The 71,527-nt window shown below is 48.7% G+C and overlaps 1 protein-coding gene and 1 long non-coding RNA gene across 7 annotated transcripts; one reads left to right on the forward strand and one right to left on the reverse strand.

Annotated features, from left to right (window-relative positions):
- Positions 1-23,751: 23,751 nt before the first annotated feature.
- On the reverse strand, positions 23,752-42,526 carry CBX7 (chromobox 7). Of its 3 annotated transcripts, none has more exons than XM_049884466.1 (6): positions 42,210-42,526; positions 39,492-39,535; positions 32,417-32,482; positions 28,179-28,245; positions 24,357-24,429; positions 23,752-23,953 (listed from the first exon to the last, which is right to left on the reverse strand). In XM_049884466.1, the coding sequence occupies exons 1-6, from the start codon at positions 42,276-42,278 to the stop codon at positions 23,796-23,798; spliced, it is 477 nt and encodes a 158-aa protein (XP_049740423.1). In that variant the 5' UTR covers positions 42,279-42,526; the 3' UTR covers positions 23,752-23,795. The 3 variants fall into 3 exon arrangements, with proteins under 3 accessions (XP_049740423.1, XP_049740422.1, XP_049740421.1); XM_049884465.1 differs by having other exon boundaries at positions 23,752-23,950; positions 24,357-24,708; XM_049884464.1 differs by having other exon boundaries at positions 24,357-24,708; positions 42,210-42,516.
- Positions 34,411-40,541, forward strand: LOC126076070 (uncharacterized). Of its 4 annotated transcripts, none has more exons than XR_007517412.1 (4): positions 34,411-34,545; positions 36,322-36,642; positions 37,197-37,415; positions 38,949-40,541. It is a non-coding gene; the product is annotated as an uncharacterized LOC126076070 (long non-coding RNA). The 4 variants fall into 4 exon arrangements; XR_007517410.1 differs by having other exon boundaries at positions 34,415-34,545; positions 36,322-36,453; positions 36,551-36,642; positions 37,197-40,541; XR_007517409.1 differs by having other exon boundaries at positions 34,412-34,545; positions 37,197-40,541.
- Positions 42,527-71,527: the final 29,001 nt, after the last annotated feature.

Genomic DNA, 71,527 nt, shown 5'->3' on the forward strand with positions numbered 1-71,527 from the left:
GGACAGAATACTACCAAACTCATTCTATGAAGCCACCATATCCCTGATACCAAAACCAGGTAAAGACACCACAAGAAAAGGAAATTATAGACCTATATCCCTCATGAATGTAGATGTAATAATCCTCAACAAAATTCTAGCCAATAGAATTCAACAACATATCAAAAAAAATAATTCACCATGACCAAGTGGGATTCATACCAGGTATGCAGGGATGGTTCAACATTAGAAAAACAATTAATGTAATCCATCATATAAATAAAACAAAAGACAAGAATCACATGATTTTATCAATTGATGCAGAAAAGGCATTTGACAATGTTCAACACCCATTCATGATAAAAACTCTCAGCAAAATAGGAATAGAAGGAAAATTCCTCAACATAATAAAGGGCATTTATAGAAAGCCAACAGCCAACATCATCCTAAATGGAGAGGACCTGAAAGCATTCCCACTGAGATTGGGAACCAGACAAGTATGCCCTTTATCACCGCTCTTATTCAACATTGTGTTGGAGGTCCTAGCCAGAGCAATTAGAAATAAAGAGCATCCAGATTGGCAAGGAAGAAGTAAAAGTATCTCTATTTGCAGATGACATGATCTTATACACAGAAAACCCTAAGGAATCCTCAAGAAAACTACTGAAACTAATAGAAGAGTTCAGCAGCTTATCAGGATACAAGATAAACATACAAAAATCAGTTGGATTCCTCTACACCAACAAAAAGAACATCGAAAAGGAAATCACCAAATCAATGCCATTTACTCTAGCCCTCAAGAAGATAAAATACTTAGGAATAAATCTTACCAGAGATGTAAAAGACTTATACAAAGAAAACTACAATACACTTCTGCAAGAAACCAAAAGGAACTTACGTAAGTGGAAAAACATACCTTGCTCATGGATAGGAAGACTTAACGTTATAAAAACATCTAGTCTACCAAAAGCGAACTATACATTTAATGCAATTCCAATCCAAACCCCAACGACATTCTTTAATGAGATGGAGAAACAAATCACCAACTTCATGTGGAAGGGAAAGAGGCCCCGGGTAAGTAAGGCATTACTGAAAAAGAACAAAGTGGGAGGCCTTACTTTACCTGATTTTAGAACCTATTATACTGCCCCAGTAGTCAAAATCAGCCTGGTACTGGTACAACAACAAATGCATAGACCAATGGAACAGAATTGAGAACCCAGACATAAATCCATCCACATGTGAGCAGTTGATATTTGACAAAGGCCCCAAAACAGTTAAATGGGGAGAAGACAGTCTTTTTAAGAAATGGTGCTGGCATAACTGGATACCCATCTGCAAAAAAATGAAACAAGACCTATACTCACTCCGTGCACAAAAACGAGCTCAAAATGGATCAAAGACCTAAATATAAAATCTAAAACGATAAAGATCATGGAAGAAAAAAATAGGGAGAATGTTAGGAGCCCTAATACATGGCATAAACAGTATGCAAAACATTATTAAGAATGCAGAAGAAAAACTAGATAACTGGGAGCTCCTAAAAATCAAACACCTATGCTCATCCAAAGACTTCACCAAAAGAGTAAAAAGACTACCTACAGACTCAGAAAGAGTTTTTAGCTATGACATTTCCGATCAGCGCCTAATCTCTAAAATCTACATGATACTGCAAAAACTCAACTACAAAAAGACAAATAACCCAATTAAAAAATGGGCAAAGGATATGAAACGGCACTTCACTAAAGAAGACATTCAGGTAGCTAACAGATATATGAGGAAATGCTCACCATCATTAGCCATTAGAGAAGTGCAAATCAAAACTACAATGAGATTTCATCGCACTCCAACAAGGCTGGCATTAACCCAAAAAACACAAAATAATAAATGTTAGAGAGACTGTGGAGAGATTAGAGCACTTATACACTGCTGGTGGGAATGTAAAATGGTACAACCACTTTGGAAATCAATTTGGCGCTTCCTTAAAAAGCTAGAAATAGAATTACCATATGACCCAGCAATCCCACTCCTCAGAATATATCCTAGAGAAATAAGAGCCTTTACACGAACAGATATATGCACACCCATGTTTATTGCAGCACTGTTTACAATAGCAAAAAGATGGAAGCAACCATGGTGCCCATCAATGGATGAATGGATAATTAAATTATGGTATAGTCACACAATGGAAAACTACGCATCGATAAAGAACAGTGAGGAATCTGTGAAACATTTCATAACATGGAGGAACCTGGAAAACATTATGCTGAGTGAAATTAGCCAGTTGCAAAAGGACAAATATTGTATAAGACCACTATTATAAGAACTTGAGAAAAAGTTTAAACTGAGAAGAAAACACTCTTCTGTGGTTACGAGAGGGAGGAGGGAGGGGGGTGGCACAGGGGCATTCACTAATTAGATAGTAGATAAGAACTACTTTAGGTGAAGGGAAAGACAACACACAATACAGGGGAGGTCAGAACAACGGGACTAAACCAAAAGCAAAGAAGTGTCCTGAATAAACTGAATGCTTCGAAGGCCAGTGTAGCAGGGACAGGGGTTTGGGGACTATGGTTTCAGGGGACATCTAAGTCAATTGGCATAACAAAATCTATTAAGAAAACATTCTGCATCCCACTTTGAAGTGTGGTGTCTGGGGTCTTAAAAGATAGCAAGCGGCCATCTAAGATTCATCAATTGGTCTCAACCCACCTGGATCAAAGGAGAATGAAGAACATCAAGGACACAATGCAATTATAAGCCTAAGAGACAGAAAGGGCCACATGAAACAGAGACTACATCATCCTGAGACCAGGAGAACTAGATGGTGCCCGGCTACAACCAATGACTGCCCCGACAGGGAACACAACAGAGAACCCCTGAGGGAGCAGGAGAGCAGTGGGATGCAGACCCCAAATTCTCATAAAAAGACCAGACTTAATGGTCTGACTGAGACTAGAAGGACCCCGGTGGTCATGGCCCCCAGACCTTCTGTTGGCCCAGGACAGGAACCATTCCCGAAGCCAACTCTTCAGACAGGGATTGGACTGGACAATGGTTTGGAGAGGGATGCTGGTGAGGAGTGAGCTTCTTGGATCAGGTGGACACTTGAGACTATGTTGGTATCTCCTGCCTGGAGGTGAGATGAGAGGGTAGAGGGGGTTAGACGCTGGCAAAATGGATAGGAAAAGAGAGAGTGGAGGGAGGGAGCGGGCTGTCTCATTAGGGGGAGAGTAATTGGGAGTATGTAGCAAGGTGTATGTAAGTTTTTGTGTGAGAGACTGACTTAATTTGTAAACTTTCACTTAAAGCACAATAAAAATTACAAAAAAAAAAAAAGAATCAATCATTAGATTGCTCAGATCTCAAATAGTTCATTTGTATATGTGTGGCCTATTATTTCTGGTGTCCAATTTTTTCAGTGTTCAAGGAAATCAATCATACTGGCTTTGTCATTGCTGTATAAATTTTGAAGGGATGGAATCGATCAAATTAATAATAATAATGTTTAAATACTCAAGGAAAATTGATTTTCAGAGTTATGCTACTTTAATAAAATGGGCAATAAACAAAGTACCAATACTAACAAATATTTCTCTGTATACTCAAGAACGAATGACAGGCTCTTGGTCTCTGTACAGTTTCCTCATGAGCATAATTAAGTGCTATCGAATTCCCATTCTTCCAAATGTTATCCATAATTTGTTATGATCCACAGAGTTGAATGCCTTTGCATAATCAATAAAACACAGATATACATCTTTCTGTGTTTTATTGATTATTCTGTGCTTTCAGCCAAGACCCATCTGACATTAGCAACGATATCCCTTGTTCCATGTCCTCTTCTGAACCTGGCTTGAATTTCTGGCAGTTCCCTGTTGATGTACTGCTGCAACCATTTTTTAATTGTCTTCAGCAAAATTTTACTTCTGTGTGATATTAATGATATTGTTCAACAATTTCCACATTCTGTTGGATCACCTTTCTTTGGAATGGGCACATAGAATTCTTCCAGTAGGTTGGCCTGGTAGCTATCTTCCAAATTTCGTGGCATAGACCAGTGAGCACTTCCAGCATTGCACCCATTTGTTGAAACATCTCCATTGGTATTCTGTCAATTGCTGGATCCTTGCTTTTCACCAATGCCTTCAGTGCAGGTTGGAATTCTTCCTTCAATATCATCCATAACCAAGAGGTCACTGTTCGAAGAGAAGAAGGGAATACTGCCTGATTTAAAATCAGGAAAAGTGTGTGTCAGGGTTATATCCTTTCATCGTACTTATTCAATCTGTATGCTGAACAAATAATCCAAGAAGCTGGACTATATGAAGAAGAATGTGGCATCAGGATTGGAGGAAGACTCATTAACAACCTGCGATATCTAGATGACACAATTTTCCTTGCTGAAAACGAAGACAACTTGAAGCAATTACTGATGAGGATCAAAGACCATAGCCTTCAGTATGGATTACACCTCAACATAAAGAAAACAAAAATTCTCAAACTGTACCAATAAACAACATCATGATAAATGGAGAAAAGATTGAAGTTGTCAAGGATTTCATTTTACTTGGATCTACAACCAATGCCCATGGAAGCAGCAGTCAAGAAATCAAAGGACGCATTGCATTAGGCAAATCTGCTACAAAAGACCTCTTTAAAGTGTTAAAAAGCAAAGATGACACTTTGAGGACTATGGTGGTCCTGACCCAAGCCATGGTATCTTCAATTGGCTCAGATGCAAGTGAAAGCTGGGCAATGAATAAGGTAGACCGAAGAAGAATTGATACCTTTGAGTTATGGTGTTGAAGAATGAGCAAATCTGTCTTGGAAGAAGTACAGCCAGAATGCTCCTTGGAAGCAAGAATGACAAGACTTCATCTTACACAAATTTGGACATGTTACCAGAAGGGTCTAGTCTCTGGGGCACATCATGCTTGGTAAAGTAGAGGTTCAGGGAAAAAGGGGAAGATCCCCAACAAGATGGACTGACACAGTGGCAGAAACAATGGGCTCAAACACAGCAACAATTTTGAGGATGGTGCAGAACCAAGCTGTGTTTCCTTCTGTTGTACATAGGGTCGCTATGAGTCAGAACCAACTCCATGGCACCTAACAACATGCACTTCTTGGACATGAAAGTAACCATCAAAAATCTGTTGCATTACAAATAACTGAAACTCTCAAACCAGCATCTCAACCTAGACAGGCGTGTAAGGAGGGCCCATCAGGCTGGGCATCTCACGGTTCCAAGGCGTTCCATTCACACCCTCTACCATGTGAATGGTGCCCTCAGTCTGCCATCTTGAACCAGAAGTACAGTCAGTATTTGCTGAATGATCGGATGGATGAAAGCATAAAAGTGAATGTTGCTGAATGCATAAGCAGATGAATAATGTTCATCTAGTCATTTAGGGGGTGGCAGGCTGGCAACTCTTGGGGTTAGCCTGACCCCACACTCCCTCTTTGTCTGTATTCTCACCCTTGCTTTGTTAACCAACCAGAATCTCAGCCTTGCTTAGACTCCCCTAGCCACACAGTTTCTTTGGCAAGATTCCTTCCTGTCTGTGGTGGGCAGGAGCTCAAATCTTACCCATACCCTCCCAAAGTCAGAATGCACCAAGTAGGGAGAGATGGCTAAGGAAGCCATGAGAAATCACCAGGCTCTCCTAGGTTCAGACTTTCAGGAGAAGAGAATCAGCCACTAAGGATTTCAGGGTCACACCAAGCTTGGCACAACATCTGATGCCATCTAAAAGATAGGGTCCAGGAGAAACCTAAGCCCCTTCTGAAGAGTGTGGAGGGCAGGGATGTTAGAAGGCCAGACTCTAGGATGTGTATGGGCTTGCAGTGCCCATCCCGAGCCCCAGCTGTTTTTTCTCATTCTCTCCCGTCAGATATTCAAGGACAGCTGGAGAACATCTTGGAAAGCCAGGAAAAGCTGCTGCCTACCCCGCCTTACTTCTGTCAAGAGCTGTCTCCCTCTCCTTGTTCCTCTGCCTCCGTCTTTCTTTTACCTCTCCCGCCAAAGTGCCGCCCGTTTTCCCTTCCTGAGAGACAGTTCTGTTTTTGCTTACTCATCATGGTAGTGCCCTATGGCTTTCTACACTCCATGTGGCTTCTCATCCTCTCCTCCTGGCCTCTCAACCACCTTCTTTCAAGAAGCTTCCAACTTCTTCCCTCCCTTCTACTCTCAGGGCCCATTTGCTTCCCTTGCTTTCCTCCCAACCTGCCCTAATTCCTCTCACCTCTTTTGTGTCTTTTGTCTCACCACCTCTTTCTCTCTCCCCAAGTTAAAGGCTTAACAGAAACTACCTCTATTTCTTTCTTGCTCTACAACTCTTCCTCCTAGGAGGCAGTGAGGAACAGTGATGCTGGGGCTTCGATAGCTGATCTCAAGAAAATATGAGTACGGACTGCATATTAGAGAATATTAGAAAATTATTAATTTTCTTAGGTGTGATGATAGCAATATGGTTATATAAGAGAATATCCTTATTTTTAGGAGATACATATATATGTTGTTAGAACGAAATGTTGCCTCAGTCCTGTGCCATCTTCACGATCACTGATATGTTTAAGTCCATTTTCTGCAGTTATTGTGTCAGTCCATCTCATTGAGAGCTTCCGTCATTTTCACTGACCCTCTACTTCACCAAACATGACATCCTTTTCTACTGATTTGTCTTTTCCTGATGACATGGCCACAGTAATCACCATCCTTGCTTGTAAGGAACACTCTGGTTGTTCATATCAACCAGATATGAAAACATACAGGTATGTATGTACACATACAGATAGATAAACATATATGGCAAATTGTTATCAATTGTTGAATCTATTTGGTGATTATTATATAGTTCTTTGAACTTTTCTATGCATTTGAAAATTTTTATAATAAGAAGATAGAGAAAAGTACACCTAAGAGGATTAAAGATTAGCCTAAAAAAAAGATAAAAGAAAAGTCACTTTCAGTGAGCTCTCTCAAGGCACAGACTAAGAGAAACCAACAAGGGTACACCCCATGCATTCTTCAAAAGATTAGAAATCTGATCTCTGAACCTGGCTGACAAACCACAAAGATTCATATGGAATAAAGCAGTGGTTCTTACATCTGGTCTGAAGACCCTTGGGAGTTCCCAAGACCCTTTCAGGGGTCTGTGAGGTCAAAACTTTTTCATGATAACACTAAAAGTGTTATCTGTCTTTTCCACTCTCGTGCTTTCACAAGTTTACAGTGGGATTTTCCAGAAGCTACAGGCCATGGAATACTATCATAGATTTAATGCAGAAGCAGATATGAGAATCCAGCTGTCTTCTATTGAGAGGAACATTAAAGAGATTGGAAAAAAGGTGAAATAATGCCACTTTTATTAAATTTGTTTCTTTTGGAAAATATAATTATTTGCCATGTTATTTATATTAATATGTAATGTGTTTATTACTGTTGTTTTAATGAATTAATAGGTATTTTCTAATTTCTCAGTTTTCATTTCTAATATGGCAAAAGTTGACAGATATAACCCACATAAACAAAAGCACTTTGGGGTTCTCAGTAATTTCTAAGGGTATAAATGGGTCCTCATGGCCTTATCTATCCTGAGACCAGAAGAACTAGATGGTTCTACTACCAACTGGTCGAACCAGGTACACAATAAATGGTCCCAGAGAGAACAGGAGAAAAATGTAGGACAAAACTCAAATTTCTTTTAAAAATGCCAGACTTACTGGACCTGTAGAGGCTAGAGAAACCCCTGAGACTATCCCCCTGAGATACCATCTAAACATCCCTCTGAAACCACTCCCAGGAGGTCACCCTTCAGCTAAATAACAGATTGTTGTTGTTGTTGTTGTCGTTGTTAGGTCCTGTCCAGTTGGTTCCAACTTATAGCAACCCCACGAACAACAGAACAAAACACTGCCCGGTCCTGAGCCATCCTTACAATCGTTGTTATGCTTGAGCTCATTGTTGCAGCCACTGTGTCAATCCACCTCGTTGAGGGTCTTCCTGTTTTCTGCTGACCTTGTACTCTCCCAAGCATAGTGTTCTTCTCCAGGGACTGATCCCTCCTGACAACATGTCCAAAGTATGTAAGACGCAGTCTCACCATCCTTGCTTCTAAGGAGCATTCTGGTTGTACTTCTTCTAAGACAGATTTGTTCATTCTTCTGGCAGTCCTTGGTATATTCAATATTCTTCGCCAACACCACAATTCAAAGGCATCAACTCTTCTTGGGTCTTCCTTATTCATTGTCCAGCTTTCACATGCATATGATGCGACTGAAAATACCATGGCTTGGGTCAGGTACACCTTAGTCTTCAGGGCGACATCTCTGCTCTTCAACACTTTAAAGAGGTCCTTTGGAGCAGATTTATCCAATGCAATGCATCTTTTGATTTGACTGCTGCTTCCATGGCTGTTGATTGTGGATCCAAGTAAAATGAAATCCTTGACAACTTCAATCTTTTCTCTGTTTATCATGATGTTGCTCACTGCTCCAGTTGTGAGGATTAGCTTATAAAATAAGCAATATCACCCATGAGTAACAAACAATACCTGTGAATACCAAAGAATATCATTCATGAGACCAAACAGTCAACATTTACCCCAAGATAAAAATGAGACGGCGGGGAGTAGGAAAGCAGGGAAGCTAGATTAATGGAAATGGAACAACCAGGACAGAAATGAGGACACTGTTGATATACTGTAAAAAATGTAGCCAATGTCACTTAACAGTATGTATAGAAATTGTTAAATGGGAACCTAATTTGCTGCATAAACTATCACCAAAAACACAATAAAATATTATTTTTTTAAAAAAGAGTATAAATGGGTCCTGAGACCAAAAACTTTGAGAACCATTGTATAGAGATTAGTAATGAGGCCTCTGATGTCAGACATGGGGTCATATTCCCACTGTGTCCTAGCTGTGTGGCCTTAGATAACGAACCATAACCTCTCTAACCATTTGTTCCCATCCTTAAAAATGGGTGCAATAACAGCACCAACCTCAGAAAATTGTTGTGTGTGCTAAGGTAATAGGCATGAGAGCCATCCTGTGCTCAAAGCTGAGGACCAAACATGCTAAGCACTTTACTTTTTAAAGGGAGGTGACAAGGTGCTGTCAGTGATTAGGCCAGGTCCCTTACCCCCAGCCCAGGGAACCAAACAAAACCAAAAGCCAAACTCATTGCCATCGAGTCCATTCTGACTCATAGGAAACAAGAGGCAGACAAATCAGACCTGCCATTACCAACCACACCCTTCACACACCCTGGCTGCCTTCTTTCCCCCTTAAGCCCTCTCCCTAGACACCTCCCACCACTTTTGCGACACTCTGACAGCCATGGTTTGGTTTTATGTGCTGAGAAGAAACCCTGGTGGCACAGTGGTTAAAAGCACGTGGTGAACCCACCAGCAGCTCCACTCCATGGACAAGGGTGTGGCAGTCTACTTCCATAAAGATCACCAAAACCAAATCAAATCCATTGCCATCAAGTCAATTCCCACTCACCCTATCGGGCGGTTCCACTCTGTCCGTAGGGTCACTATAAGTCAGAATCAACTCAATGGCTGTGTGTTTTTGGTATGTGCTGATAAACCCCACATCTGTGTCTCAGCAAGTATGGGATAATATTGATGATTATGGAACCTGGTGATAAGGCGTGTGGGGGTTCTTTATACTGTTGCCTCTACTTTCGCACATTTGCAACTTTCCACAATAAAAACTTAAAAAATAAGAAATTGCATCAAACATATTTTTCCTCCCCTAAGATTCAGGACTGTATGTGAACTATTTGTGGGAGCTTTCCGCCTGAATACCCCACATACGCCTTAAACTTAGAATGTAAAAAACAGGTCTTGTCATCTTCCTTCCTCCAAGATATCTTTGATTACTCAATTCACATCCTTTCATCCTCATCTCAGGTATTAGCCATGGACGGAATGGACAGTTCCATCTTCGCTTCCTGCTCTGGGGGCTCTTCTGATGTCAGGACACAGGTGGGAGCCCCTTGACCTCTGCACACACACGGCTCAGAGGAACAAGGGAGTCAACACCCCGAGGCAACCCGTGACAATGAGGTGTGGGAGACTGTGTACAAATGCTCCCATCCCCTAGTCTTTGGGTGGGCGATTTAAGGAGGTATTTTGAATGCTTCTCAGAAAGTCCAGGTGGAACCATCAAGGCCCTGTTATCCACAATGTCAGCCTCAATAACACCTCTATGTTGGCTTTTCCTCTTTCCCTGCCCCTCTCTCCCTAGTCCTCACTCCTGCTCCCTAGAAATCAGCAAAAAAAAAAAAAAAAAATTGCCATCAAGTCGATTCCAACTCATGGTGACCCCAGGTACATGATAGCAGAACTGTGCTCCATAGGGTTTCCAATGGCTGATTTTTCTAAAGAGATTGCCAGGCCTTTCTTCCAAGGCAACTCTGGGTGGACTTGAACCTCCAACATTTTGGTTAGCAGCTCGTTAACCGTGTGCATCCATAAGCCATTAGGGGCCTGTTCCCTAGAAGTACTTCCCAAATAAAAGAACTGAGCCCAAGTCCTAGTTGCAGACTGTATTCCCATGGATACTTGAACTAAGACAGAGGTACGGAATGTGGACCCAGAAAGCAGGTCTTCAAGACGGGATTCAGATCTGGATCACCTCCCAGTCAGACATGGACCCCAATGCTAGGGGATGTGGCAATACACCTGATGACTCGGAATGGACATAGTAAAAACAAGCACTGGGACACACAGTAGCTCTAGCCCTTGGATGATGGCATTGACTCAATGTGAAAACATGAAGGGAGAGAATGGCAGGTTCAGATTAGCCCACTATCCACTCAGACCATGCCACGAAAGCCAGGAGGCCTTCCTAACAATGTTTAAAAAGATTCTAATCTCCTCCATGATGTTTTCAAGCTATGATATTTCAATCGCCTCATATACGTGCGAAAGCTGGACAATGAATAAGGAGGACCAAAGAAGAATTGACGCCTTTGAATTATGGTGCTGGCAAAGAATATCGAATATACCATGGACTGCCAGAAGAATGAACAAGTCTGCCTTGGAAGAAATACAGCCAGAGTGCTCTTTGGAAGTGAGGATGGCGAGACTTCTTCTCACATATTTTAGACACGTTATCAAGAGGGACCAGTCCCTGGAGAAGGACAACATGCTTGGTAAAGTAGAGGGTCATCGAAAAAGAGGAAAGCCCTCAATGAGATGGACTGACATGGCAGCTGCAACAACGGCCTCAAACATAGCAATGATTATGAGGATGGCGCAGGACTGGGTAGTGTTTTGTTCTGTTGTATATAGGGTCACTGTGAGTCCGAACCAACTCAATGGCACCTAACAACAACAATGAAAACAATCTCCTGCAGCCACGGGGAACACTCTGCTGACAATTAGGCCCAGAACTTAATTGTAAGGATGGCAGAGCTGCAAAAGAGACTGCACACACAGCCACAACAGATCTCTTATGCTAAAGGCAAGGGCACTGAAAGGCAAGGAGCAGAACCCTGAGCCCTTGGATGAACACATTTAGGATAATGGGCCTTAAAAACTTGACCTTTGGATTCCTCTGAAGCCTCCCAGCAGGCATAAGAAGCCCTGTCCTCCTTGCTAGAGAAGAGCAGTCTCCCTTTCCCTGGTGACCATGCAAAGGTCTTAGGCAGATACCCCTCAAGATTATAATTTTTCTCCTCAAAATTCACCTTCATCTCATTTCAGCACAGACCAAGCAGGGAAGTACACTCCCTCTCCAGGAGGAAATAATTACTCACAAAAAGAATTGCAGGACCTGGATAATATATGGAGCCCTGGTGGTGCAGTGGTTAAGAGCTCAGCTGCTAATCAAAAGGTCTGCAGTTCAAATCTACCAAGCCACTCCTTGGAAACCCTATGGGGCAGTTCTACCCCGTCCTATACGGTCGCTATGAGTCAGAATCAACTGGACAGCAACGGGATTGGATAATTATACACTAGCAAGAACTTGGAAAACAAATATGGGAGCTAATTTTGAGGGTTTGGGACTGTTTTAGTTATCTAGTGCTGCTATGAAAGAAATACCACAGTGGATGGCTTTAACAAAAAGAAATTTATTCTCTGACAGTCTAGGAGGCTAGAAGTCTGAATTCAGGGTATCAGCCAGGGGAAGGTTTTCTTTCTCTGTCAGCTCTGTGGGAAGGTCCTTGTCATCATTCTTCCCCGGTCAAGGAGTTTCCCAGCACAGGGACCCCAGGTCCAAAGGAACAGGCACAAGCTAGGCATTTCCATTACAAATGGGAGTAATTGGAGAGAAAGAAGGGATAACAGGTACCAAGCAAGTCAGTCAGCAGAACAGATTAGCTCTCAAGGCTTGAAAATAATCCTCTGTTCTCTGAGACCATTTAGGCAATGGCCCTGCCCTCCAGACTCTGGATGTTGGCTACACTTTCCAGATTCTGGGTGGAGGCCCCTCAGCCCTGGGCTTCAGCTCCACCTTCCAGGCCCACTGGGACAGAAACTCTGCTCCCTCCGCTTTAGGCAGCCCCATCCTCCTAGTCTGAGTGGCAACTCCACCCTTTGAGACCCCAGAGGCCAAGGACTCTACCCTTTTGAGACTGAGGCAGCTCTGCTTCCTGTGTTTCTTGTTTCTTCAGCTTCTGCTTCCCGGTTCCTTGGCCTCTCAGCCCCTCAGGCCTCTCTACCTACATCTGCCCTGCTGGGGCAAGTGTTCCAAAGCTCTTTAGCTCCACCCATACATGCCTGGAGGCACCCCACTCCCCCAGTAACGTTCGGTTGGAATTTCAGCTCTCCTGCTCGGTTGGGTCAGCAAACCTAGCTCCACCCATAAGTGCCCGGAGGCACCCAGCTCTGCCAGCAAGTCTCCTGCAAAAAAGCACTCAGCTCTCTTGCTCCGTGGGTCAGCTCCAGTGCTGTCACGCTGGCCTCCTGGTTCTGCTGCTGAAGTTTCTCTGCTGCTGCTTCTTGCCATCTGTGCCATAATTCCACCAACAGTCTCTTTAAGGCAATCTAGGCTTTTACTGTTAAGCACTTTAAAACTCCTCCAGCTTCTGTCCATTCACGGTTTCACATTTTAGAGCAGCATCCCACTACCAAATTCTGTCTTAGTTATCTAGGGCTGCTATAACAAAACTACCACAAGTAGATGGCATTAACATAGAGAAATTTATTCTCTCACAGTCTAGGAGGCTAGAAGTCTGAATTCAGTGTGCCAGCTCCAGGGGAAGGCTTTTCTCTCTGTGTCGGCTTTGGAGGAAGATCCTTGTCATCAGTCTTCCCTGATGGATGAGTTGCTTTGTGCAGGGACCCTGGGTCCAAAGGATACGCTACTCTCCTGGCTCTTATTTCTTGGTGGCATGAGGTCCCCTTGTGTCTCTGCTCCCTTGTCTCTTTTATGTCTCAAAGAGATTGACTCAAGACACAACGTTAATCTTGAAGATTGAGTCCTGCCTCAGTAATTTAACTGCCTCTAATCCTGCCTCATTAACATCATAGAGGTAGGATTTACAACACATAGGATAATCACATCAGATAACAAAATGGTGGACAAGCACACAACACTGGGAACCATGGCCCAACCAAGTTGATACACATTTTTGGGGGACACAATTCAATCCATAACAGAGACTTAGAAGGTATAAAAGAAACTTGGAAAGGAAAGGTTTATTGACATAGGAACATTCTCCCATGACTCCAAGTTTAAAAAGGCGACGAGGACACCTGGTGCCAGTCCCTATACACTGCCAAGATGGCTCCTTGAAACTTGAGCATGACAATGGCTTAGTACAGAATGGAGATACTGTCTGACTCCACTTTTTCATGTTTAACTGCTAACAACTTTTAAGCCTCACCTTTCTCTCTTCCCATCGTGCCCCACATCTGGGCAAGCTGACAAGAAAGCCTGGGTGCTCCTTTAGTGCTGGCAAGATATTCAAGCCACATAAGCCCCTACCAAAGCAGGAACACTCCACCCCCAATGACAATAAAATCCCAGGCCAGGTTCCTTTTCTTACTCTCTCAGGAGATTGCCTGCTTGACAGGCCCACCCTGCTCTCCCCCAAAGACCTCAATTATGGCAGTAATAAATCTTTTTCATAACTTCTTGGTGTGTGAGTAGAGTCATATGTCCTGACATACTAAGCATATTTTGAGTGGGGGTCCATCTGCCCCCGAAGGTGACCATAACAGATGGAAAAACAGCCTTGGCATAGTTTTCAGGAAGGAGCCAGAATGCTCGGGTTGGCGGAATTTTTTGAATGGATTTATTACATGACTCCAGAGGACCCATCCCTTACATGTTCTCTTGAAGGACACAAAGTAGGATGATTTTGTATCTCACATTAGTACCCGTCAGAGAATATTCACCATAGAGGAGACGCTCATGATTCATCCTGTGGAGATCAGCCAACCTCTGTCCTTGTCACCCCAGCCCTGCACAACAAATCTCCCAAACGAATGGCCAGAGGGGTGGAAATGGAGGCTATGTGTGGGCACAACATGGGCTTCCTTTCACAAAGCTTGTCTTAAGGCTAGTTACTGTAGATGATGAATGTCCAAGTGGCCAGAGGCAGATACCGATGGCGAGCCCTTGATATGGTACCATCGTTCGAGGTGATTAGCTGGAAACTTCGTGGCAAGTTGAATACATTGGATTCCCCTTCTGGAGGAGTAAGAAACTCATGCTTGTCAGATGTGACACCTACTGTCATGGATTGAATTATGTCCCCCCCCTGCCCAAAATGTGTGTATTAACTTGGTCAGGCCATGATTCTCCGTATTCTGTGGTTGTCCTCCATTTTGAGACCATAATTTTATGTTAAAGAGGATTAGAGTGGGATTGTAACACCCTTACCAGGTCACACCCCTGATCCAAGACAAAGGAAGTTTCTCTGGGGTGTGGCCGGCATCACCTTTTATCTCTCAAGAGGTAAAAGGAACGGGAAGTAAGCAGAGAGTTAGGGACCTCATAACACCAAAAAAGCAGTGCCAGGAGCAAAATGTGTCCTTTGGACCCGAGGTTTCTGTGCTGAGATGCTCCCAGACCAAGGGAAGACTGATGACAAGGACCTTCCTCCAGAGCTGACAGAGAGAGAAAGCCTTCCCCTGGAGCCGGCGCCCTGAATTCAGACTTCTAGCCTACTGGACTGTAAGAGAACAAACTTTTCTTTGTTAAAGGCATCCACTTGCGGTATTTCTGTTATAGCAGCACTAGATGACTAAGACACCTACTCAGGACATGGCTTTGCCTTCCTTGCCTCTAGTATCTATGCCATTGCTACCATCCGAAAGTCTACAAAATTTCTGATTTACCAACACGGTTCCCACATAACAGAGCTTCAGAGCAAGGGACGTATTTTATAGAAAAAGAGGTACAACAATGTATGCTTGATCATGGGATCCACTGGTCCTACCATATGCTGTATCACTCAAAAACTGCTGGCCTAACAGAACAGTGGAATTGCCTGCTAAAGCTCAGCTAAGACACCAGTTCAGGACAACAGTCTACTGATTGAGTATTCAGTATATTCACTGAACCAATGGTGCCATGTCCAGGGAGAACCAAGAGGTAGCATTTGGATTGGCCCTTCTCATCATCACTCGTTGTGACCTACTTGCAGAATTTGTGCTCTTCACCACTGCAACTTAGACCTTGGTGGATTAGAGGTCTTAGTTTCCAGGGAAAGGAATGCTTCCATCAGGGGACAGTGTAAGGAGTCCTCAGAAACTGAAACTACAACTTCTACCTGGTCACTCAGGGCTCCTAGAGCTAGTAAACCAGCAGGCAAAAAGAAATAGTTATGAAATTGGTGAGGTTAACCCACTGTAATTACCATGAGATACTAGGGTTACCGCCACATAATCTGGGCAGAGAGGAGCTTTTCTGCGACTTAGGGTAGTCACTGAAGCATCTCTTGGTGCATCCATGCCCAGTTTGCAGGGCAATTACAGCAACCTCAGCCTGACCCGACAAGGGCAAATCAACATGGGCTCAGGCTTTTCATGAAGGTCTGGGTCACCTCTACCCCTGCCCAGAGGTGGAAATGCTGCTGAGAGTGAGGGGAATAGAGAATGGGTGGTGAAGGAGGGAGATGATGAATGTCAGTTACTGCGTTGGGACCAGCGGCAGCACTAGGACTGTGGTTTGTTCCACTAACCAATTCGTTATTAAATCTTTTATAGCGAATGTAACTGGCCACCTCTTTGAAGAGGCAGTGAAAGAGTGGATTTATAGTGGAGACTGAGTAGAGCAGACCAGTTCAAGGGGTGGACTGTATCAGACATCTCTAGTGGCCTAACTCACATTCTTTTGGCTTCATCTCTGATTTCACGTGTGGCTAGGTGGACAGTTCCATGTGGGATTCAACTGGCAGCATGTCTTCACTTTCTAACCCATGCTCTTGCAGCACAGCAGACAGAGGTGACAGGTGGAAGCTGGTATATGCACATCTTGGAATTAGGGGTTAGCACCTCCAGGGGCAACCCTCAACCAATGTGGGATGGGAATCAGTGGATAATGCTCCTGCCTCCCATCCTCTGGGAGTGGACAGATTTGAGGATGTCCTTTCTGTACATTTCTCAGGTGGTCCCAGAAGAATCCTACCCCAGTTGCCAATATGGTGACCTCAATAATGCACCTTATAATGGCTTTTCTTCCTTCCCTGACCCATTCTTCCTAGCTCCTCAGCCCAGCTTCTTAGATCACCTCCCAAATACTCACTGCACATAAAATTTTTGTCTTAGGCTCTACTTTTGGTGTGGCTAAGTTAAGACATTTCCAGACCTACTTCTTCTCCTTTAGTCTCTGTTTATTTGAAGAATCACCATTGACCCAGTTGCCCAAACTGGAAACCTGGGCATAATCTTGACACTTCTCTCTCTCTCACATGAAATGAGTCACCATGTCTTGACAATTCTACCTCCTAAATGTATCTTTTCACCATGCATCTGTCAGTTTGTCATTATGTAGGGGCTTGTATGTTGCTATGATGCTAGAAGTTCTGCCACTGGTATTCAAATACTAGCAGGGTCACCCAGGGTCAACAGGTTTCAGCTGAGCTTCCAGACTAAGAGAGAGCAGGAAAAAGGACCTGGCAGTCTACTTCTGAAAAAAAGTGGCCAGTGGAAACCTTATGAATAGCAGTGGAACACTGACATAGTGCCAGAAGATGAGCCCCTCAGGTTGGAAGGCACTCAAAAGACGACTGGAGAAGAGCTGCTTCCTCAAACTAGAGTTGACCTTAACGACATGGATGGAGTCAAGCTTTTGGGACCTTCATTTACTAACGTAGCATGACTCAAAATGAGAAGAAACAGCTCAAACATCCATTAATAATTGGAACCTGGAATGTACGAAGTATGAATCTAGGAAAAATGGAAATCATCAGAAATGAAATGGAATGCATAAACATTGATATCCTAGGCATTAGTGAGATGGAACGGACCGGTATTGGCCATTCTGAATCAGACAGTCACATGGTCTACTATGCTGGGAATGACCGAATTGAAGAGGAATGACGTGGCATTCATCATCAAAAAGAACGTTACAAAATCTATTCTGAAGTACAACGCTATTAATGTTAGGATAATAGCCATACGCCTTCAAGGAAGACCAGTTAATTTGACTATTACTCAAATTTACACACCAACCACTAAGGCCAAAGATAAAGAAATTAAAGATTTTTACAAACTTCTGCAGTCTGAAATTGATCCAACATGCAATCAGGATGCAATGATAATTACTGGCGATTGGAATACAAAAGTTGGAAATAAAGAAGGATCAACAGCTGGAAAATATGGCCTTGGCGATAGAAACAATGCTGGGTATCACATAATAGGATTTTGCAAGATCTAACGACTTTTTCATCGCAAATACCTTTTTTTCAACAACATAAGCGGTAACTATACATGTGGACCTCGCCGGACGGAATGCACAGGAATCAAATCGACTACATCTTAGAAAGAGTGATAGAAAAGCTCAAAATCATCAGTCAGAACAAGGCCAGGGACCAACTGTGGCTAATTGCTCACGTGCAAGTTCAAGTTGAAGCTGAAGGAAACTAGAACAAGTCCATGAGAGCCAAAGTACAACCTTGAGTATATCCCACCTGAATTTAGAGACCATCTCAAGAATAGATTTGACATGTTGAACGCTAATGACCAAAGACCAGACAAGTTGTGGAACGACGTGAAGGACACCATACATGAAGAAAGCAAGAGGTCATTAAAAAGACAGAAGAGAAAGGAAAGGCCGAAACGGATGACGAAAAAGACTCTGAAACTTGCTCTTGAACGTTGAGTAGCTAAAGCAAAGGGAAGAAATGATGAAGTAAAAGAGCTGAACAGAAGATTCCAAAGGGCGGCTAGAGAGACAAAGTAAAGTATTCTAACGACACACACAAAGACCTGGAGTTAGAAAACCAAAACAAAAGAACACGCCTGGCATTTCTCAAGCTGAAAGAATGAAGGAAAAATTCAAACCTTGAGTTGCAGTAGGGAGGGATTCCATGGGCAAAATACTGAACAACAGAGGACGCATCAAAAGAAGATGGTAAGAATAGAGACAGTCACTGTACCAAAAAGAATGGGCGATGTCCAACTATTTCTGGAGGTAGCACTTGATCAAGAGCCAATGGTATTGAAGGAAGAAGTTCACGCTGCACTGAAGACACTGACGAAAAACAAGGCCCCAGGAATTGATGGAATACCAGCTGAGATGTTTCAACAAACAGATGCAGCGCTGGAAGTACTCACTATGCCAAGAAATTTGGAATACAGCTACCTGGCCAACCGACTAGGAGAGATCCATATTTATGTCTATTCAAAAGAAAGGTGATCCAACAGAACAATATCATTAATATCACACACAAGCAAAATTTTGCTGAAGATCATTCAAAAGCAGCTGCAGCAGGACATCAACAAGGAACTGCCAGAAATTTAGCCTGGATTGAGAGGACGTGGAACCAGGGATATCATCGCTGATGGATCCTGGGTGAAAGCAGAGAATATCAGAAAGATGTTTACCTGTTTTTTCAAGTGTGCAAAGGCATTCAACTCTGTGGATCGTAACAAATAATGGGTAACACTGCAAAGAATGGGAGTTCCAGAACACTTAATTGTGCTCAAAAGGAACCTGTACATAGATCAAGAGGCAGTCATTGGAACAGAAAAAGGGGATAGTGCAAGGTTTAAAGTAAGGAAAGGTGTGCGTCAGGGTTGTATCCTTTCACCATACTTATTCCAGCTGTATGCTGAAAAAATAAGCCAAGAAGTTGGACTATATGAAGAAGAACAGAGCATCAGGATTAGAGGAAGACTCAGTAACAACCTGTGTTATGAAGATGACACAATCTTGCTTGCTCAAAGTGAAGAGGACTCGAAGCACTTACTCATGAAGATCAAAGACCACAGCCTTCAGTATGGATTACACCTCAACATAAAGAAAAGAAAAGTCCTCACCACTGGACCAGTAAGCAACATTATGATAACTGGAGAAAAGATTGAAGTTGTCAAGGATTTCATTTTACTTGGATCGGCAATCAACATCCATGGAAGCAGCAGTCAAGAAATCAAAAGATGCATTGCATTGGGTAAATCTGCTGCAAAGGACTTCTTTAAAGTGTTGAAGAGCAAAGATGTCACCTTGAAGACTAAGGTGCGCCTGACCCAAGCCATGGTATTTTCAATCGCATCATATGCATGTGAAAGCTGGACAATGAATAAGGAAGACCAAAGAATCGATGCCTTTGAATTATGGTGCTGGCAAAGAATACTGAATATACAGCGGACTGACAAAGAAGGAACAAATCTGTCTTGGAAGAAGTACAGCCAGAATGCTCCTTAGAAGCAAGCACAGTGAGAAGTCGTCTCATATACCTTGGACATGTTATCAGGAGTGGTCAGTCCCCGGAGAAGGACATCACGCTTGGTAGAGAGTCAGCGAAAAAGAGGAAGACCCTCAACGAGATGGACTGACACAGTGGCTGCAACAGTGCATTCAAGCATAATAATAATTGTGAGGATGGTGCAGGACCAGGCAGTGTTTTCTTCTGTCACACACAGGGTCGCTATGGGTCGGAGCCGACTTGACAGGACCTAACAACAACAAATGTATCTTCAGTTCTATCCATTTCTCTCCCTTTCACTGGCACTTCCATAGTTGTGGCCACAGCCATCCTTCACCTGAACGGCTACAACAGCCTCCTAACTATTCCCCCACTGCCCGCCCTGCCAGCTCCCATCCAATCTCTACACTATAGCCAGCGATGAACATAAAATGCCAATATGCCTGAAGGACTCTGCTGTCTCTCATTCCTTTTGCTCTGACCACCACTAAGGATTGATAGGTGTGCTGAGACTAGATGAATAGAACAGTAGGTGAGAGTTAGCCCCATGACGGTCCCGGGTTCCAGAACCCAGAATTACAGAGATCTGGGATGCTAACCACCATTGGGTTCTAAAACACGTTGGAGAAGCTCTCTGAAGCCCTGCAGGGCATCTGAGAACATTGCCAGGACTACAGTGGTGGGCATCCACCCATCTACACGCTACAGTTTCCATTTCCCAAATCACTTTCCCATCCATCACCTGAATTAATCCTTGCAGCATACCTTGAGGGCTCAGAAAACTGAATGACTTGTCCAACATCCTGGTCAGTATCTGTCAGACCTGCGACCTCATCCCAAGGTCAGGGCCAGAACTCTTTTATTAGCACAGTTGCAAGACTGCCATAAGGAATGATCAGTGCCAAACAGCTTTTTTTTTTTTTAAATCATCTTTAATGTATTTTTAATAATTTTTTGCCTCATTTACCAGATAAATCATCTAAATAAATAGATGCTATACAGTCTCTTACCATATCAGTACAAAAATAAAACCAGGCTCTGCATCCACTCTAACTCTCCCCAGCACACACTCACTCAGCAAAGGCATGTGCTTGGAATCCACGGGCCCCAGCCCCCCCCAAATACATTCATTGAGTCTGAACAAAGCTCGAGGCTCACACTGTGCAAAGGAAGCGCTCTTGTGCTGAGATCCGGCGGCCACGTCTGGCCACTTATAAAACATAAGCCAAACCACCTTACAGAAGCATAGTGCCTTCCCAGGGAGCGAGAGAAGAGGAGGAAATGGGCTGGGGATTACCACCCTAAAAGCAGTGAAACCACGAAGCCACCAGTGCTCGACCGCGCACCGGAAGTGGGCCGTGCTAGGGGTGGAAGAACATACTTCTAATTTCACCCTCACAGCAAAACAAAAAGTACCGACTGGTCTCTCTACATTCAAAACGGGGCGGGGGCGGGAGGCGAACAGGGCAAAGAAAGGTGGTGGGACCCTAAGCCCCCACCAACCCCATGAGTACTGGCCTTCCAGTGGGCCCTGGTGGTGGGGGGAGGTCGGTGTCCACCTGGCCTCCTCTCACCCCAGGCCCTGCTGGGACTCTGTGGGCGGGAAGGCGGCCTGCTCGGCCACACCCAGCCCCTCACTGAAGTCTCCTGTCCTGGCGAGAAAGGTCCTAAAAGCCCACAAGCGCTGAGGCACCTGGCTGCTCCAGACTGGTTCCTCAAGCCCAGGCCCCACTTGGCGTTCAGCCTGCCTGAAGCCAGAAGGTGGGGCTTTAACCACCCCCCCAACCCACAAACCCCCAATTGCACAATCAGCTCTTTGAATGTGCCCATGAAGCAGTAAGAGGTCCCGTGCCTCCTGGGAGGTCGGGCGTATGACGTCTACTAGAAGCTGCCAGCCACATTCCAAAGCCACAGGGCTAAGAGCAAAGTGCATAGGGATGGTGAGGACCCTAGAGAACTTAGCTGGAGAGACGGCGCCCACCCACCCTCCTCCAATCCAGGCCTGGGGCAGCCTGTGTCCTCTCAGCCTAGAGGTCCCATCCTGGAAGGGCCCCCGCACCCCAATTCTAAACCTTTGCTTCCCCTCCTCAGGGTCCCACAACTGGATGGGCGGGCTTCTCTGCTCCCCTTCCTTTTCCTGACCCACACCCACATACTCTCCTGGATTCAACTCCCTGGGCTGGGGATGAATCAGTCACCCAGGAGGGAACTGTCCCCCAGTGGAAGCACGGAAATTGACCCTGGATAACTAAGGATTAAGGGGGAAGGAGGGAGAGACTCGAGGATTTGGAATCTTGCCAACAGGGCACCCCAAACGGACTTGGAGTGCAGGTTGTCTTTGGTGTGGGAACTCCGGAAGAAGGGGTGGGGTGAAGAATCACCCTATCCATGCCTCACTAGAGATTCTGATGACTTCCTGAGGACACAGGACAGGGTCAGGACAGTCCTGGGGAGGCAGGCTCCTGGCCACACCCTCTCTGTGGATTACCCTGACTGACAATGGGAAGGGTAGGGAGCCAGCCTTCTGTGTGCTCCCCTGGTGCCTCCCCATCTGAGGCTGGGGCAGGGGCAGAAGGGGGTCCTCACTGGCAGGGAAGCTACTTGCCCACAGGGCACCTGAGTATAATTCAGAGAACAAGTGCACCTCCTCCTGGCAGACACAGCCCCTTGAACCCAGCCTGCTCCCAACACACTGTGGCCCCATGGAAGACCGGGCAGAACCCCCTCTCCCCCAAGGAAAACAAGGTCAGCCCCACCTGTGGGATTTGGGTTGACTTGGAGGGGGTTACATAATGGAAGGAGGAAGGGGGTGTTCAGGGTCGAGGACTGCCCTGAGAAGGTGGTGGGATGCCCCCTCCCTCCCTGGCCACCCACACCCAAACCTGGGTTGGCTGAGTTGGAGAAGAGGGTAGAAAAAGAGGAGAGTTGGAGGGCTGAAGTCACCTGAGTCAGAAAGAACAAAGGCCCGCAGGGAGGAAGGACAGGGTCGGAGCATCTTGGACCCTGCACTGATGCAGTGGCACAACTTGGCAGTCTGGCCAGGTGAAACCACACGCCATGCCTGCGCAGCTGGAGCGTCAGAGGGCACCAAGCCCAGATGCCCCGCCTCCACTGGCCTCTGCAAGCAAGCCAGGCAAGGCAAGGGAGTGTGGGTGCCTGGGGTGAGCTCTTTTGTGCTGTGAATCACCCCGTGTTCACCTGGGCAGGTTTCTAAACAGTAGGTTTGCAAGACCCCCCTGGACACGGCTATAGACAAGTACATACGTCAGGAGGGCAGGTGTGAATGTTTGGGGTGGGGGAGGCACGTGTACACACCCGCACAGGCCAGTTGAGGGGGCAGTTACCAGCAGAAGGGTCCCGCCCATGCTGTGATGGGGCGATGGGTCTCAGTGTGAAGCTTCCTCCCAGGGAAGGCTGGGACCTCTCTGAAGGGAGGGGGACAGTGCCCCAGCTCACACAAAGCCCTCTCTCTGACCCAGTCATCTTTGCTCAAAGCCAGCCTCCACATTCCACAGCAAAGCTGGAGTGGAAAGTTCAAAATAAAGACCCAACCAAAAAAACGGGGGGCGGAGATCAGCCAGAAAGGGTGGGGTGGGCTGCTTGAGGGAGAGGATCTGGGCCATCTGATTCTCCTTTAACTCCTGAAACCACTGCTGTGTCTCTAGGGAAGAACGGAGACGACGGAGGTGTCTGGGGAGGTGGCCTATCCCCATCCTGCCCTGGGGATGGCCTCTCAGCTGGCTGAGCAGAGCCAGGCCTCCCCACCCCGGAGCCTCTCTGTAAACATCCCTCACTGAGAAACGGGTAGGTTGGGGCGGGGGGGTGGTGGGTAGTGCTGGGATTTTCCCTCCTCCTTCGGTTTTGGTATTTTTTTAAATAAAATAATTACCCTGCCCCACCCCCTCCCCATCTCTGGAAGTCCCCACCCCAAGCCCAAAAGAAACAGTTTAAGAAGAGTAAAAACGATGATTCACAACTTCCCGCTGCGGTCTCGGAAGAAGCCCTCAGCTGCCTGGGCCTCGCGGAAGGTGACGGTGATGGAGTTGGCGGTGATGTCAGTCACTGTCACTTCACTTGGGGGGAGCGTGGGTGTCCAGGAAGGAGGACCATCGGTCAGGTCTGCATCTGCTGCAGCCATGGGAGAAACAGAGACAGACAGACAAGGGGACAGCATGGGCAAAGGGCGGGGAAGGTGGGAGCTGGTGGCTAGGTGCAGACTATCCCCACCCCGCAAACAGGTCCTCTCTGAGTCTCCAGCCAGACAGGGCCCAGGTCATGGTGGGGCACATGGGAGGAAGTCACTGTTTATGTTTCCTGGCTGGACAAGAGCACATCCAGAAGCCAGATAACAGGAAGAGCTCTGGGCTAGGTGACAGGGCCCTGAGTTCCAGTCCTGATAGTCCCCATGGCTGTGTGGCCTTAGGAGCACCAGGCCCTCTTTGGGCATTGGGCTAGGTGAGCATGACGACCCACAGGGACCTGTCTGTCACTGAGGGCCCCTGGGCCTGGGCCCTGGGGCAGGACACCTTACCCTCCTCTTCGGGGGGCTGCTCAGCGGGCTCCCACTCGCCGGCTGCCTGCAGGACGCCTGGGGCCGGTGACTCCTGCAGGAAGAGCTCCCGTCGATGGCTGTGACTCTCCAGGCTGGGCCCGCGGGGCGGGAACTTCTTGCGTGAGAGCCGCAGGTACTTGTGGGCCTTGCGCGGCTTGCGGAGCGGGAAGGGCAGGGTGGGCACCAAGGGGCCCTTGTCCACCAGCTCGGGCGCCCCCGCCTTGACCACCCCCTCGGGGCTCCCGCTGCCGAGTGGGCGCGTCAGGGAGAAGCAGAGCTTCTCCCTGCCCTTGGCCTTGTGGGAGCTGCGCAGGTCCATGCTGTACAGCCGCTGCGGGGGCAAGCCAGGGCATGGCCGTCAGCCCCGCCCTCCCGCCCGCCACACTGCCGCGCATGCTGTTCCCCCACCGGAGTGCCCTTCCCACATCTGCAGGCCCACATCTGCAGTCCTCCCATGCTGAATGGTCCAGAGCCACCATCACCCACCTCCCTCCACCCCCGAGAGCTGCCCAGCCCCAGGCCAGCTACTCCTCCTGGCCCCAGAGTGCCATGTCATACCCCCAAGGGGCTGTGAGCATCTCAGGGAGGGGGGCTGGAGGGCATATTCCCTTGGTACACAGCAAAAGAGCATACAAGAGGTGCAAAATGACACGTGACCAATGAAAAACCAATCGGGAGTTATGCACCAGAAAAATGAAGGAATTACTCTTCGTCTTAGGAAAGGAAGCATTGCTCACAGAAAGGCCCCCAAAGTTGACCCTGCAGCTTGCCAGGGAGAGGGTGGGAGGCTGAGGGCAAGACCCAGGCAAACTTCCCACGGGTACGCAGACATCCCTGGGTGCACTGCGTCCCCAGTGAGGAGGCAGAGCCTGCAGGCAGCCTGCAGGATGCTCCTCAGCTGAGACTGCCACACTGAGCCCTCATCACATTCAAGTGAAGCTGAGTGTACATTCCTCCACCGCTCAAAGGGTTGGAATTTGTAATGTGGCATCTGTCTTACTGACTTTGAGGGAAATGTATGTGGATCCAAGCAAGATCCTTGGTGCCAAGATATTGAAAGACCCTGGATCCTCCTGGGGCAGTACCTTTGACTGCTGCCTGTCACCAGACACCAAGAGCTCACAGGAAAAGAGGGAGGCCATCGTATGGGCCCTCTGAGTCAAGCATCTCCAAACAGGGGGCCAAGACCACAGGCGCAGGCTCCCTCCTCCAGCCTGTCTGCTAATGTCCACCACTCGCCACTGGGTGGGGGTTGAGGGGGTTGGAGTAGGACTGAGCTGAGAGCGGATGGGAAGATGCCACAACAGCTCAGAACTTTGTCAAAACCCGTTCCTGCAGCCTGGCTCATAGACCATCTCAGGCCCAGAAAGCTCTCCCAAGATTCTGTGAGGCGGATTCATCTTTGTCTTTCTCTGCCTCATCAGGAGAGAAATACAGCTACTGAAAGGGATCCAGGAGCATCAAGGTTTTAGTCCTGCTATGTGACCCCAGGAAACACTGGTAGCGTAGTGGTTAAGTGCTATGGCTGCTAACCAAGAGGTCGGCAGTTCAAATCTGCCAGGCGCTCCTTGGAAACTCTATGGGGCAGTTCTACTCTGTCCTATAGGGTTGCTATGAGTCAGAATCGACTCGACAGCAGTGGGTTTGGTTTTTTTTTAGTCTGACCCTGGGTAAATGACCAGCCTCCTGCATCTCAGTTTCCTCATGGGTTAGCTGATGAAACTGTAGTAGGCAGCCTCCCAGGTGCCGCAAGTGACACCCGCCTCCTGAACCCACATCCTTGCGCAGCCCCATACACTGAACTGGGGGGCGACTCCCAAGCCGAGGTCATACAACACACACTGCAGCTCTTCCTTGCGTCCTCTTGTTCATCACTCAATCTGGGGGAAGCAAGTGGCCATATTATGCGGACACTTGGCCGCCCTACAGAGAGGCCCACATGGTGAGGAGTCAGGCCTCTTGTCACCATCCAGCACATCAGTAAGCCACCAGCATCAGTCCTCCAGCCCCTGTCAGACCTTCAGATGATGGCAGCCCTGACCACACCTGGCTACAACCTGACCCAGGCCCACCGAAGGACCTGCTAGAGCACTCCCTATTCCTGACTTGCAGAAGCTGGGCCAGAACCTACATGCTTATTGCTTTCAGTTGCTGAGTTAGGGGTTAATTTATTACACAGCAATAGAAAACTAATACATCCACTCCAAACAACAGTGTGTTAGAAATGTCTTCATTTGTGAAGAGCACCAAGCACAGCGCCTAGCACCAGAAGACGTCTGACTTTCCCTCCCAGGACCCAATTCACACCAAACTCTGTGAGCACACCTACTGCATAAAGGGCAGCCCATCGATTCTGGCCAAAGCCACGGATCATCTATAGTCACGAGTAGACAGAAAGGTTGACAGGACCCACACTGCATGTGCCAAAACCAAGCCTACTGGCATGGAGTTGACTCCAACTCATAGTGACTCTGTGTGTGTCACAGTAGAACTGTGCTCTGTAGGGTTTTCTTGGCTATAATGTTTACAAAAATTGATTGCCAGGCCTTTCTTCTGTGGCACTGCTGGGTAGGTTTGAACCACCAATCTTTAGGTTAATGGTCAAGCACAAACTGCCTGCACCACCCAGGGACCCTATGTGGACCAAGAATCCTTACGTTTTGGCTTCGTATACCTGGGTGAGCCTTACTGAATTAACACCTAGTTTTACAGGTGAAAAAATCCGGGTTCAGAGAAGTGAAGACACTTGCCTAGAATTACAGAACACACCGCTCCAACCCCACTCGCCTTTCACTGCAACCAAGTCAGCCAAGCGCCCCCCAGTCCGAGGTACCCTGCATTGCTGCAGAGATCCCCACCTGACGGAGAACTGGAAAAGGAGGCTCCTGAGGCTTCTTCCCACTGAAAAATGGCACGTTTCCAGGGGTGTAATTTCCAAGAATTCCAGAATTCTGAGTCTCCATTTCTAGGATTCTAAAATTCCAATCTCCTGTGTTTCCTCAGTTCTACAAGTTTATGTGTCTAAGGTTCTCAAATATTAACGTGTTTGTGTTTTAGGACTTTGAGCATCAAAAAGGCTTATTTACAAGGTTCTAAGCTTTCAGAGGAAACCCTGGTGGCGTAGTGGTTAAGTGCTATGGCTGCTAACCAAAGGGTCAGCAGTTCGAATCCGTCAGGCGCTCCTTGGAAACTCTATGGGGCAGTCCTACTCTGTCCTCTAGGGTCGCTATGCGTTGGAATTGACTCGCCGGCACTGGGTTTGGTTTTGGTTTAAGCTTTCAAAAGGAAACCCCAGTGGCATAGCAGTTAAGTGCTACGGCTGCTAACCAAAGGGTCGGCAGTTCAAATCCGCCAGGAGCTCCTTGGAAACTCTATGGGGCAGTCCTACTCTGTCCTATAGGGTCGCTATGAGTCGGAATTGACTCGATGGCACTGGGTTTGGTTTTTTGTTGGTAAGCTTTCAAAGGAGCCCTGATGGCGCAGTGGTTAAAAGCTTTCAAAATTCTAGAATTCTATTAGCCATGTGCCCCCTACCTCCCACCATGGCACCTCCCACTCAGGCTGTCTTCCCTGGGCACCACCCCCACATTCTGGCTTTTCCAACTCCTTCCATTAAAACTTGCCCCCCAGCTGACCCCCGCCCCTCCCGCCACAGTACCCAGCCGGTGCTAGGGAGGGTATATCCATCTGGGCAACCAGCCAGTGTGAATGCACGGAGGGGTGTGGCTGCCAAGAATGGCAGAGGGGGGCCTGTGGGTGGGCGGGAGGGGGGAAAGGAGGCACAAAAGTGGGCCAGGTTACCTGCAGCAGAAGTCGCTTGGGTTTCGGACCTCTCTTCCTGTACCCGGATGCTCGGTCTCTCTCCTCCCTAGGGTGCAAAGCAAGATGGCAAAAGAAAAGGAAACACTGGTGACATTTAAGGGGAAGTAAGGTGTCCACTTCACCCCACCCTCTACTGTCTGTGGCGAAGGGGGACATCCTCCCCAAGCCATCCCCCCAATGCTGGGGTACAGGCTCCTTCCCATTGCTCCCTCGAGGCCACAGCAATGGGGTCAGGAGCCCAACTGAGATGGGGCTTGGGAAGGCATCCCCCCAAATGCATAGGTCTGTACTGGGCTCCAGGGTCATGCAAGCACTCTGTTCTACATTCTACAGGGGAACCGCCCCCCAAAAATGTAGTTCCAATTTCCACTCCAGTCTTAGGAGTTGTATAGGGACCTGTCCATGGAATCAGTCTCTGAACATCCTGGGAGAGTTGATGCCAATGGTGGATCCTTCTGTAAGTGAAGCTCTGCTCAGATGCTGTGTGAACCGGCAAGAGACAGGCTCCTACCTGTCCTAATTGTCTAGTTGGGCAGTGGGAAGAAAAACCAATCTGTATTGAGTGCCTAGCAGGGGCCAGACTCTGCTGGGTTCCCTTCCCACTTACGGACACACATAAATACACCAGGCCCAACCCAAGGACACGTGCAAAGCCACACACAACACACAAGACAACACAACTGGAGGCTCCCAACAACGGCACCAAATCAGTATGGACATGGAAAAACCTTTCACTCTGCCTCCTATCTCGCTTGGCTCCATTCTCACTTTCTGAGCCCACACTCGGAAGGAATGTGGAGACCCTTTCCCCTTACTGGTGAGGATGACTTCACGCCAGTCCCCCGATCTCAGCACAGTGTAAGCCTGTGACTCCAGCCCCCTATATTTCTGATGCTTGATCACCGTCTGGAGCAGCAGCTGCTACCCTCTCACGGGCATCAGTCTACCGGGGAGCTCCCAGGTCTGCGGTGGGACCTGGAACCAACATTCTAAATAGGCACCCAGATGCTGAGGCAGGCGACAGGGCCCCGCTTGGAGGCCCCTCCTGGAGGCTCACCTGAACAGGCCTCCTGAGTTGAGGGTGGGACTTTTATCTCAAGAGGCCAGCGCCGGGTGTCAGGACCCTGTTTCAAGCCCAGTTCCACCCTGACCCATGGAAGACCCTGACTGGTAGCCTCCCTCCCTGAGCCTTGGTTTCCTCATCTAGACCAAGAGGATCCCTTGTCATCTAGGTGCCGGGGCTCCTGGGAGGAGCAAGAGAGGTACCTGGTATTTATCACAATTGGGGATGGAAAGGCTCCAATAATAAAGGAAGAGAGAGGGAAGAAAAAGAGAAGGAAGAGGAGGAGGAAGTAGAGGGGGCAAGAGGGAAGGGCTTTGGGGGAAAGGCTAATTATGATGATTATGATATTTATTATTATTAGCACGACATATGGGATACTGTGTACAAGGCACTACCCCAAATGCTTTCATCCTCACAAGCACCCTGTGAGAGAGGCGTTATCATTATCCTCATCTTATAGCTGTGAAAACCGAGGCACAAAGAAGTTGCCCAGTGTTGAAGCTCCGGCAACTTCCACCACTGGAAGGCCTTTCTCTTCAATGCCAGGCTCTAGGTCTCTGCAATTAGGGCAGCAGGGCAATCCTGGTGCCAGGCCATCAGACACCAGCTTCCAACCTGCGGCAGCACCCTTGCTCCTGCCTTGTAAGCCGGAGGTTGTGTGTGTGTGTGTGCATGTATGCAAGAGTGTGCATGTGCTTGTGTGCGTGTGTGTGTGTGTGTGCATGTGTGCATGAGCTTGTGTGTGTGTGTGTGGTGGGGTGTGAGGCATGGGGGTCCATTCCGTCTACTCCTTACTTACCCGGCCTGGTGTCTGTCAGCCCTGGACCCTCCTTCCTTCAGCATCCAGGGCTAGAGGGTGGGAGCCCCCTTATGGTTTTGGCCCCAACAAGCCCTCAGTGCCCTCTCAACCCCTCTGGTGTGCAAGGACTCTCCATTAGCACCCTCTTGCCAGACTCCTTCTGAGTCTCACAAACACCTTGCAAAGCAGGTGTTAAAATGGACACCACCACAGTTTATCACCTTTTTACCAAGGCTGAGAGAGGAGGAATGAGCCAAAGGGCACTGGGTCTGTAGGAGTCTCTAAGCTCCTAATTTGTTCCTTGATTACTGACTTTTCTGACTCATTCAAAATAGAACCTACATGCTCTACCAGGACTTACACGGCCCTTCCTTAGCTGCACACCCTCTGGCCTCATCTCCCATTCCTTCCCAACTCACATGACTCCAGGCTCAAACAGGCCTTACCCCAGGGCCTTTGCACTCACTGTTCTCTCTTCCTAGAATGCTCTTCTCTAAAATACCCACGGGGCTCATGCCCTCGCTTAATCTAGGTCTCTGCTCAGCTGCCACCTCCTAATCACCCTTTCAAAAACAGCACCCCCACCCTTCCCTCACTCCCTGTCCTCTGGGCTGCACTTGTCACCACCTGACACTGTACACATTTGTTTACTTTTCATGCGTGTCTCCGTACTGGAATGTGGGCCCCGCTTTCAGTCCCTGCTGTGTCTCCAGGGACAGGGCCTGGCACAGAGTTGTTGTTGTGGGTGCTGTTAGTTGGCACCGAGTCGACCTTACGTATAACTGAAAGAAACACTGCCCGATCCTACGCCATTCCCCAATCACCGCTATGTTTGAGCCTACTGTTGCAACCACCACGTCAATCCATCTTACGGAGGGTTTCCCTTGCTTTCACTGACCATTTGCTTTGCCAAACATGATGTCCCTTTTTTTTGACCTGCAATGAAAGAATGAACTAGCTGACCCCAGATGACCGTCAGGAAGATAATTCACACGTGTGTGGCCACATTTAGTGGTTTACAAAATGCCTTCACATACCTGTGCTCCCCACAAGAGGCCCAAGAGGGCCCAATGGTTATCCCCATTTCACAGATGGGGAAACTGAGGCTCAGAGAGGGAAAAGTCCTTTCCGACCACCTCACAGCTGGTGAGTGGCGGCATCAGGATTCTAATCCAGATTATGACACCTGCCAGATGCTCTCCTTACCACATCACATTCCAGACATTCCACAGGATTCTCCCAAGTGTTACACCCTTCTGAATACAAGGTCTACCAAGCACCTTCACACCACAAAGAAGCCTGTGGGTCAGGGATACCCTGATTTTTAAAGGAAAGAACAATGAAAACTTTTCCTTTGAATCAGCACCCGGAAACCGACGAGGGTGCAGCAACACCGGGCAGCGGAAAACACTGGCCTTAGGATCATGAGACCTGGCTTCTGTTCTCCTTGTGCTCCTTCCCATCTGTGGGGCTCCTGGGTAGGTTCCTTAAAGCCTCAGAGCCTCAGTTGCCACATCGGTCAAATGAGCCCTCTATCCCTGTCTCAGGAGGCCACTGTAGGGGCCAGAGGAGGTTCTGTGAGGGGCTAGGCTCGGGGCTACCTGCAGGCGGGGAGGCCAGAAAAGCTCAGAGCTGAGGCTGCTGTGGGAGGGAACGGCTAGATTATCCTCAGAAGGCCCCCACACCGGAAGAAACAACAATCTTATCAAAACTCCCGATAAGATGTGCGTTCGCCACACACAGGCGGAGCTGGCATCACATGCCAGCCTGGCAGAGTCTCCACAGAGCACTGGCGGGCATGGAGACTGAGGCCTGGACGGGGAGGGCTGTGCCACAGCCGCTCAGCCGGGAAGTGGCCAAGTGGGATGGACCTGAACCCAAAGGCCCTGGCGTCAAAGCCCACATTCCCTGCCTGGCACATCTTGTGCTTCTTTGGGCTTCCCTTCTGTTGGCGAGAGCATTTCGAGGAGATTTATCTCTGCTGTCTCCACTGGCAAGGGGTGACACTGCTGTCCCCTCACACGCAGGGTGTTTTTCTGATGCATTTTTACATTCTTCACGTCAACTGAAACCCCCACCTTATAGGGAAATCGGGGCAGATGATACTGGGGTGGCCCATTTCACAGCAGAAAGGCAAGGTCTAGGGAGGTAAAGGAAGCAGCAGGTATCACAGAGCAACAGGAAAGAGACTCAGGCCCTCAGCTGCCCTGGGACCTGGTGCCCACCTTCCACCAGCAGCAGGCTAGACTGGGCTGCCCTGAAGAATGCCCTCACCGTGCCCCCACTCCCCACCCCGTGATCCCTTGCTCAGAGCCAAGCCCAGTCCAGACCCAGCAGCCAGGCGGGTCTCCTTACTTCTCCTCATAGGCCAGGACCAGGCGGGGGTCCAGGATGTGCTCTTCCGGCTCCCACGTGCTGTACCTGGGGAGAGAAACGAAAGGTCAGCACCACCTTGCTCCCACCCAGTGTTCGCAGAGGCCCTCGCTGTTCTACCACGGCCACTGTCTGCAGATCTGTGCCCCTTCTGGGCCGGTGTAATTGTCACTGACTCTGAGGAGCTGTCTCTGGCTGCCCGGGCTAGGTCAGTTGCCTCCTGAGGGCTCTGGTGACACCTGGACTCCCCTCATTTTGAGCACAGGTCACACCACACTGACATCATTACTGTGTTCAACTCTATCAGAACCCATGTTCACCTCGCCCCTCGGGGAGCCTGAAACAGAACAGGCCCTGTACGCTCCAGGATGCCTTGCCTACGAGAGGCAAGAGGGGGTGGCAGAGAGCAGAGCCCTGGAGAAGACCGTCTGAGTCCAAACCCCAGCAATGCCCCTTGCTAGCTGTGCGGCCTTGAACCATCTACTTCATGGCTCTGTTCCTCGATTTCCTTACCTGTAAAGGACCTGTGTGCTGACTGAATGGATTAAATGTCCAAGTGTCTAGAGCAGGGCCTGGCACACAGTGCTTTCTGAGTGTTGGTTACTGTTACTGCTCCTCCCCACCATTCCAGCTCCAGCCCCACCTCCTCAGCCACACAGACATCTCCTGGCCACTGGGCCTGGCACACAGCAAGTGTTTGGTTTAGTGGCCCAATGTTCAGTCATCCAACAGCCCTCCCCCCACTGGAATTCCCACAGGGACCTGCCACCACCCCTAGACCAGAGAGCACCCCCTACTGGGGCAGGCCTGGGCAGTGACAGTGCGGTGGCTCCAGGGCTCAGCCGCCTCTGGTACCACCTGGTGGTGTGTGCCACGTCCTGTGCGCTTACTTTCTCATTTACTCAGTACCTGTCTTTAGAGCAGCTTCCTTTTTTGTTTAAATGACTGTATTTTAAAAACAAACTTACATGACTTCTATAAATGGAAAAACCAGTCACTCATCATAAATAGATGCCAGTTTATAAAAAGTCTCAAGTTAAAAATGTAAGTGTTTTAGCAATGTTCTGCGATTCTGGTCAGAAGCTCTGCCAGGCGAGGCGCTAAGAAGGAAGATGAACAGGTATTAGGAGGTGTCAGGAGGCAGAAAGAGGCCAGACACGGTCCCCTGTCCCTAATCAGCTGACCTAAAACCTTCATCTTAAACTACCTGGGGCATCTCTTGTGATACTTAACACTAGTCTAATCTGGACTCAGACCACGAACTGCCCAGGGCAGCATCCTTTCTTCACTGACACTTGCGCACACCTGATTCACGTCAGGCCCGGGGCAGGGGCGGGGGGGTTACCCTGTGGACTCAGCCCTGGAATACCTCACAGTGCAACCTGAGCGGGCACGGCACACCTTCTTCCCTTCCCACATGCTGTCCCCAGGCCCTCCACTGGACTCCTTGTTATCCTTAAGGCCAGGTCTTTGTTCCTTTCCCTGATGACCCTTCCAAGAGGTCCCCCACCAGCAAAATAAGCCCTCCCCTCCCAAAGCCTTTGCTGTGGACACTTGGCCCTGCCTTGATTACTGATGAATCTGAGTGAGCAACCCCTTCCCAGGGTGAGCGGCCAGGGCCCCGCCCCCAGGTACTCTGGGAATGGCTGCTGAAGACACTTAAAGAATTTCACTCACCCCTACAGAAATGCCGAAAGTGAAACTGAACTGGGTGAAGCCCAAATTATGAGCAACCAGAGGCTGGTGGAGACTCCAGGCCTCCCTCCCCCCAAATCAAGGCAGAATTTTCTCAACTGTAACTAATAACAAGAAAGGGGGAATTTTGTGTTCCTCCTCTGTCATCTGCCTTGCCCTTTTTCTCTAGCTGTTGTATGTCTATACAGTGTCCTAGTCAGCTCTGCCCTGACCACTTCCCCACGGGTTTTTTTTTTTTTTTTTTTTTTTTTTTTGCTGATGTAGCTTGTGTGTGATTTCTGGCAAGTCCCTACCCTGCTCTGGCCCTCAATTTCCTCCTCATAAGAATAACAACCTCCACCATCATCCTAACAGCAAGGTGCCGGAGCCCTGCCACAGGCCAGGAACCCCTCCATCCCTCCTAACACCTTTATGAGGTAGGTTCTCTTATTACCCCCTTTTTACAGATGAGGACACTGAGGCACAGAGGTGAAGCATCTTGCCCACGGGCACTGGGTCAGTAAGTGGTCAGCCTGTGACTGGAACTCAGTTTGACTCTCAGCCCTCCTCTACCCGGGGTCCCTCACAAACCAGTGTATCCGATTCTTCACCGGGCTGTGACCTCCTGGGAAGAGAGGCATTGACACGGAGGTTGACACACAGCCGGGTGTATATAAAGGGCCGGCAGGACGAAAGGCGGAGGGGGTTCTGGCCTGGGGCAACTGGAGGCCTGGTCCTGCTCAACGCTGGTGGTGGGGGTGCACAAGTGTCTTAACCTTTCGGCCCCCACCCCTCACCGTGATGTGAAGGGCATTACGCGCCCCTCTGCAGCGTGGGGAGCCTCGAGGCCACAGCAAGGGAAACACACTTTGGGACAAGCTAGGCGGCGTTACAAGAGAAGCACACAGCCCGCGGGGTCCTCAAGCTAAGAGAGAATGGGGGGCACCTGCCCATCCTGGACCTCCTTAGGCCAGGCCGCGACTACTGAGCGTTCGGGGGGCGGAACCGAGCACCGGGCAGGCGGGGCGCAGAGGACCCAGGCTCTCCCCGCCCGCCCCACCTCCCACAGGCGGGTGTGCGTGCGCGCGACAGATGCAGGCAAGCCAATGGGGGACGAGGGCGGGGACAGCGCGCGGCCCGAGATAAACACGGCCACGTGACCGCCCCGCCCGCCCGGAGCCAGTAAACAGGCTGGGGCCGCGCAGAGGCGTGGGGAGCGTCCGCAGGGGGCGCACAGCCCCTCCCTCGCCATCCCTTTAGCAGCGGAGAGCGCTGTTGAGTTGTGACGCAGGCGGTCTGTGCCGTGCGGGCCCACCCCAGGGTCCCCACAGAGCCAGGCCAGTACAGCCTCTCCCCCCAAAGACTGGGAGGATTTAAACCTGCCCAAAATGGGAAGCGCCGTCTATTAATTGAGGCTCATAATAGGAGCTTGGGTCCAGACTGTCAGAGCGCGGCCTTGCGCAGGTGTCTCTCCACCGCTGACGGCCCTGCTCCTCAAAGTGGAGCCAGTAATAGTCCCTAGCTCCTAGGATTGTTTAAGGATTATAATGGTAAGCCAGATAAAGCCCTTACATCAGTATGGTACATCATAAAAACAAATAAGCGTTAATTAAGTCAACTTAAAGCCTAGAGAGCCCAAATCCGGCCCCAGGTTGCGCAGTAAGGTAGAGGCACAGCAAGATGTGCTGCAGCTCCCCAAGCCCACCCTTGGAAGGGAGGGAAGCCCCCAGTGGGCTCCTGGCTCTGTGTAGGATCTTACTTTTCCTGTCTCAAGCAGTCTTCAGCAGGGCCTCAGAGATGGGGGCCTTATTTTACAAATGGGGGAATGGAGGCTCAGAGAGGTTGAGGGCTTTGCCCTGGGTCACACAGCTGGAAACTTCCAGAACCAGAATTCCGAGGCAGCGGTATCAGGCTCAAAGCCTGAGCACTTCCCCCTGAACTGGCCAAAAAGCCCACAATGGACTCTTGTGGAGCTAGCTTTGTACTACTGGGAGTAGGTCCCAAGCTCTGGGGTCAGGCAGCTTGGAGTTCAGTGTATGACCCTAGGGCAAGGCTTCTGTCTAGAGGCTCTGTCTGTAAAATGGATGGCATAGGCAATTCCTGGAGCCATCGTGGCATGGTTATAAGCTTGGCTTCAAACCATAAGGTCGGCAGTTTGAATCCACCAGTCGCTCCTTGGAAACCCTATAGAGAAGTTCTACTCTGTCCTATAGGATTGCTAAGAGTTGGAATGGACTGGACAGCAACAGATAATGATTGGCAGTCTGGTTACTGCTGCACCCACTGATAATATCATTACTCAGCTACTGGACCTGACCCCGCAGCCCTAAGGAGGCATGTCTAAGGTATGGCATGTGGCATGGGCACTGGTTGGGGGTGGGGAGAGGGGACCGCACATGCCAATGAGCAGTTTCTTTTGGCCATTGCTGTTTCCATCACCAGCTGTGTGAAATCATTCAGCAACTGAAAACGTATTGCCATAGGGGCTATTTTCCACAAATACACCGCTGAATGGAGCTGAAACTCCCTAAAAGGTGGGAAGCATTAGCAAGTGGGGAAAGGAGGGAGGAAGGGAGAAAGGAGGGAGGGGGGGAGGGATGGAAGGAGGAGGGAAGAAATTACCGAAGGCTGCACAGCAGGGTCCTGGGCAGGCTGAAATGCGGGTGGGGTATGTACTATGGCTGATGATGTAACACCTATGCCGCCAGCCCCACCCTATGCCATTTAGTGTGACTTCCAGAACAAGCAAGATAGTCTGCTGCCCCGTCTACTGGGTAGCGGATGGCATCAAGTGGGTACCACACTGCACAGGGGTTGGCGGTTACCTTCTGGTAATGACCTCCCCTCTCTCAGCCTCAGCTTCCCCATCTGAACAATAAGAGGACTGATCTCAATCATTTCTAAAGCTACTTTGAGTTCCTGTGAAGAACTGAATTGCCCCAGATCCCTTTCCTGGCTGGAGGAAGAAAAAAACGTTGAAGCCTATCTATCTAGCTTTGTACTGATAGCAAACATTTACTAAGTGCTTAGTCTGGGCCCTGGTTGTGTAGTGGTTAAGTGCTATGGCTCCTAACCAAAAAGTTGGCAGTTTGAATCCACCAGGTGCTCCTTGGAAACTCTGTGGTGTAGTTCCACTCTGTCCTATAGGATCGCTATGAGTCGGAATCGGAATCGACTTGACGGCAATGAGTTTTTTGGGTTAGTCTGGGCCAAGCATGCATCAGGCACTTTATACCACTTATCTAACCCTCACAACAGCCCTGTGATGGAGGCGTTACTATTCCCGCTTGGAGATGAGGAGGCAGAGGTATGTTGGGACCTGCCCACAGGCTCACAGGTGTCTCATGGGCAGCCAGGCCTGGAACCCAGGACCAAAGTGTTGGGGAGCCAGAAGGTGTCCCCAGGTCACATAGTCAAGCCGTCTCCCAGAGCCCCCTGGGGGAGGGTCACAAAAGGCAGGCATGAGGGCCCACCCAGTGGTCTCAGCATGTGAAAGAATTAAACAAAGGGGCCATCGACTCATGGTGGGGGTGGGGGAGAGAAGGAAGGCCACAAGCCAAAGAAACCCCAAGGGACTCAGCTGCTCTTTGAAGCACTAGTCCCTTCTCTCGCTCTCATGGGCACATACATTCGTTTAGGGTCAATAAAAATGGGAGAGGTAATTTTTAATTAATAAGTACCTCTGTTTAGAGAAGGAGCTCTTTGAAAAGATGGACTACAGAGGAGGAAACAAGCAACAGCACCATGCAGCTCAGCATGCTGGTCACCACAGCTCTGAGGCAGTGCTTTCCCGGGGCACAAACCGAGAGGAGGGTGACGGGCCCAGGGAACCGGTCCCCTGCTGCCATGGGGCAGCTTCTTTTTCTAGCTGTCTTGTCCCCGTTACTCCCCTCTGCTCCCTCCTCCTCTCACTTCTTCCTTCCTCCAGCACCCAGATCAGAAGTCCACCTGACCAGCCAAGTGGATAAGGGGATCCTGCTTCACCCCAAGGGTGTTTGGGAAGACGAAAGGCAGGGGTATCTACAAGCCAGCCACCAACCCCAACCCTCAGGATGCCTGTGGGCCACCCTGAAAGTGTAGCCAGTAGTGAGAGGAGAGCAGGGCCTGGACTATTGAGCCCATTTTGCAGAGAGGGAAGCGGAGGCAGCATGGGCTATCTTCCCCTCTCCTCTCTCTCCCGTGCCCTTCCCCGCAAAATGCCACCAGGACCCACCGCCAGATCAGCCCAGGGCAGCAGCACAACAGAAAGCCCCTGGCACAGACACGGTGGCTCTCAGCAGAGGGGGTTTCCAAGAGTCAGTCTCAAGGTGGCAGGGCAGGGGTGGGGTACCCATGGACCAATGGGGAGGCCCCACGACTAGCTCGTTTCTTCTCCTCCCCCCCAAAACTCCCTGCTGGGAGGTGATTGGTTGGTGGGAGGGTTCCTGATTGAGCTTCAGTAGGGGAGGTGGAGCAACCCAGACAGGTCTCAGAACCAGACCCCCCTGCCTACTCTGGGATGGTGATGTTGGGGAGGCACAAAGGAAATACCTGAAAATGTGGAGGCCTGGTTCCAGTCCAAGGAGCCCTGGTGGTGCAGTGGTTAAGCACATGGCTGCTAACGGAAAGGTCGGCAGTTCAAAACCAACCACTTCACAGGAGAAAGATGTGACAGTCTACCTCCATAAAAATTTACAACCTTGGATACCCTATGGGGCAGTTATACTCTGTCCTATAGGGCTGCTGTGAGTCAGAATCAACTCGATGGTAATGGGGTAATGTGGGTTCGAGTTCAACTCTGCCACCCCTTGCTGTGTGACCTAAGGCAAGCTGCTTACCCTCTCTGTTTCCTCATCTTCAGAGACCTCGATCGCACCACCACACAGGCTGTATGGGAACCTACTCTGTCCAAGGCAAGGCAGGCTCAGGCTCTGCCCCAGCTACATGGCACTGAGGACGCTGGTGCTCCACCAGCTAGACTTCCCTGCCCAGCCCCACAGACTCCCCACACCCAGCACTGTACTCGCTGTGGTTCAGAGGCCCCTCCATCTGACCAGCAGCCGTCTCTGAAGCCAAGATGCTGAGCCTTTGCCTCCCAGTTGCCAAGAAAACCCAGAAGAAGGGGAGGGGAGGAGAGAGGAGAGGAAGAGCCATCCAGAAGATGGAGCCCAACAAGTGAGAGGGGTGGGGTGAGAAGAGAAGCTGGTGGTCCACCTGGACCCTCATGTGCTCCAAGCCCCTCAGCTGGCAGAGGGGAGACAGACCCAGAGAAGAGGATGATTTACTCCAGGTCAGCTGGCCGATTACAAGAGCAGCTGGAGCTAGAAGCTGGGCAGGGGAGAGGGCAAAAGGCAGGCGGAGAGACAGATGGGCAGGCAGACAGACACACACAAAGGAGCCTTACTTTGGGGGCCATCCTTTCCACTTCACCAGGTACTCCACTTTACCCTGGGAAGAGAGAGAGAAAGGCAGACATAGTGAGATACACAGTCTCCCTGACAACCACTCACAGGACAGTCAGGCCCAAAGGACCTCAGTCCCATATCCCCTTTGCAGACAGGTGTCCCCCAGCACACAGTCTGAGGGTCCTTCAGCAGATCCTTGCCAACCTCGAGACCATGACATTTGGCTGCCACATGACGACCCTGGACCACCATCCGTACAAGAGCACAGGAGTACATCAGCCCCAAACAGCTCCTGGGGCAGAATTTCTGAGCTGCAGCACCCAGTCTCCTCATGTTACACATGGGGAAACTGAGACCAGGGAGGGGCATGCACAGCCAGAGATCACAGTGTCATAGTCCTAATGACAAGACCCTAACTTTTTTTTTAAGATTGGTAGACTCCTCCAATCCTAGAAAATTCCTCCCTCTGCCTCAGCTCAAGTCCCATCAACTCTGTCCCTGGGAGAGTCCACCTGTAGTCGGAAGCAGCAGGCCAGTGATTAACTTTAGGACTCTCAAATCCTAAAAGACCCTGCAGTGTCCCAGAGAAGGCTGACAAAGTCACCATCTTCAGAAAGGGGGGTCACTCCTCCGTTTATTAGAAAACAAAGCCAGCTGCCCCCCGTTACCGTTGTTGTTGTTAGCTGCCATAAAGTTGGATACCCATCCCCCCGACTCATGGCAACCCCATGCACAACAGGATCAGACTGGAGTGCTCCACAGGGTTTTCACTGGCTGATTTTCTCAAGTAGACTGCCAGACCTTTCTTCCTGGTCCATCTGAGTCTGGAAGCGCTGCTGAAACCTGTTTAGCATTATAGCCACATGCAAGCCTCCAATGACAGACAAGTGGTGGGCTGTGCTAAGGTGCATTGGCCAGATATTGAATTCGGGTCCCCCATATGGCAGGGGAGAATTCTACCACTGAAGCATCACTGCCCCCTCCCCGCCCAAGCCTGGTTGTTGTGAGTTGCCATTAAGTAGAGAAAAATAAAAAACCAAATCCACTGCCGTCGAGTCGATTCCAACTCATAGCGATTCTACAGGATAGAGTAGAACTGCCCCATAGAGCTCCAAGGAGCACCTGGTGGATTCAAACTGCTGACCTTTTGGTTAGCAGACGTAGCTCTTAACCAGTACGCCACCAGGGTTTCCATTAAGTAGAGAGGGGCCTTAAAAAGTTTCCAGTCTAACCCCAACAGATCATAAAGGCCATCAGAACTTTAAGACCAAGATATGTCACGTACTCAAAGAGCCCATTTGAAAGCACCTGTATTTATTTCCTCCTTCATTGTTTGTCTTCTCCACCAGAATGCCCGCTCTGTGAGGGAAGGGGTGCATCCTGGGGCTTAGGATGGTGCCTGGTACATAACAGATCCTCAGGAAATGTTTCCAGCGAATGACCAGAAATCCTTTCCTCCAAACCCCTCAGGCCCCACCGTGGGAGGGGGGTAATCACTGTACCTGCCTCAGGTTACACTACCTGTAAAGCACAGAGCTTTGTGGGATAAATTATTCCTCTCTTTAATTAAAAAAGCCCAGGGGGGAAGGGAGAGGAAGAAGGGGAGGACCAGCCCAGAAACAGAGCTCGTCCCCAAAGGAGATGGGAAAAGATAGGAGGCTGGTGGTCCACCCTGACCCCAGACACCAGAACTGTTTTCTCTCTGGAAATAAGATGAGTTGGCAAGCAGCCAGCCTGCGCTCCTGTTCAACCTCCACCTCTAACTTGCTGTGTGACCTTGAGCTGGTCACTTGCCGGCCTGGGCTTCGGTTTCTGCCTCTGTCAAATGGGTGGGGTGGGAACACCTCTAAGGCTCCTCCCAGTCGTGCACTGGAGCCTCTGAAGGGCTGCATGGGAAGATGAGCGGAAGGATGATCCTGGGTGCGAGGAGAGGAACTTTCCCCAAGGGCTTCCAGCCCCATCCCCAGTGTGGGCGAGCCCACTCTGCGAACATGTGCACAGCAGTGTAGACGCCAGGCCGGGACTGCCAAAGTCCAGTCCCGAGGTGCAGAGTCAAATCCAGCCGCAGACGCCTCCTTAAATTGCAGGGTGTCTGTTTTGGAGAAGGCACAGGAGGAGGAGCTTCGAGGATGCCCCAACGCCGAGTGAGGCTCCACAGGCCCAGAGGGAACTAGGGTGCGGGGGTGGGAGGGGGAGGTGGCGCACACTGGGAGAGGGCGAGCAAGACGCGGGATCAGAAAAGGGCAAAGTCCAGCAGGAAAACCTCCGAGGCTGGGGGCGGGACCTGGGCTCCACTTTCCGAAGCTCCGCCCCCAACTCCAAAGGACTTGGTAATAAAGAGTCCCGAGTTCGAGACACAGCTCTGACGCTAACACACTGGCCAAGACGTTTCCTCAACTTGGGCCTCAGTCTCCCCATATTTAGAATGGGTGGGGGGAGATGAGGCGGGATGGCACTCAGGAACCTTACAGTCCACTCGTCTCTCTAGCTCAGGCGGACTCAGCTGCCCCCAGCATCCCACGGCGACAACTTTTATTCTATTCACCCCACGAGACGGCAGGGAAACTGAGGCATGAAGTGGGGAGCCGGCCGGAGCGGGGCGGGGCTAGCCGGGTCCCCCGCCCCACTTTCCCCCTCTTCCCCAGCGTGAAGGGGCGGCGCTGGGGAAGGGAGGGAACCCCACAGGGGTCCCGGGAGCCGCCCCCGGGCAGCCTCACCTTCCGCACGCGCTTCTTCCGGATGCTCTCCACGGCGAACACCTGCTCGCCGATGGCTGACAGCTCCATGCGGGGCGGCGGGTGAGCGGGCCCCGGGCCGGGGCCGGGCCGGGGGCGGAGCTGCGGGGCCGCGGCTGCGGCGCGCGATGCTCGGGCCGGCGGGGTCCCCGTCACCCTCGCTCGGGCGCGCACGCGCACGCGCGCACACCCCCTCGCGCGCCCTCACGCCGCCGACGTTCCATTTTTGAACCTGCGCAACGTTTTCCCCGGCGCGCGCGAGCGGGCGGGCGAGCGCGCGCGCGCGGGGAGGGGACGGGGAAAGGGAGCGCGCGCCGAGCGGCCGCGGGGCCTCGGCTCGCGCCCTGCAGGTCACGCTCCTCCCACGTCGCCTCCCTGGCCCCACCCCGCCCCCGCCCCCACGGAGCCACGCCCCTACCCCGCCGGGGAGTGAGAGAGGGCCGCGCGGGCCTTGGAAGAGCCGCCGGCCGCGGGACTTATTTGGCGCGAGCGCCGGCCGAGGCGCTTGGAGCGCCCGCGCGCCCCCTGGCGCTGCACCGCGCAAGAGCGGGAAGTGATAGTTAACACAAAGGCGCATTTCCCAAAACCCTCCTGGTGACTGAGGGTCGGAAATGGCCTTGCCTCCTGGGGCAGACGGGAAACAGGGACGCAGAGTGGGCAGGTGATTTGCCCCACTTCCCGCAAAGGAATAAACATGGGCCGGGGCGGGGACCCTTGACCTAGCGGGGGCGGCAGAGGTTTCCCAACCTGTCCGGGCGTCACAGCACCGAGCTGGGTCTCTGGATCCGAGCTCCAGAGCGGTGTGGGCAGGTCCACCTTCCCTTCCATCCCCCTCTCCGTCCACGCGCGGTTGAGGAGCGCCTAGATGTGCCCGGCCCTGCGCTGAAACGCACGGGTCAGACGCGGACGCTGCCTCGAGTCACCCTAGACTCGGCAATCTAACTGGCGGCAGGTGTGGCGTGATGGATGTAAGGTGCACACGGGGTCGAATTTATCTTCCGCGCTGCCCCAAGTCCCCCCGCGCACTTGGTTCTTGGCGTGTAGTAGGTGTTTATCATAATAAATATTGAAGCCTAAGACAAACTCACTGTCACTCATCCACTCTAACCCCCTGCTGTTTTGCCTACCACGGTGAGTAGCGTCTGCATTCGTCCATGTCAGAAACACGGAGTCATCCTTGCCTTTCCTCCCCGCCCCCCCCCACCCCAACCTGCATTGATGCCCCCCATCTGCCTCTCTGACCTCACAGTGCCTCAGGTCTGCCTTCCCTCTCACCACTACACCCACCATTGTGGTTCAACCCTCGTCCTCTCTCTGGACTCAGTGGCAGCCTTCTCATTGAGCTGCCATCCCCTCCGGTTCATTGTCCACACCTTGGGAGAGCACCGTTTCTAAAATGTGAATAAGACTGGGTCACCTTAATGCCTCAAAGTCTTCCATAGCTTCCTGTTGTTGTTAGCTGCTGTCAGTCGGCTCTGGCTCATGGCAAACCTGTGTGGGACAGAAGGAAACGTTGCCCAATCCTGTGCCATCTTCACCATTGTTGCAGTCGTTGTGTGTGTTTGAGTGCTTTCCAGCCTCGGGCCTCATCTTTCAGCACTTTATTGAACAATATTCTGTTGTAATTAATAGGGTTTTCATTGGCTAGTTTTTGGAAGTAGGTTGCCAGGCCTTTCTTCCTAGTCTTCGTCTGGAAGCTCCACTGAAACCTGTCCATCGTGGGTGACCTGCTAGTATTTGAAATGCCTGTGCTATAGCTTCCAGCATCATAACATGCAAGCCACCACAGTACAACACACTGACAGTAGTGGCCATAGCGTCCTAGAGTCATCAGAAATAAATTTCAAACACCTCCATCTGGCACACAGAAAAAGGAAATAATAGATTTTCTCCTGACCTTTTATCATGAGCAACAGGAGCCAGAAGGCAGTGGAATAGCATATTCAATGTCCCATGGGGAAATAACCCCCATCCTAGAATTATATGCCCAGTGAAAATATCTTTCAAGAATTGTGTACCAGTGAAAATATCTTTCCAGAACAAAGACAAAATAATGACATTTACAAACACAAAAACTAAGACCCTCCCTAAAGGAAATTCCAAAGGAGGAATTCAGGCAGGAAGAAGATGATCACAGACAGAGGTCTGATGCAATAGGGAATAAAGAACAATGAAGAACATTGACAATGTAAAACAATGGTAACAATGTCTCCGGGATAAAAATAGAATTAAAATATACAACAACAATGACTTACAATTTGGGTGTGTTAAAGTGCTCTAAGACCCTTGTATTCTTCAGACAGAAGGTGTCCTCAAATACGCTTAGACTCTGGTAAATTAAGACAGCAAGTTGTCCTTACTAGAGAAACCACTAAAAGAATGTAAATGTAGTATATAGTATTTACCCAAATTAATACAGTGGGGAATAGAATGAGAAAACCAACCCACTCAATTCTAAAGCAGGCAAGAATGGAGAGAAAAAGAAATAAAAGATAGGTGGGACAAACACATGATAGATGTCATGGACTGAATTCTGTCCCCTCAAATATGTGGTTAGGCCATGATTCCCAGTATTGAGTGGTTGTCCTCCATTCTGTGGTTGTAATTTTATGTTCAGAGGATTAGGGTGGGATTGTAACACCACCCTTACTCAGGTCACCTCCTTGATCCAATGTAAAGGGAGCTTCCCTGGGGTATGGCCTGTACCACCTTTTATCTCTCAAGATAAAAAGGAAAGGGAAGCAAGCAGAGAGTTGGGGACCTCATACCACCAAGAAAGCAGCACCAGGAGTAGAGCGCATCCTTTGGACACAGGGTCTCTGTGCCTGAGAAGCTCCTTGACCAGAGGAAGATTGAGGACAAGGACCTTCCTTCAGAGCCGACAGAAAGAGAAAGCCTTCCCCTGGAGGTGATGCCCAGAATTTGGACTTGTAACCTACTAAACTGTGAGAAAATAAATTTCTCTTTGTTAAGGTCATCCACTTGTGGTATTTCTGTTATAGCAGCATTAGATGACTAAGACAACAGATATAAATTCAAATGTGGTCTGTCAGTTTGTCCTACTGTGGTGGCTTGCATGTTGCTGTGATGCTGGGAGCTATGCCACCAGTATTTCAAATACCAGCAGGGTCACCCAAAATGGATAGGTTTCAAACATGCTTCCAGACTAAGACAGACTGGGAAGAAGGACCTGGCAGTCTACTTCTGAAAAAATTGGCTAGTGAAAACCTCACAAAAAGCAGTGGAACATTGTCTGATACAGTGCCAGAGATGAGCCCCTCAGGTTGGAAGGCACTCAAAAGATGACTGGGGAAGAGCTGCCTCCTCAAAGCAGAGTCAACCTTAATGACGTGGGTGGAGAGAAGGTTTCAGGACCTTCATTTGCTGATGTGGCATGACTCATCAATGACATTTACAAACACAAAACAGCTGCAAACATCCATTAATAATCAGAACGTGGAATACATGAAATGTGAATCAAGGACAATTGGAAGTTGTCAAAAATGAAATGAAATGCTTGAATATCTATATCCTAGGCATTAGTGAGCTGAAATGGACTGGTATCAGCCATTTTGAATCAAACAATCATACGGACTACTACACTGGGAATGACAAATTGAAGAGGAATGGTGTGGCATTCATCATCAAAAAGAACATTTCGAGATCTATCCTGAAGTACAATGATGTCAGTGAAAGGGATAATATCCATACACTTACAAGAAAGACCAGTTAGTACAACCATTATTCAAATTTATGCACCAACCATTAATGCCAAAGATGAAGAAATTCAAGACTTTTACGAACTTCCGCAGTCAGAAATTGATCAAACTTGCAGTCAAGATGCGTTGATAATTATTGGTGTCTGGAATGTGAAAGTTGAAAACAAAGAAGGACCAGTAGTTGGAAAATAGAGCCTTGATGATAGCAATGACATGGGAGAACACATGACACAGTTTTGCAAAACCAATTGCTTCTTCATTGCAAATACCTTTTTTCAACAACATAAATGGAGATTATACAGATGGACCTCATGGGATGGGATACCCAGGAATCAAATCAACTACATATGTGGAAAGAGACGGTGGAGAAGCTCGATATCATCAGTCAGAAGAAGGCCAGGGGCCGACTGCGGAACAGACCACCAACTGCTCACATGCAAGTTCAAGGTGAAGCTGAAGCAAATTAAAACAAGTCCATGAGAGCCAAAGTACAACCTGGAGTATATTACACCTGAATTTAGATATAATCTGAAGAATAGATTTGACACATTGAACACTAATGAATGAAGACCAGATGAGTTATGGGATGACATCAGAGACATCATACATGAAGAAAGCAAAAAGTCATGAAAAAGACAAGAAAGAAAGAAAAGACCAAAATGGATATCAGAAGAGATTCTGAAACTTGCTCTTGAATGTAGAGTAGCTAAAGTAAATGGAAGAAATGATGAAGTAAAAAAGCTGAACAGAAGATTTAAAAAGGCAGCTTGAGAAGACAAAGTACAGTATTATAATGACACATGCAAAGTCCTGGAGTTAGAAAACCAAAAGAGAAGAACACACTCGGCATTTCTCAAGGTGCCCATCAACGGATGAATGGATAAATAAATTATGGACTGAAAGGACTAAAGAAAACATTCAAGCCTCAAGTTGCAGTTTCGAAGAATTCTATGGGCAGAATATTGAACGGTACAGGAAGCCTCAAAAGAAAATGGAAGGAATATACAGAGTCACTGTACCAAAAGGAACTGGTCAACGTTCAACTATTTCAGGAGGTAATATATGATCAAGAACCATGCAACTGAAGGAAGAAGTCCAAGCTGCACTAAAAAGGCATTGGCAAAAAACAAGGCCCCAGGAATTGAGAGAATACCAATTGAGATGTTTCAACAAACAGATGCAATGCTGGAAGCACTCATTCATCTATGACAAGAAATTTAGAAGACAGCTACCTGGCCAACCAACTGGAAGAGATCCATATACCTGCCCATTCCGAAGAAAGGTGATCCATCAGAATGTGGAAACCATCGAACAATATCATTAATATCACATGCAAGTAAAATTATGCTGAAATTAATTAAAAAATGGTTGCAGCAGTACATCAACAGGGAACTGTCAGAAATTTAAGCCAGATTCAGAAGAGGACATGGAACAAGGGATATCATTGCTTATGTCAGATAGATCTTGGCCTGAAAGCAGAGAATACCAGAAAGATATTTACTTGTGCTTCACTTACTATGTGAAGGCATTCAACTGTGTGGATCACGACAAATTATGGATAACACTGTGAAGAATGGGAATTCCAGAACACTTAATTATGCTCATGAGGAATCTGTACTTAGACCAAGAGGCAGTCGTTTGAACAGAATAAGGGCATACTGCATGGTTTCAAATCAAGAAAGGTGTGTGTCAGGGTTGTATCCTTTCACCTTATTTATTCAGTCTTTATGCTGAGCAAATAATCCAAGAAGCTGGACAATATGAAGAAGAACAGGACATCAGGATTGAAGGAAGATTCATTAACAACCTGAGATATGCAGATGACACAACCTTGCTTGCTGAAAAGGAAGAGGGCTTGAAGCACTGATGAAGATCAAAGACTACAGCCTTCAGTATGGATTACGCCTCAACATAAAGAAAACAAAAATCCTCACAACTGGACCAATAAGCAACATCATGACAAACAGAGATAATACTGAAGTTGCCAAGAATTTCATTTCACTTGGATCTATAATCGATGCCCATGGAAGCAACAGTCAATAAATCAAACGACGGATTGCATTGGGCAAATCTGCTGCAAAAGACCGCTTTAAAGTGTTAAAAAGCAAAGATGCCACTTTGAGAACTAAGGCACGCCCAATCCAAGCAATGGTCTTTTCAATTGCTTCATATACATGTGAAAGCTGAACAACGAATAAGGAAGACAGAAGAAGAATTCATGCATTTGAATTATGGTTTTGGCAAAGAATATTGAATATACCATGTCTGCCAGAAGAACAAACAAATCTGTCTTGGAAGAAGTACAGACAGAATGCTCCTTAGAAGCAAGTATGGCAAGATGTCATCTCATGTACTTTGGACATGTTATCAGGAAGGACCACTCCCTGGAGGACATCATGTTTGGTAAAGTAGAGGGTCAGCGGGAATACCCTTAAGAAGATGGATTGACACAGTGGCTGCAACAATAGTCAAGCCCTTAACTATTTGCTCCACCCAAGCACTACTTAGAAGTTTGTGACCTTAAATGCTTACATTAGAAAAGAGAAAAGTCAGAAAGTAGTAAGCACCCATCCCAAGAAGCTAGAAAAAGAACAGCAAACTAAACCAAAGACAACAGAAGGAAGGAAAGAATAAAGGTAAGGGCAGAAAGTAATAAAATAGCAAACATGTATACGACAGAATCATCAAAACCAAAGATTATTTCTATGTAAAGATAAATAGCATCGACAACACATTGGCGAAATGATCAAGAAAAAAGGGAGAAGGCACAAATAACCAATATCCAGAACGTTAGGGACATAACAAAAGATTCTGCAGACATTTAAAAGATAGAAGAGGGTATTATAAGTAACTTTATTACAATAGCTTGAAATGAAGTTATAAATGAAATGGGCAAATTCCTAGAGAAATAAAACAGTGGAACTGACTCCAGATGAAGAGAAAATCTGAACGAGCACCATCCCTGGCCATAGTAACAAAAAAAGTCTTTAACGACCAGGCACTGACCATTCAGAACAGGTGCAGGCCTTAGAACTGAGCAGGGTCCAGGAAGTCCCTGGCTGTGCCAAGCATTAACCATTTGATTTATGCATCTTTGGAAGGTCTGGGGGTCCTAGAGCAGTCCTGGAAGGGACATTGCATTTGGAAAGTTGGGGTAGTAGCTATGTACCAACTGGTATGAAATTATTCCAGTATTTAAGCAACCAGAACGGCTGTCTCGTGAACACCAGTTGAACATCATTCCTTCCCACAGCCATTAAAGGAACTGAATCGATCAACAGAAATGTTCTCACAAAGAAAACTCAGCCCCAGAGGGCTTAACCTATGAGTTCTAGCAAATATTTAAAGAAGAAACAATTCCAGCCTTATACCAACTTATCCACATAAAAGGAAAAGGGGAAAAGTCCCCCAACTCCTTTTATGACAAGAATGGTAGAAGAAAAGTATGGGCCAATGTCGTCCATGAATATATATGCAAAAACTCTAAACAAAACATTGGCAAACCAAATCAGGCAGTATATAGAATTGATATTACATCATAACCAAATTCGGTATAGTCCAGAAATGCAAGGTTGGTTTAACATTTGAAAATCAGTTAATGTAATTCACCACATTAAAAGATTAAAGAAGACCCACCCCTTGGAATGTATCCTAGAGAAATAAGAGCCTTTACACAAACAGATATATGCACACCCATGTTCATTGCAGCATTGTTTACAGTAGCAAAAAGATGGAAGCAACCAAGGTGCCCATCAAAGGATGAATGGATAAATAAATTATGGTATATTCACACAATGGAATACTACGCATCCATAAAGAACAGTGAGGAATCTGTGAAACATTTTGTAACATGGAGGAATATGGAAGGCATTATGCTGAGTGAAATTAGTCAGTTGCTAAAGGACAAATATTGTGTAAGACCACTCTTATAAGAACTCAAGAAATAGTTTAAACAGAGAAGAATATATTCTTTGATGATTACAAGGAGGAAGGGAGGGAGGCAGAGAGGTATTCACTAATTAGATAGTAGATAAGAACTACTTGAGGTGAAGGGAAAGACAACACACAATACAGGAGATATCAGCACAACTGGACTAAACCAAAAGCAAAGAAGTTTCCTAAATAAACTGAATGCTTCGAAGGCCAGCGTAGCAGGGGAGGGGGTTTGGGGACCATGGTCTCAGGGGACATCTAAGTCAACTGGCATAATAAAATCTATTAAGAAAACATTCTGCATCCCACTTTGGAGAGTGGCGTCTGGGGTCTTAAATGCTAGCAAGCTGCCATCTAAGATGCATCAATGGGTCTCACCTGGAGCAAAGGAGACTGAAGAACACCAAGGCCACACGACAACTAAGAGCCCAAGAGACAGAAAGGGCCACTTAAACCAGAGACTACATCAGCCTGAGACCAGAAGAACTAGATGGTGCCCGGCTATAACCGATGACTGCCCTGACAGGGAACACAACAGAGAACCCCTGAGGGAGCAGGAGAGCAGTGGGATGCACACCCTAAATTCTTGTAAAAAGACCAGACTTAATGGTCTGACTGAGATTAGAAGGACCCTGGTGGTCATGGCCCCCAGACCTTCTGTTAGCCCAAGACAGGAACCATTCCCGAAGCCAACTCTTCAGACAGGGATTGGACTGGACAATGGGTCAGAAAATGATGCTGGTGAAGAATGAGCTTCTTGGATCAAGTAGACACATGAGACTATGTTGGCATCTCCTGTCTGGAGGGGAGATGAGAGGCCAGAGGGGTCAGAAGCTGGCGGAATGGACATGAGGAAAGAGAATGGAGGAAAGGAGTGTGCTGTCTCATTAGGGAGAGAGCAATTAGGAGCATATAGCAAGGTGTATATAAATTTTTGTATGAGAGACTGACTTGATTTGTAAACTTTCACTTAAAGCACAATAAAAATTTAAAAAAGCAATAAAAAAAGATTAAAGAAGAAACACATATGATCATCTCAATAGATGCTGTAGAAGTCCAAGTTTAGCATCTGTTTATGTTTAAAAACTCATAACAAGTTAGGAATACAAAGGAAGGTCTTTATTTTCTACCGGAAACTGTTATCCTAATCAATGTTAAATGTAGAACACATTCCTCTTGAGATGGGACAAGGCAAGGATGGCTGCTATTCCCATTTCTGTTTAACATTGTACTGGATATCTTAACCTGTGTTGCCTAATGTGGAGCCGTTAGCCACCTATACCACTACCCATCTATGGTGGCTTACGTGTTGCTGCGCCACCAGTATTTCAAATACCAGCAAGGTCACCTATGATGGACAGATTTCAGTGGAGCTTCCAGACTAAGACAGACTAGGAAGAAAGGCCTGGTGACCTACTTACAAAAATCAACCCATGAAAATGTTATGGATAACAACAGAACATTGTGCGATATAGTGCTTGAATATAAGCCCCCTAGGTTGGAAGAATCACAGAGATGGTGCAGGACCAGGCAACATTTTGCTCTGTTATACTTAAGATTGCCATGAGTCACAGTCCAGTCAATGGCAACTAACGACAACAAGAAGTCACGTATGACTATTGAGCCCTTGAACTCTGACTAGTCCTAACAGAGCTGTACTGTAAAAATAAAATGCACACCAGATTTCAAAGACTTAGTGCAAAACACACTGTTATTAATAATTTTTATATGTATTACATGTTGAAATTATAATATTTCTGATATATTGGGTGAACTAAAATATATTACTAGAATTCATTTCACTTGCTTCTTTTGCTTTTTTTAATGCAACTATTAGAAATGTTCAAATTATATATGTGGCTTGCATCTATGACTTGAATTAAATTTCCATTGGACAGTGCTGTCCTAGACAGTAAGTAAGGCGACAAAATAAACAAAAGGTAACAGGATTAGAAATGAATAAACTGCCATTATTTTCAGATTTTACATAGAAATTCCAAAGTATCTTTAAACATATTCTTATTTATTAGAATTAATAAGAGAATTTAGCAAAATTGCTGGATAAAAATCAATACAAAAGGAGATGGTGCCCAGCTACCGCTATAGGACATTTTGATCAAAGATTCTATAGAAGAATCCTGATCAAAAGGGGGAATATGTAGAGCAGAATTTCAAACTCTTATGGACTCCAGACTTTCTGGAGCCATGGAGGTTGGGTAAACCCCTGAAACTATAGCCCTGAGATAATCTTTAAACCTTAAACCAAAAATATCCCCCCTGAAGTCTTCTTAAAACCAAACAGTAGTTTAGCTGAACTAGTGAAAAATATCTGCCCTGACATTTATGCTCTTTTAAGAACTATCTATGTGGCATCAAAGTGACAAGAGCAACTGGAAAGACTAGATAGGAATCTTAGGGGCAGCGAGTTTATGTTTATGGGGGAGGAACAACTCAGAAAAGGAAGGTGAGAATGGCTGCACAACTCAAAGAATGTAATCAGTGTCACTAAATTGTACGTGTACAAACTGTTGAACTGGTGTATGCTTTGCTGTGTACATTCTCAACAACAACAGTGGTTCAGCACTCAGCTGCTAACTGAAAGATCAGCAGTTCAAACCCACTCCTTTCTCCATGGGAGAAAGATGCGGCAGCCTGTTTCTGTAAAGATTACATTGCAGCCTTGGAAACCCTGTGGGGGCAGTTCTACTCTGTCCTGTAGGGTCGCTATGAGTCAGAATCGACTCAGCGGCAACAGGTTTGGTTTTTTGGTTTATAATAATAAAAAAAAGGTTTATAGGTCTTAAAAAAAATCAGTACACAAAAATCTGTTGTTTCTTTATACCAGCAATAAACAATTAGAAAATTCATTTGTAATGGAATGAAAATATATAAACTAGGAAAGAATATAAGGAAACATGTGCAAAGCATTTATGGAATAATAATCATAAAATTTTACTGAGACACATTAAAAAAGATCTAAAAATAGAGAGGTAAGCCATGTTCATAGAATAAAAGCCTCAGTACTGTAACAACGTTGATTTCCTCCAACTGGCCTATAGGATCAAGGCAGTCCTAATCAGAATCACCACGGCTTTGTTTTTTCTGGATTTGGCAAGCTGAATGTAAAATTTATATTGAAGAGCAAAGGGCTAAGACTAGTCGAGGCACTCTTGAAGAAGGAGGAAGGAGAGAAGGAGATAATGGTGACGGAATCATCCCTAGCACATACCATGCCATTAGAAAGCAAGAACAAATAAGACAGTGTGCTATTGACATGAAAACAGACAAATCAGCTAAACGAGAGCCCAGGAAAAGGGTTGGCCCCCGACTTATGGTAACCCCATGCACAACAGAATGAGATGCACGAGTCCTGTGCCATGCCCATGATCAGATCAGACTATTATGATCCACACGGTTTTCATTGGCTGATTTCCAGAAGTAGGTTGCCAGGCCTTTCTTCCTAGCCTGCCTTAGTCTGGATGCTCCCTCGAAACCTGTTTAGCGTCATAGCGACATACAAATCTTCACCGATAGATGGGCTGCATATGAGGTACATTGGCTGGGAATCCAACCTGGGTCTTCCTCATGGAAGGTGAAAATCTGTCACTGAATTCTCTCTCCCTCTCTCTCTATACGCATATATAGTTGAGAGTTGAGGTGGTGGCTGTGTACCAGCTAATATGAAACTATGTGTGTGCATGCGTGTGTGTGTACACACACATATAGAGAGAGGAGAGAGAGAGAGATGCTGCTGGCCAGTGTGTAAACTATACACTTTCATTAAATGGTGCTGGGATTATCAGTTATCCATATGGGGGAAAAACCTGAATTAGACCTCCTTGATATGACTTAAAACCCTGAATGTAAAAGTCAAAACTCTGAAGCTTTTAGAAGATAATATTAAAAAAAAAAAAAAATTATGGTCATAGGTAGGGAATAATTTCTTAAACAAGAAACAAAGAATTTAAGTCATATGGCAAACAATTGATAAATTTGACTTCACTAAAATGATGAACTTCCTTTCTCAAAAGACTGCATGTAGAGTGGGTAGATAAAGAAAATACTTAGAGCACTCATAAATTGGCAAGGGTGAAGATGCGAAGAATTCTTCTGAATCAATAAGGAAGAGAGAAAGCCAATTGGAACAAAAATACAGGAGATGAAAAGAGTTGCAAAAGACTTCAACAGGCACTTCAGAAAGAGGAGCCACAAGTGACCAATAAACATATGAAAAGTTGCTCAACCTCATGAGTAATGCAAATAAAACCCCTCAACGAGCTACAACCTCACCCTCATCTGATAGCAGAAATTAAAAAGTCTGACAATAGCAAGTGCCGGCAAGAATGAGGTGCACTGTGAACTCTCACGCACTGCCGGTGAGAATATGAATTGACTCAACCACTTCAGCGATGGTTTGGCATTATCGAATGAATTTAAACCTGCACATAATCTGTGACTCAGCCAGTTGTCTCCTAGAGAGATTCTTGTACATCTGCACCCAAAACCATGTTTTAAATTGTTCATAGCAAAAAGGTTTGTAAATGCCCCAAACCGGAAACAGGATAGGTAAGTCAAGTCTGTGATATTCACACACGGGTTTATTATCCAGCCTTGGAAATGAATGAACTACATCAACTTGAATGAATCTTTCAAAATAATGTTGAGCAAAGAATACAGACCATATGGCGCCACGTACATACGTAAATAGCAGACAAAGTTAAAGACTATTTCGTATGGGGATGCATGCATGCATAGACAGTAAAACTAAAGAGGAAACAAGGAAATGATTATTGCAGAGACCAGAACAGTGATTTCCTCTCGGGGAGAGAGGTGCGTATGATGCAGAGAAACGCTCTGTCCTGGCAACGTGCCCTTTCTTAATTTGGAAGTTGGTCATCTGAGCGTTAGCCTTATTATTACTCTTTGAATGTCCATATGTTTTATGCACTCTTATGTGTATTATGTATCACAATAAGTTATTAAATTAAGTTTATAAGAAATGGTTCTGGAAATCTAGTTAGGAGCCAGAATACACAGGGTATTTTAGGCTATATTAAGGATTTTTATCTTTATTCTAAAATTGCCAGATACCTGAGGGCAAACTGCAGCTGAAAGAGAAATACTAAGATTAATAGGAAAAAGGAGACTTAAAAGAAAATAAAGATAATTCAGGATATAGAAGATGACTTTGGGGTAAAACCTCCTCGGAGGCATTTTAGAAGAAACCATCTCCACAAAACAAGAAAAAGATGCTTTGAGAAAGGAGCAATCAGAAAACAAGAAAGAGTTCTTGGACATTAAAAATATTGCTGACATTCTAAAAAATAATAGAAGGGTTAGTGGATCCTAGAACACAGAACAAAAAGATGGAAAATACAAAAGAAAGGTAAAAGATCCTAAAGGATCCTTCCAGAAGGAGTTCTGGGAAGAAAATTTAGGAGGAGCAAAGGGGAGAAAATGATCAAATAGAAAAAAATTCCCAGAGCTGAACCATCAAATAACGAGCAGGAGAGATTTTTAAAAGCCTGACGTGTATACACACTAAGGGATATCTGATCATCGAGGATTAAAATAAATTAATTTAAGAGCTTCCTGTTTTGTTTTACTGTTTTGTTTGTTCTAAGGTCACAAAGAAAGGAACATGAATCAGTCATGCACCAGCAATAACAGGGGACAAAAGACAGTAGACAAAGGTCTTCAAATTCTGAGGGAAAATTACTTTGAACCTAAGATTATATGCCTTCTGGGGAAGTAAAAAATGCTCTAAATAGCAGAAAATACAACTTACAATGGCTTAAACGAATAGGAAGCTGTTTCTCATCTAACAAGATGTCTTTAGGAGAAATTGTTGGCTCTCGTTCAGTGAATCAGTCATTAGGGCTAGTAGTATCTCTGTGATGCCACATGCCTTTACCTTGTATTTGTTGCCACATGGTCACAAGATGACTGCTAGAGCTCCAGACATCACTATTTCTAACTGCAGTGCCTCTCTCTCTCTGTATGTATACATAAAAAAATGTATGTGTATATATATATATACACACACACAAAGAGATAGAGTTCTCAGCTGCTAACCACTAGGCCAGTGGTTCGAACCCACCAGCTGCTCCTTGGTAGAAAGATGTGGTGGTCTGCTTCCATAAAGATTGCAGCCTTGGAAACCCTATGGGGCAGTTCTACTCTGTCCTATAGGATCGCTATGAGTTGGAATGAATATGATAGCAAACAGCAACAACACACACACACACATATCTGGCCTATTTGTCTATTCTCACGTCAAAAGCACACTGTCTCATTTGCTCCAGCTTTTTCTAATCCCACAGTCAGTCTGCGTGTGTCTCCCCTACCAGACCGTGAGCTCAGGGGACAGATGTGATTCTCCTCTCTGTCCCTGGTGCTCTGCCCAGGGCCAGGCACACAGTAGGGGTCCTGTGTTTATTGAGTGAATAAATGAACGCTCAGTGAGAGGCTGAACTTCAGCAAGGCTGGGAAGAGGTCAGGAGACCTGGGGCTGCACAGCATGAGGTAGGAGGGCTGTTAAAGGGCCAGGCATGGCTGGAAAAAATTGGGAGGGACTGCTACAAAAGACGCCTGGTGCTCAAAGCTCCCATCTTGAGCACAGGATAACAGCAGGACTGGCCCTGCCTGGCTCTGACCACCAGGTGGCGCCAGGCTCCAGGTGTCTGGCCTCAGGGAGCACACTCCCCAACTTGCCAAGAGAGAGGGCCCTGGTGGCAGGCAGCTCCAAGGAGGCCAGAGCCAGCCCCTGCAGGACCAGAGAAGGTCCCTCCAGGCTTATCCTTGGGTGTCACTTCAGGGCCTTGCCCCATCCGCTTCACTGTGCCTGAGAGTCCACCCTTGGAGATACCATGGCTGCTCTACAGTACAAAATGCCCAGGGAGAAGCTCCCAGACTGCCTTCTGGGTGACTGGGTGTGTCACAAGAAAAGGGGAAGAGAGTGAGACTTGGAGGCCAGAGAGCACACTTACGGCTGTGTGGCTTGGGCACTCTGGGGTTCAGTGCTCATTGTGTGCCAGGCAGGGCCCTGAGCGCTTTGTGTTTGTTACGTCAGTTAATCTTCCCACAGCCCTGGGATGCGTTGTTGTTGTTAGGTGGCATCGAGTCGGTTCCAACTCTTAGCGACCCCAGGTACAACAGAATGAAACACTGCCCGGTCCTACCCCATCCTCACATTCGTGGTTATACTTGAGCCCATTGTTGCAGCCACTGTGTCAATCCACCTCATTGAGGATCTTCCTCTTTTCCGCTAACCCTATACTTAACCAAGCATGATATCCTTCTCCAGGGACTGAGCCCTCCTGACAACATGTCCAAAGTATGTGAGACATAGTCTCGCCATCCTTGCTTCCAAGGAGCATTCTGGCTGTACTTCTTCCAAGACCACTATTATCCCATTTTATAGATGCGGGAGCAGAGGCACTGAGAGGTTAAAACCAAAAAACCAAACCCACTGCTGTCGAGTCAATTCCAACTCATAGCGACCCTATATGACAGAGTAGAACTGCCTGATAGACTTTCCAAGGAGCACCTGGCGGATTTGAACTACCGACCTCTTGGTTAGCAGCCGTAGCCCTTAACCACTAGGCCACCAGGGTTCCCTGAGAAGTTAAGCAGTGTGCTAAGGATTACGCAGCTGAGAGGAGGGTCCTGGCCCACCGATATCCTCTCCCCTGTGTTACCCCTCAGAGGTAGAGAGTTTAGCTACAAGGATAGCCCTCCAGGATATCCGAGGTTGTGTTTGGAAAATTATCAAGACCCCAGTGGGAAGGAGCTACTTCCTCAGGCCTCACCTGGGTTAATTTGGGGGATACTCCTGCCGACTATTGGGGTACCAGGAATCCAGGTGAGAGGTGATGAGGCAGGGAGGGTGGAGAACAGCGTGCAAGTTCGCGAGTGAATAGAGCCAAATGGCTTTGGTGCAATTGTGAAACGGGGAGGAGCTCTCCAGAGGAGAAGGGGTGTTGGGGTGACCAGCTGAGGGCACTGGAGGAAGGGCGTGTCCCTCTCAGGGAGGAGCAGGTGGGGCAGCACTTCACACCAATTGTTCCCGGCACATAGTTACCAGTTGCCATCAAGTTGGCTCCAACCCCATGTGTGTCAGAGTAGAACTGTGCTCTGTAGGGTTTTCAATGGCTGATTTTTTTGGAAGTAGACTGCCAAGCCTTTCTTTCGAAGGCACCTCTGGGTGGACTTGAACCTCCAACCTTTCGGTTAGCAGCTGAGCACATTAGCTGTTTGCACCCACCAGTGTCTCTGGCACACAGAAGACCCTCCAAAAAATGTGTGCAGTGTGACTGGAGGAAATGCCCAGAAGGTGGCTGGACTTGGGTCTGGAGCTGGGGAGCCAGCTGGCTGCTGGAGGCAGGATCAGGGCAGGGATGTGACAGCTGAGGCTGGTGTTGGAGGACAGGGAGGAAAGAGAGGGCAGAGGCCAGAGGCCAGAGCCCTGGGACACCCATGGGTCCAGGCTGCCTGGGAAGCTGACAAGACTGAGAAGCAGCAGCCAAGGGCTAGGAGGAGTGCAGGAGAGGGGTAACTTGGAGCCCAGGGGAGAGGTTGGGAAGGTGCTGGGCACAGCTGAGTGATGTGGCCTGTGGGAGGGCCAGCGGTGGGCAAAGGCATCAAGGAGGCTTCCGGAGCTTCAGGGAGGGGGCAGGAGAAGCTGGATCGGGCCAGGCAGAGCGTGAGTGGAGGGAGGCAGTATGGATGAGAAGGGGAAGGGGAAGGGACCCACAGGTGGGAGCCCACGGGAGTGGGGGCCAGGGGATGGGAGGTGGGTTGTTTTTTTTCAGGCAGGCACTTGGGGAGGGAAGGATGTTGTGTGTGAGGGCTGGTGAGAGAGAGGGCTCGAGGAGGAATAATTGATGGTCTAATGGCAGGACTGCTGATTCTAGAAGAAGGAAGGAAGAAGAACACTACTGAGGCACAGGCTGTGCGGCCTTCACATGTACAATGTCATTGGGGCCACACAACCCGCAAGGCAGCAGGCCCTGTTCTCATTTTGACCGGTTGCCGTTGAGTTGACTCCGACTCACGGCAACTCTGTGTGTGTGTCAAAGCAGAACTGTGCTCTGTAGGGTTTTCAATGGCTGATTTTTCAGAAATAGGCCACCAGGGTTTTCTTTGAAGGTACATCTGGGGGGACTTGAACCTCCAAACTTTCAGTTAGCAGCCAAGCATGTTAACCATTTACACTGCCCAGGGACTCCATTCTCACTTGACAGAGGAGCGGTTGGCTAAGTGACTCACTGAGGTTGGTGATTGGTGAAGCCAGGTTCAAACCTGGGGACTCTCCACCAGGACTCGGCACTTCCCAGCGAGCCCCTGCTCTGTGCCAAGTCCTGCCAGAGACTCAGGACTTGTATTCATGGAGTGCCCAGTCCAGGACGGGAGACCGTGGCTCAAGCTCACGATGACTGTGACCCAGGCTGAAAACAAAGGCCAAGGGGCCCAGAGGGGAAGACGCTCCCACCGCCAATCAGAGCTCTCTCCCAAGTTCTCTCCCTCCTTCTCCCTCTCTGCCTGACCCCTTCCCTGTCCTGGTGGCCAGGATGGGACACAAGGCCAGGAATTGGACTGGCTAGCCAGCATCTCAGGAGACCACCACAGCGAATCTTTTGAGTGCTAACAGTGTGTGCGGCACCCACCTAAGGCCTCACATGGGTTAATGCTCTAAGCCCTCCAGCGCCCAGGAGGTGGGTGCCGTTACAGTCCTCTTTTTGCAGCTGAGGCAACAGAGGCACAGACATTGAGCATTTTGCCCAAGGTGACACAGCTAGTGAGGGACAGCACCAGAACCATTCTACATGGTGTAGTACACAGCATCTTACACTCTGAGCACATCTCATAGCCGGGCCTCTCTGACATGGCTGCCGGAGCCGGGATTCGAGCTCGTCCACGTGCTGACCTGCACTGTGAAGCACCAGGCTCACCTACTGCCCCTCCCTAGAGTCAGAGCCTCTCAGTTTTTTTTTTTTAATTGAACTTTAGATGAAGGTTTACAGAACAAACTAGTTTCTCAACAAACAGTACACACATTGTTGTATGACATTGGTTAACAACCCCACATGTCGACACTCTCCCTTCTCAATCCTGGGTTCCCTATTACCAGCTTTCCTGTTGCCTCCTGCCTTCCAGTCTCTGCCCCAGGGCTGGTGCGCCCCTTTAGTCTTGTTTTCTTGCATGGGCCTGTCCAATCTTTGGCTGAAGGGCGAACCTCAGGAGTGACCTCATTACTGAGCTGAAAGGGTGTCGGGGGCCACACTCTCAGGGTTTCTCCAGTCTCTGTCAGGCCAGTAATCTGGTCTTTGTTTTTGAGTTAGAATTTTGTTCTACACTTTTCTCTGAGCTCTGTCTGGGACCCTCTATTGTGAACCCTGTCAGAGCAGTCAGTGGTGGGAGCCGGGCTGTACTGGACTCAGTCTGGTGGAGGCCGTGGTAGATGTGGTCCATTAGTCCTTTCAACTAATCTTTCCCTTGTACCTTTAGTTTTCTTCATTCTTCCTTGCTCCCGAAGGGGTGAGACCAGTGGAGTATCCTAGATGGCCTCTCACAGGCTTTTAAGACCCCAGACGCTACTCACCAAAGTAGAATGTAGAACATTTTCTTTATAAACTGTTTTGCCAGTTGAGCTAGATGTTCCCCGAGACCATGGTCCCCACAGCCCTCAGCCCAGCAATTCAGTCCCTCAGGGAGTTTGGATGTGTCTATGGAGCTACCATGATCTTGCCTTATACAGGTTGTGCTGGCTTCCCCAGTATAGGGGCTCTCATTTTACAGGTGGAGAAACTGAGGTCCAGAGAAGGAACGACTTGCCAGGACCCCACCCCTGGTGTGGGCTGATCCTGGAGGAGAACTCAGGCCCATGGTAATGCTCTGTCCCTTCCTAGCCAAGGAGACACTCTGCCCCTCCCCACTTTGCATCAGGCTTTCCGGAGCGTTCCATGGCCCCTCCTGCACCCCCAGCTCCCTCTCTCCCTCACCTGCTCCAGACACAAACCACCCACAGGCCCTGGCCTTTTCCTGTGGCCCATTCAACAGCCTCCACAAGGATTTCCACCAGGGATCGGAAGTGATCCTCAGCCCTCCCCACCCCCAGGGCAGGATGGAGGCCGGAGAGGGCAGGTGCATGAGGGCTGGAGGAAGAAGGATGGGTGTGGGTGGATGTGTCTTTTCTGGGTCCCACCTGAGGCCCTCAGGTGTGCCCAGCACCCCATCTGTCTGCATTTGGGGCCCAGCTTCCGGCTGAGCAGGCCCGGTGTCCCAAGGGGCTGAGATTCATTTCCTCAAGCCTCTGTCTGCACCTGTGTCTGACCCTCAGCACATCTGCATCCCCGCACCAAGCCCTGGTCTCTGCTCCTTTCCTGCGGGACACCCCACAGTTATCCGGCCTCTTCTCCGGATGCCCCTCTTCCCCTCCTCTGCCTCAGGCTTCCTTCCCCCACTGGCCTAGGGCAGCCTCCTGCCTCCACAGTGCCCCCTGGGTCTCCCCAGCCATGGCCTAGTGACGGGCCTGAGGCTTGCGGTAGGAGAACTCAAAGGGGCCTGGGGCTTCCTCGCCCACCCTTCAGTGTAAGGCTGGGAAAGCTGAGGCCACTAACCCTGTGCTCCTCAGAGGCTCGGCTGGCGCTAGCTCATCAGTGTGTCCCCCCCCCCCAAAAAAAGGCCTGGGTAAATGCTGCAGTGTGGCATGGGTGAGCTGGCATGTGTGGTCAGCTGGGCTGGAATCCAGCTCCACGTTTTACATGCTGTGCATTGAGGGCAAGTCCCTTAACCTCTTTAAGCCTCCGTTTTCTCATTTGTAAAAATGGAAAGAATGAGGGCTACTTCAAGGAGTTCTGGTGAGAACTAATAAGACGGTGTGTGCAAAACATCACAGGATAAGGTGGTTCTCATTCATTCCAGCAGTAAATATGGGTTGAGCTCCTACTATGTGTCATTACTATGAACTGAGAACAAAAGAAAAGTCAAATTAACAGACCCCAGATTCCCTGACCTTCCATCCTGTGTTCTTTCATGATGTGTTCCACCATCTCCCATTTTACAGATGAGGAAACTGAGGCCCAGAGAGGGGAATCATTTGCCATTCCCCTTTCCTGGTATGTTTCCTAATCTGTTCAGAGGAATTGGCCTAAATTACCCCCTTGCACAGATGACTCCTCTGCTCCAAAACTGTCAATGGCCCCCTGGTGCCTGGAGGGCCAGGTTTGGACACCTGGGTATGGCATCGAAGGCCTCTGTGATCTGGCTCCAACCTCTCTCTTCCATCCAGCACCCCTTTGTTTCATGACAGCGAAACCCACTGAGATCCTGTGGGTCCAGTCCCTCTGTCCAGAACATTTTGGGCTTTCTCACTCCTACCCCTTTGCTCACGCTGGGTCCCTGAGTACGACAGCTCTTTCCTCGCTGCAAAATGAACACCTATCAGCCTTTTCAGGCCCATTTCCTCTGTGTGGCCTCTCTCACTGCCCGGGTGCCAGGCTCTGAACCTCAGTCAGCCTCTGGGGCTAAGCATTGGCCCTGCACTGCCTCTATGACTAGCTATTGGCAGGAACTGAGTTTCTCTTCCCTCCCCCTGCCCCAAACCATGCCCATGACAGGGCTGGGCAGACAGCAGCTGGTGGGTCAATACATATTGCAGCAAGTGGCACGGGCATGGAGTGGTCAGAGTCCAGCTCTGCCCTTGCCACTCTGGGTGTCATCCATATGCCTCTTGTTTCTAAGGATGGAATTAAATGGACTTGAATGGTGGTCTCCCCTGCCTCGGGGCCGGCTAGCTCCTTTCTCAGTCCTGCTCTCCTTCCAGGTAAAGGGAGAGGAGAGCCCAGGCCCCCTGCCTCTAGCTGCCCATTCTGCAGTGCAGGCTGCCCTAGTACAGTCACGGGACAGCTCCCCCAATACCAGACCACAGTGTATTATCCAGAACCACTGGATGGAAGCCCTCAGCTGGGGACAGGAAGCAGCCTGAAAACCCTCCTCTGCACCCACCCCACCCCAGAGCTCAGAACCATTTACAGCATCCCAGCCTCTACTTGCCCACCTCTACTGATGGAGAGCTCCATTTCACGGGGCAGCTTGTCCATCACTGACCATTACTTCATGCTGAGCTGAAACCTGCCACACCGTGGGACATCTGCCAGGCTCATTCATTCTTTCACTAGTCCATTCAATACCCATTGAGCACCTACTGTATGCCAGCCAATGTGTCAACTCATTTAAGCTTCACCACAGCCCTGTGAGGTGGGGAGAATGATGGTGATGATGGTGATGGTGATGGTGGTGATGGTGATGATGGTGATGGTGATGGTGGTGATGGTGATGGTGATGATGGTGATGATGGTAGTGATGGTGATGGTGATGATGGTGATGACAATGATGGTTATGATGATGATGGTGTTGGTGATGATGGTGATGGTGATGATGGTAGTGATGGTGATGGTGATGATGGTGATGACAATGATGGTTATGATGATGATGGTGTTGGTGATGATGGTGATGGTGGTGATGGTGGTGATGGTGATGATGATGATGGTGATGGTGATGGTGGTGATGGTGATGATGATGGTGATGGTGATGGTGATGATGGTGGTGATGGTGGTGATGGTGATGATGATGATGGTGGTGATGGTGGTGATGGTGATGATGGTGGTGATGGTGGTGATGGTGATGGTGGTGATGGTGATGGTGGTGATGGTGATGGTGATGATGGTGGTGATAGTGATGATGGTGATGACGATGATGGTTATGATGATGGGGATGGTGATGGTGATGATGGTGATGGTGGTGATGGTGATGGTGGTGATGATGATGGTGGTGGTGATGGTGATGGTGGTGATGGTGATGATGGTGGTGATGATGGTGATGGTGATGGTGATGATGATGGTGATGGTGATGATGGTGATGATGATGGTGATGGTGATGATGGTGTTGGTGATGATGTTGATGGTGGTGATGTTGATGGTGGTGATGGTGATGATGGTGATGGTGATGATGATGATGGTGGTGATGGTGATGGTGATGATGCTGAGGTGACGGTGGTGATGGTGATGATGGTGGTGGTGATGGTGATGATGGTGATGGTGATGGTGATGATGGTGATGGTGATGGTGATGATGATGGTGGTGATGGTGATGATGGTGGTGGTGATGGTGATGATGCTGATGGTGATGGTGGTGATGGTGGTGGTGGTGATGGTGATGGTGATGATGGTGTTGGTGATGATGTTGATGGTGGTGATGTTGATGGTGGTGATGGTGATGATGGTGATGGTGATGATGATGATGGTGGTGATGGTGATGGTGATGATGCTGAGGTGACGGTGGTGATGGTGATGATGGTGGTGGTGATGGTGATGATGCTGATGGTAATGGTGGTGATGGTGATGGTGATGATGGTGATGATGATGGTGTTGGTGGTGATGGTGATGGTGATGATGGTGATGATGATGGTGATGGTGATGATGGTGGTGATGGTGATGATGCTGATGGTGATGGTGGTGATGGTGATGGTGCTGATGGTGCTGGTGATGATGCTGATGGTGATGATGGTGATGGTGATGATGGTGATGATGATGGTGATGGTGATGATGGTGGTGATGGTGATGATGCTGATGGTGATGGTGGTGATGGTGATGGTGCTGATGGTGCTGATGGTGATGATGGTGATGGTGATGATGATGGTGGTGATGGTGATGATGGTGATGGTGATGGTGATGATGGTGATGGTGATGATGATGATGATGGTGGTGATGGTGATGATGGTGGTGGTGATGGTGATGATGCTGATGGTGATGGTGGTGATGGTGATGGTGGTGATGGTGATGGTGATGATGGTGTTGGTGATGATGTTGATGGTGGTGATGTTGATGGTGGTGATGGTGATGATGGTGATGGTGATGATGATGATGGTGGTGATGGTGATGGTGATGATGCTGAGGTGACGGTGGTGATGGTGATGATGGTGGTGGTGATGGTGATGATGCTGATGGTAATGGTGGTGATGGTGATGGTGGTGATGGTGATGATGGTGGTGATGATGGTGATGGTGATGGTGATGATGATGGTGGTGATGGTGATGATGGTGATGGTGATGATGGTGATGGTGATGATGATGGTGATGGTGATGATGGTGGTGATGGTGATGATGGTGATGGTGCTGATGGTGATGATGGTGATGGTGCTGATGGTGATGATGGTGATGGTGATGATGATGGTGGTGATGGTGATGATGGTGATGGTGATGGTGATGATGGTGATGGTGATGATGATGATGATGGTGGTGATGGTGATGATGGTGGTGGTGATGGTGATGATGCTGATGGTGATGGTGGTGATGGTGATGGTGGTGATGGTGATGGTGATGATGGTGTTGGTGATGATGTTGATGGTGGTGATGTTGATGGTGGTGATGGTGATGATGGTGATGGTGATGATGATGATGGTGGTGATGGTGATGGTGCTGATGCTGAGGTGACGGTGGTGATGGTGATGATGGTGGTGGTGATGGTGATGATGCTGATGGTAATGGTGGTGATGGTGATGGTGATGGTGGTGATGATGATGGTGTTGGTGGTGATGGTGATGATGGTAATGATGATGATGATGGCGATGATGGTAAACCAAAGAGGAAACAGGCTCAAGAGCGATTGTCAATTGCACAGAGGCTCACAGCCTAGCAGCAGTGGGGTCAGCAATTGAGTTTCGGTCTGAGTGACCCCTGGGCCTGTGCACTTTCTCCCACTGAGCTGGCTTCCTCTTCTGTCAGGACTTGGGGAGATATAAACTTGGGGATAGGACTAGTCCATCTGGTCCCCAAGTCTTCAGTAGAGGTTGCAGAGCCAGGCTGGGTTGGGATTGCCAAGGAAAGTCAGGGTAGCCAGGCTACCTTGGAGGCCAGGGCAGATTACTCAATAAGCAAGGAAAGGATTGCTTGTGCTTACTTACTAATCTGTAGTGAACAATTTCACATGGCTTTCACCACATCAAGTATACTGTGCTTACCTTGCCTATTGGACAATCCGCCCCTGCTTGGAGGCCTCAGAAGTTGGGGGGCTCAGCAGAGGAGCCACCGAGAAGTCCCCCTCTTGCCCCCCAGGTGCCTCCTTCTGAGAAGGAAGTATTATTTAACCGGCATTGTGTTGGGAGGGAAAACATGGGGTCCTTGGAGCTCAGCCAGCCCCTGCCTTCAGGCTGATTGGCTTTGTTTGTTTTTTTGGCCTCTTTTTTTTTCCTTTTTCTTTGGGCTAATTGTTCTCATTAAATCTTTTTGTCCTGTTTTGTTTTTTATGGGCTGACAATGCTGCCCAGTGCTCAGCGCTGCTTCCTGTGTTTCTGCCCCAGCGCAGGCCTCCGTGGGGCCTTGCTTCCTGTTGTGAGCAGTCGTCACGGCAACTCAAGGCCCGGTGGGCTCCACGGGAGGCGGGGAGGGGGTGACATCACCTCATGAGGAGGCGAGGGGCCAGGGTCTGGAGGGGGTTGAATGGGGGACGGGCAGGCAGCAGCGGCAGGGATCCACAGGGTGCATTGCTGAGGGGTGACTCATGGCCTGTGAAGGGGAAGAATGCCCTCACATTCTTTCGGGAGGTAAACAAGGTCAGGGAGTATGGCTGGGATCCTGTTTACCTGACCCTGGCCCCCATGGGACCCAGAGCCAGCACAGGTCAACATACTAGAACAGAACCAGCCGGATCTCAGGGACCTAGGGAACTGGCAGGGAGACTAGGGGCTGGAGGTGGGTGCCAGAGACACCCGGGTTCAAGTCCCAACTCTGCTAGGTGACAGCTCTGTGATCTTGAGCAAGTCACCAGGCCTCCCTGAACCTCGGTTTCCCCTGTTTCTAAATGGGAGTGGTCCCCTGCGTAGATGGCCCCTTGTTCCCTTGGGGCCTGGTCTCCATGGCCCTGGGCCTAGGCAGCCCCAGCTGCACCGCCCTGGATCTGCCTGTCTCTGTCTGTCCTCTACCTGCAGACAGGGCTGGGTCCAGGGCTGGGCCCTCCAATCTCTGGTCAGGTCAGGGATACACCTGAATCAGCCAGGACAATCCCCTAGACACCACAGCCAGACCACAGGGCCAGGGACAGCTTGCCTCAGAGGGAGGCAAGGCTGGATGGGGGCAGAGCCAGGGCACACCCATGGAATCACAGGGCTGGAGTCTGGTGTAGCTCATCCCCTCCCCCACCTTCCCAAGGTTGTCTCCCACCTCCTATCCCTGGCCCCCCTGGGTGACAACCTCCCCTACCCGTCAAAGAAGGTCCAGAAAGCCCCTTCTGGCTCCGCCTGCCATTTTCACTGGCCCCTCCTGGGACCAGTGCCCTGTCCCGTGATCAAACTTGGGGATGCCACGAGGCTAGGACTCTGCAAGGACAGCCAGGGTGCAAGAGCTAGAGCTGAGTTCCAATCCTGTTATCTCAGAGACAAACCTCCCATGTGGACCCAGCGCCAACCGCGAAACAGGCCAGCTGCCAACAGGGAGCTCTCTGTAGCACCCTACCACCAACCCCCCACAGTGCCATGGGGGTACCAGGAGATGGTCAAGCAGTCACAGATGAGTGGAGGCCACTTGGCCTAGTGACCAAGACCATGGTATCAGAATCAGCCATGGGATTCAAGTCCAGCTTTGCCACTTGCTAGGTGGTGCCCTTGGGCTAGTTCCTGGCCCCTCTGAGGACTGATCTCTCAAGGTTATTGTAGGATTCAGTGAGTTAACACACATGAAGCACTTAGCGCACAGTAGGCCCTCAACTCCGGTTGAGGTCACAAGTCCCCTCGCGGCCCTGGATCCTTCCCAGCAATGCCCGGACCCTGGGCTTCCCCGCACTGAGCGCTGACCCTGGGTGGGAGCGGTGCCACCAGATACTGCATCGTTTTCCCATAAGGGGGCTGGACTTGGGCTTCCCTGGACAGGGAATATCCTGTTCTCGAGGGTGGGGGGAGGAAGAGGAGCGGGAGGACACAGCCTCTCTGCATTCCTGGCATTCTTGGCTGCAGCCCCGTCCAGCTGCCTCAGCCGCGGACGCTGCCGGGGGCACTGGCCTGGTGCCACGTGTCGCTCCAACACAGCAGCACAGCATCCTGCTTGGGGTGCCCTTGGACTTGGGGTGACAGGGGACCACTCGCATGCTAGTCCCCCCACCCCAGGGTGGTTCATGGTAGGAGCCCTGGAAGTAGAAATTTGTGGGTCCCAGGGACAATCAGCAAAGGGGAGGGTTTCTGCTTTCAGCTGTACCCTGTGGGGCTCCCCAGCCCACCCCTTCCCCCAGGGAAGCACTGGAAAGTGGCCGGGAGAAGGGAGGATGTGTGGGAAGGGGAGGGTCAGAGGGGTCTTGGGTTCTAGACTTGAGTCCTTGGGACAATTGCTTTCCCCATCTGAGTCTCAGTTTTTCCATCTTCAAAATGCAAGGCTTTTCCCCCTCCTGTGGAGCACACTAACCACTCATCTGTAAGTTTGTCATCTGTGGTGGCTTGTGTGTTACTCTGATGTTGGAAGTTATGCCACCAGTATTTCAAATACCAGCAGGGCCAGCCATGGTGGGCAGGTTTCAGTGGAGCTTCCAGACTAAGACCAGGAAGAAAGGCCTGGTGATCTACTTCTGAAAATTAGCCAAAGAAAACCTTATGGATCACAGAACATTGCCCAACTCTTGCTTTCGACATGTCGTCAGAAAGGATCAGTTGTTGGAAAATGCCATTGTGTTTGGAAAAGTAGAGGGCCAATGAGGGCTTGAGAGGCCTCAGTGAGATGGGTTGGCACAATGTCACAATGATGGACTCAAACATGCCGGCAATGATGGGGATGGTGCAGGACTGGGTAACATTTTGTTCTGTTGTGTATAAGGTTGCCACAAGTCGGAGCTGACTCAATGGCAGCTACCTATCTATGTATCCTGGACAACCCCAGCACCTGCAATAAGGTGGTGTCATGGTCTATGACATCCTAATTGCTTTTTTGCAGCACCTCTTGCCCCGACCAAGGGCAGGAGCCGAGCCCTTCTTTGCACGGGGCAGTAAGCACCTGTGAACTGGAACATTGGTGACCGTGTTTCTGCTGTCTATCAAGGGCCAACTTCTGTGCAGCAACAGTCTGCAAGTTTCGAACACTCGGAGAGGAGCTGGAGGCAGCGCCCACCCTGGTTGGTGAGGCTCCGTAGCCTCCTACACTGGGAGGAAAATGACTGGTCCAAGATCCCACAGTTATTCGAGCATTTGCTGCTCCTCAGAAAAGTCACCCAGAGCTGGGCTAATTCTTTCCCATGTCTTTCTGCGAAAGCCCCTGGTCTCTGACCCATGCGAACAGAGGGGCTGGAAGGACCTGGACACTGGTGGCCAGGATAATGAACACCCCAGGGGCCCCTGGAGACAGGGCTGCAAGCAGGCAACCCTGGACACTGGCACCTGCTGCTTTCCCCTAGCTGCCATCCTCAGCTGGGGACCCTGGTGAGGGAGGAGCAGCAGGGGAAGACACATCTGTCCACCCGTCCCTCTGTCCAGGGTCAAACCTAGATACCAGTCTCTGGTTCCCTCCCTCTTTCTTCTCCTGTCCTGCACTCTCTGGAACAGTCCGCAATGAACAGCCCTTTGCCCAGTTCAACAGTTCCCACCGGCTCTGGGGACAGAGACCAGGAGAACTTAGGCCACATGGTGAGTCAGAAAAGGCTCTTTGCCTGAGTCAGATCCCAACACTTGGCCTCAGCACCTCCACCCAGCCGTCGACGGTTAAGACAAGACAGCCTCTAGGGGCCAGCCCCACTCAGAGCCTCAGTGGCCCCAGGATTCTGTGACGTAAGTGTCTGTGGCTGTCCACCCCTCTGCCTGGGAGCAGAGGCCCTCCAGAGCATAAAGGACAGGAAGCCCCGTCTGCCCCTCGGAGCATAGCTCCTGTCCAGGGCCACAAGCCCTGTTCCCAACAGCCTGTTCCCCAGCACCACCTGACCCCAGGGCCTTTGCCCCCACCTTCCCCTGACGCCCCTCTGCTTCCCGCCTGCTCGTCCTGTCTGTGTCTGTCCCGCCATCTGTCTGTCTGTCTGTCTGTCTGTCTGTCTGAAAGATAGCAGGAGGAAAAGGCTGGAGCCCCACCCTGCTGGGTGCACGTGTGCAGTGTATTGTTCACCCTCTACTGGGAAATCACCTAGATCTAGGAGATTAGGAGCCCCTGAGCGCGTGTGCCGGTCTGTCTGCAAGCATGGAGTGGGCACCGGATGGTGTGGGCGTGTTTGTGGGGGGCAGGGCATGTGTCATGTCTGTGTGTGTGGATGGTTGGCTATATTATGATAAAACAACACAATGGACTATTACGCAGCCATTAAATAGGATGTCTTTGAAGAATAGTGATAACATACGAAATTAAGATATATCACAATACATGATTTGGTAAAAAAAAAAAAGCTTATCTAGAAGAAACACTTGAAGTGAACACATCAAATGCTAATAACGACAATGGCGGGGTTGTGGAATTATGTGCAAACTTGACTTTCCTTCACATTCTAATTTGGTACTACCTTTTTTTTATGCTTAATTTATACGTCCTGTTTTCTACAAGGAACACATATTAATTTTTAACTCAGGAAAAGGAGAAAAAACGTCATAAGAACAAATTAGAGACTGACTAGAAAACAAGTCAGCCCAATTTGAAAATAAAAGAAATGAAGGACTAATGGAAAATATTAAACATAAAAAAAAAAAAAGCTACACCAAATGTTCACCTCAAATTAGCAACATTGGGTAAGCAACTACTGTGTGCCCGGCACTGTGCTGAGTGCTAGGGTGACAGAAATGACCAGTCACAGTTGTAAATAACACAGACACAGGGGCGATATGCTCCCCCGGGAGAGAACCCAAGAAAGGAGGGGTAGGTTCCCAGGGGAGGAATCAGGGAGGGCTTCAGGGAGGAGGGGACTACTCGAGTGGAGGCAAAATTTGCAGGGATAAAGTCATGGTAGGAGACACGGTGGGAGGAGCATGGCCCAATTATAGAAACATAAACCAGTTGCTGTGGGGTTCACTCATGGCTACCCCATATGTGTCAGAGTAGAACTGCGCTCCATAGGGTTTTCAGTAGCTGATTTTTAGGAAGTAGATTACCGGGTCTTTCTTCCAAGGTGCCTCTGAGTGGACTCGAACCTCCAGCCTTTGGATTAGCATATTAACCATTTGCACCACAGGGACTCCAAACTATAGAACCCAAACCAAAAAAACCCACTGCTATCAAGTCAATTCCAACTCATAATGACCCTAAAGGGCAGAGTAGAGCTGCCCCATAGGAGTTCCAAGGTTGTAATCTACAGAAGCACACTGCCACACCTTTCTTCCTCGGAGTGGCTGGTGGTTTCAAACCTCCAACCTTTCGGTTAACGGTCAATTCCTCTAACCACTGTGCCACCAGGGCTCCTTAAACTACCCAAAAAAACCCTGTGCCGTCGAATAGGGAGGACAAATAGGAGTCTCACCAGAAGACTCATTAGGAGTCTGCAGTGCTGGGCTGAGAGAGATTCTGAAGCTAAGTGCAGATTCACTGGGAAAGAATGCAAGGATTAAGCACTCATGCATTCAACAAATATTTCTTGAGTACCTACTACGTGCCATGCATTATTTTGGGAATATCACAGTAAAAATCTCTGCCCTCATGGGACTTCCA

The sequence above is a fragment of the Elephas maximus genome, chromosome 4 (assembly GCF_024166365.1).
Source record: "Elephas maximus indicus isolate mEleMax1 chromosome 4, mEleMax1 primary haplotype, whole genome shotgun sequence".
NCBI lineage: Eukaryota > Metazoa > Chordata > Mammalia > Proboscidea > Elephantidae > Elephas > Elephas maximus.

What these genes read in the sequence shown, in the direction of transcription:
- CBX7 (XM_049884464.1), bottom strand. Translation starts at nt 42,278, where the DNA reads ATGGAGCTGTCAGCCATCGGCGAGCAGGTGTTCGCCGTGGAGAGCATC. An exon ending in GGAAGAAGCGCGTGCGGAAG is followed by an intron (nt 39,536 to 42,209) that starts GTGAGGCTGCCC and finishes CTCTCTTCCCAG; the next exon opens with GGTAAAGTGGAGTACCTGGT. An exon ending in GTCCTGGCCTATGAGGAGAA is followed by an intron (nt 28,246 to 32,416) that starts GTAAGGAGACCC and finishes TTTGCACCCTAG; the next exon opens with GGAGGAGAGAGACCGAGCAT.